At 36.4% G+C, this 72,089-nt stretch overlaps 3 protein-coding genes across 3 annotated transcripts; all 3 read right to left on the bottom strand.

The window, feature by feature from the left end:
* Positions 1-4,490: 4,490 nt before the first annotated feature.
* Positions 4,491-6,555, bottom strand: LOC121405885. The gene has a single exon (XM_041596876.1). It carries the CDS (start codon positions 6,537-6,539, stop codon positions 4,767-4,769), a length of 1,773 nt encoding a protein of 590 aa, XP_041452810.1. The 5' UTR covers positions 6,540-6,555; the 3' UTR covers positions 4,491-4,766.
* Positions 6,556-19,174: 12,619 nt separating this feature from the next.
* On the bottom strand, positions 19,175-33,297 carry LOC121406627. The gene is made up of 6 exons (XM_041597634.1): positions 33,213-33,297; positions 31,437-31,576; positions 29,077-29,455; positions 23,644-23,888; positions 22,005-22,133; positions 19,175-19,366 (listed from the first exon to the last, which is right to left on the bottom strand). Exons 1-6 carry the CDS (start codon positions 33,295-33,297, stop codon positions 19,175-19,177), a joined length of 1,170 nt encoding a protein of 389 aa, XP_041453568.1.
* A 7,305-nt stretch (positions 33,298-40,602) lies between these two features.
* On the bottom strand, positions 40,603-58,005 carry LOC121406626. Its single transcript, XM_041597633.1, has 5 exons — positions 57,966-58,005; positions 56,381-56,599; positions 50,446-50,524; positions 41,216-41,286; positions 40,603-40,868 (listed from the first exon to the last, which is right to left on the bottom strand). The coding sequence occupies exons 1-5, from the start codon at positions 58,003-58,005 to the stop codon at positions 40,603-40,605; spliced, it is 675 nt and encodes a 224-aa protein (XP_041453567.1).
* Between the last annotated feature and the right edge of the window lie 14,084 nt (positions 58,006-72,089).

Below are 72,089 nucleotides of genomic sequence, written 5' to 3'. Positions count from 1 at the left end.
TACTTTGACCGTTTATCCAATGTGTGAATTTTGAAATAAACATGACTTAGCAGCAACTGTAGGTCTATGAACATGATGAAATGCGTTCAATCCCTTTTCATGGGAAATATTAAAGGCTCACCTTGAGTAAAAATTGTGCCAAATGTCTACTGTGGCCCCTTTGATCACTGTATATTCCTAAATAGCCAGAATTATTTTCCTTCTTTAAAGTCAAATTGTACTGAGAATCATTACAAAGCAAAATAGGTCACAGTGAAGTTCACAAAGAGTTTTGACTATCATTCATTTTTTAATTATATTTATATAAAAAAGTAGGGAATGATGTTATGGCTACTCAATGACCATACAATGACCAAATGGTGAGGTATTTGGCACAATTTTTTTTACTCAAGGTGAGCTTTTAATATTTCCAATCGAAAGGGATTGAACGCATTTCCACCATTGCTCCTGTCATGTTTATTTACAAAAGTCATACATGCGATAGATAGTCAAAACGGCCAAATTGGTTTCAAAATTTTGATAATGTGCTAATAGTCATATATTAAAATCAATAATTGATATAATATATCTCATTAACAATACGGAGCGACAACAACATTTGAATCCTCCAAAAGCGACCAGAATGACCACTAGCTCATAAATGGTCTTAGAATAACATGAATTGAATTGAATTGAATTTATTACAGAACGTCACCGGCAATTGCCAACATTTTGTTCAAAACAAGAAAATATATACATAAACAGATAAACAAAGACAAAATAGTATTTTTTTTGTCAAACAAAACAAAATCAAAACAAAATATAACAAAGCAACTTATATATATAAAATATACACTATAAACATAGGCATTATTCGGGTACTCATTTTAACAATGAGTAAAAAAGAAAAAAAAAAGCTGATGTCCAAGAGAGGACAAGGAAAACACAAGGAAAGTGGGAGAGGAAAGGGAAATAAAGAGGAAAGAAGTTCGAAAATAGAGAAGACGGGAGAGAGGAAGAGTGAGAAGAATGGCATCACATGTAAACTTATTGTGTAAGAATATTGCGAGTGTATAAATTCAAAGTGTTTGCCGGTTGATATTTTTAGTACTCAGAATTCCCCCCTAATATTAATTATGTTTTGGACAAAAGAACAAAATAATTTAATCAATGCATCAGTTTCCAATTTCATGATGTAAATAAATTTTTCCTGGTACTCCATTTCAGAAAACCTAGTATTAAGGGTACTTATCTTTTCAAAAAAATCTTTGCGAAAATCATTATATTTGTTACATTTCATTATAATGTGAAACTCATCCCCCACCAAATTCAAATTACAATCCTCACAAAATCTCAGGTTAGATGGTATCTTCTCCGGTCTTTTGTACCTCCCTGTTTCTATTGGTAGATTATGAGCGCTCAGTCGGAGCTTGGTTATATTTTTTCTCAAATTGACATTGTGTATTGAACATAAATAATTTTCTTGCCTTATATTGAGTTTGAATTGCCTAAAAGTTCTTAGTTTATTTCCTTCCCTACTGTCCCTGTCGTTAAATAAATCTAATTTAAACTGTTCATCAAATCTCCGTTCCAAGGATGTTTTGCATATTGTAATAAATTCTTTTTGGGAAATTGGTATATTTTCTGGATCGAGTATGGGGGTGTCATTTTTCCGACAAATATCTAATATGTTAAAAATATCCTGAATTGTCTTAAGCCAGCAATTGTTTCCGTTATTCAATAGACTTACGTTTTCTACAAAAGCTTTGTAAACCAAACTATCTTCGTCCATATTACGTATTCGAATCCAATATTTAAGTATATTTATTGCAATTTGGATGACTTTTGGATATCTACCAATTTCAGCTGTCGCTGCTAAGTTACTGCATTTGCGGTTTACCCCAAGAATATATTTACAAAATTGAATGTGCACCTTTTCAGATTCATGTTTAAAATATAGCCCTGTTTTCCCATCAATTAATTGTAGATTTTTTTCCATGTCTATAACATTTGTACCCCATATTTCAGATCCATAAAGTAATATCGGCTGTATCGTTGCATCGAAAAGATGCAACAAGGTTTTAGTGCTAGGAGTATAGGAACCAAAAGATTTGTACAATTTGAACAATGCTCTTCTCGCTTTATCAGCTAAATCCCTTGCGGCCACTTTAAGTGATCCATTATTTGCGAAAACAATACCAAGATATTTCATTTCCTTAACAGTGCATAGTGTTTCTCCATTAATTTCAAATGAAACCTGTTCGTTTGATCTCCCTGATTTTGAGCACACCATAATCTTAGTCTTAGATACATTTATGTTTAGCATCCAGGATTTACAGTATGTGGTGAATTTATCTAAACAGTGTTGCATACCTTTAGGGGATTTCGACACAATAACGAGATCATCAGCATACATTATACAATTTAGTTCTTTATCAAAAAGTGTTACTGGATCGCTTACTGATGTATCAAATATATTAGTTATGTCATTAAGAAATAAATTAAATAAAGTTGGACTAATTACGCAACCCTGTTTTACTCCAACATTAGTATAAAAATATGGGGTAACACCTTCGTCTAATTTGATCGATACTTTACATTTTGAATACATGTCACGGATGACTCTTAAGAAATTGCCACCAATACCATGTTCTAGTAGTTTGTACCAGAGGCCATCTCTCCAAACGTTGTCAAAAGCCTTTCTTAAGTCTACAAAGCATACATATAATTTATTATAGTTATCATCTATTTTACATCTTATATATTTATCAAGAATAGTTTTTAGAACGAACATGTGGTCTGACGTTCTATAACCTGATCTAAAAGCAATTTGATTGGCTGTATTGAATTTATATTCTTCTAGAAATGATACCAAGCGACGGTTTAGAACTGAGCAAAAAACCTTTCCAAGACAACTTGAGAGGGATATTCCTCGATAATTTGAGGGATCGCAAACTGAGCCACTTTTGTAAAGAGGCTTTAAGAGGCTTCCTGACCAATTATCGGGAAAATGACCACTGATAAGGATTAAATTAAATACCTTTGACAAAACTGGTGACAACACAAATTTTCCAGCTTTCAACATTTCGTTCAAAATAGCATCATTTCCTGGGGCTTTCTTTCTCTTCAAAGTTTGAATACACTCTAACACTTCATTGGGAGTGATCTTAAAATCAAGAGATGAAAACGTGTCATGCAGTTTTGGGTTATTTACATGATTCTTAATTTCATTTTGATCTTTCGAAAGTAGGGGTTTGTGATTCATGAGTTCTTTAAAATACTCGAACCATCGCTTTGGTTGTATGTTATTAACTGGACTTTTTCTATCAGTGTGCAGTTTTTCTAGGTCGTTAATCAGGTCCCAATAAAGTTTAGGGTTCTCACTTTGGAGATTGTCTAGTTTGTCAATTATATGATTTCTCTTATTACGTACAATTTCTTTTAACCTTCTTTTCAACCTTTTCTTCATGGTGTAATATTGCTGCCTGAGGCCTCTATCAAATGGATTTTTACACACTTGTTTACACAATAGTTTTACGCGACGCCGAAGAGCAAGGCATTCACCAGCTTTAAATATTTTCTTTTTGTTCTTTTTCTTTATGTTTTTTACCCGAGGTATTTTGACTTTTATTTTCGCTTTATCTGCGATAGTTAAGATACAGTTTGTTACATCATTGACTGCGTTTTCAATATCAATGTCATTTGTACAATATACCTTTTCCTCTATTTCTTTTATTATGGTCAATATCTCAGGTGTTTGTAGCGTTTTAGCAAAGGCTGCATCACTTATATGCGGTTCCCATATATAAGCTTTAGGATGGGGGTTCAAAGCTTGTTTTTCTATTTCACACGGTCTTTGACGTTCAAGTGTGGATGACATTAAAGATAAGACAATTGGGCAATGATCAGAAAATATATTGAGATCATCAACATAGAAGTATGATATATCATCCAAAGCACCATTTTCAACAACAGCATAATCTAATACACTGGGAATTCCGGCATTCGCCTCATAGCAAGTAAATTTCCCAGTCAAATCTCCAAGTTTACGTCCATTTACTATTCTTAGATCACATGCTTTACAAAGTTCAATCACATCTTTGCCTCTTTTGTTCACGGGCCTTGTGTCTTGATTTACCCTTGTATAGGCCTCTGAACAATCGAGCGTGAAAGGCACTGGTAATACCCTACCATCACGTTCTGAATCGTATTCAATTCTGTCAGGTAAGGTATTAGTATGAGCATTTAGATCACCCATTATCATACATTTACCTCGGTTCTTATAAGTTGCGATATCTTTCATAATTGCATCGATTAAATCTACTTTTGACGAAAAGGTGGAGTTTTCTGGGCTTAAGTAAACAAAACAGATATACTGCTCCTCAAATGAGTCGTGGATACTATTACCTATCTTTATGCAACAAAATTCGCTTGAGGTATTATTGATAATTGCAACCTGGTGCTTAATAGATTCTTTGATGTACAGGGCCAAACCCCCTGAGTAAGCTTTAGCATTTTTATGTTTCTTCCTGCATATTACTTTATTGACATATCCTTGTAAAGACATATTTTCCTTCGGCCCTATTTTTATTTCTGCCAGACAAACAATATCATATGAATTAAAAACGTTGACAAAATCCTCTTCTTCCAATTTTGAGGAAGATTTAACCCCGTCCCATCTCTTATGTATCCCATTTACATTCCAATAACAAATTTGAATATTTTTTCTTTCAGTCATAAGGTGTATTCACGTTTCTCGGTCCTCAGATAGACCTTAAACAAGAAGTCTATCGTTTATTTCGTGAAGAGCTCCTTTCAATTGCCCACCGGAGATTTCCTGCTATAACTCTAGTTCCATTCTTGCTAAGGTGATAACGATCATCACTATACAGATTAGTGTTAATTGTTCCACGGTAGAGCAGGTTTCTGTGATGAACAGTTTTAACTCTTCTGTCATATAATGCATCAGCCATCAGCATACTATTGGCCATGTCCACACGCTGCTGATACAATTGGTTATCATCTCGGGGCGTGCCGAGAGATATAACTATCTTAATTGATTTGAAGGACACTTTGATCAGACCAATGAGATTGTTCATTTTACAAGCACAATCTAGTGCACTAGACCGTTTAACGTCATTCGTTAATTCGTGGATTATCACAGTTTCTGCATCGCTTAGAGTTTGCTTTGCCTCACTAGATTTCAACCAAGACTCAACATCATCCATTGTGTATTTAATTACTTTATGTAACTTAACATTTTGGGAAAACTTATCAGGATCAATCCCACTTATCTGTGAATTTCCAACTATTACAACTTTTCTCATTTTCTTTTCGGTTTTGTCATTCATTTGCCCTCTGCTTCCATCATACATGTTATGTTTATCTCTACTCATATCACACTCGTGATCGTTTCTTTCCTCATGTATTGCGTTCATCCCCTCAGTCGTTCGCTCATTTCCTTCATTTCGTGCATTCCTCTGTGGTGATATCTCTCGAGCATGTCGAGGTTGACCATTCCTCGGTCGGTCAGCGTCACGATATGGGGCAGCAACGTCGCTATATCGGCTGTATCTTTTTTGTTCTAATCCTCCTCCTGTATTTATAGGGCTTCTTTCTTCTTCTCGTCTATCACAAGTGAACCTCTTACGTTCTCTCCATTGTCCCTCTCCTCTGTGATAATTTCCTCTATATTCACTCCATTTTCTATCATCTCTTCCTTCTTTCCTTCCTCTAGTATGAGTGTATCTTTTTTGTTCCCACCATTCACCATCACTTTCACTGGCTTGCCATTGTCGTTTGATATTGATCTTTTCTTCATTTACTTTGTCGATTTCTTTCTTCGCCATCTTGAGTTGCTCAACTGTTTGATCCAACTCACTTTGGAGCTTGTTTGATTTCTTTTCCTCATTTTCATTGTATCTTTTATGCATATTCAGTTCTTGTTCTTTGCTTTTGACGACTAGTCTTTGTTCTTTGAGCAATAGCTCATATTCGTTCACACGAATATTTATCTCTGATTTCAGTTGCTTAATACATTCTTTCAGAGAGATTATTTCATCCCGCTGTTTGTCCATCGTTGTTTTTAGTTCATTTTCATCAGCACAGGTACATCTACCTTCATTTTGTGTTTGGAATTTGATATCTCTAATACACTTGATTACTTCCTTTTCCATATTTTCTATGGCTCCTTTTAGTTGATTGATATCGTTTACATCCTGTTCATGTTTCTCATTGTTCCGGTTAGGTTCATTTTGCTCACATAATTCGCGGATAATATCTGCATCAGCAATTTCACATTCATCACAAATATATTTGGCACCATTCACACGCCTAATATAGGTAAGCATGTGAGCGGGCATCCCCGTGCAAGCAAAGTGGAAATAAGCTTTGCACTTCTTGGTACTGCATCTGCTCATAGTTTTAGTATCACCTGGCGATTTACACTTTTTGCAGTAATACTGACTATTTCTGTCTCCATCTTGAGACAGTAATTCAGATTGTGTGTCAGGTGGAGTCTGAAACGGACCATCATTAGTTTCGTCATCATCAGGATTCATCTTGCTTATTAGCGTGTATTGCAAGAACCTGGGTTAACGCGGTCCGCTTCGGTGATTCGGAATAGCAGCGTTGAAAGGTTCAATGCCGGTCTGATGCGGCGTACAGGCCTATAGGCCTACGAAGTATATAGTAGTACGTAGTATATATGCGTAGGTATGTCCCGTATACTCACAGTTTTTATTAGCCAAATGAGAGTTCAAAATCTCCTCCTTGAGTCTTTCATGATGTTGAGGTGTCATTCCACTAGCCTTCCCAAGGGCACATACTCTCTTAACAAACACTAGATTTTCCAAGATTTCCTAAGAAAACATTATATCCAGACATGTTCCAGGACACGTACCGTCACCGTCACGTACCGTCACGTACCGTCACGTACCATCATGTAAAAAAAAAAAAAAAAAAAAAAAAAAAAAAAAAAATGATGTCAATGATGCTAAAATATCTCATTCCTGAATTTGCTGCCCCATATGTGTGAGGTTTCCATAAACATTTACTGTGTGGTCAAGGTGGCTAAAATTATGTAATAGACCACAGTGCCATGGTCAAACAACCTTATGTTTGCACGATGTAAAGGATTTTATCACAATTATCAGCACTCTTCACCGATTATTGGTAGCTCATGCTGATAATGATACTGACCAGCATTTGAGCCCTTTTTGACTCATCAAAGCATGCGAGGTCTCTCTCTTAGCTGATCTCTCCACTAATTGGAGATTCCTAGGGTCCATGGTCACTGGTCAATATTGAGGGAAACGTGGTCAAAATGACCACAGGGTCCAATAGTTATGGTATGTGTGGAATAATTTCATTGATTTCCACGAAGAAGCTTTCAAACTTCCCCATTTAACAATAATTGATGCTAATATTAACGCAATCCAAAATTTCTCCTCACCATGTTCGATATGAGCAGGACTGGCCGGGGGGGGGGGGGGTCAAGGTGGCCAAAATGACCAAGGTAGTCAACTTTGGGGATGCTCAATTTTAAGGATTCATTCACCAGTGTTGGGTATTACAGCACACCCTTGTTAAGATTCTGGTAACATTCGAAGTATTTCTGGATAAATTGAACTGATGTTATTGGCCATTTTAAGGGACATAAGTGGCCAAAATAACCTAAAGCTGTTACATAGGGTCATTAAGACCATTAAGACATTGGAATCAGCATCACATTTTACATAAGATTAACTTTTGAATGCATTTCCATGTTATATGGGAAGAAGATAAAACACGCTGAAGACCTCAAATTCCTGTCTATGTGCAGTTTATTATATGCAAAACTGCGTGAATGGTCAGTTGTGGCTAAAGTACGCCAAGTGACCCTCATAGGTCAAAACTGATGGAATAAATTGCATGAGGTCAAAATACTTTTGAGATGTTCAATTTCAAGGATTAATACACCAATGGTATGTGTCACAGTATGCCTTTGTAACGATTCTGGTAACATTCAAAGTACTTTTGGATAAATTGAACTGATGTCATTGGTCAATTTAAGGGTCATAAGTGGCCAAAATGACCTTAAACTGTTAAATAGGGTCATTTAGACCGATACATTTGGAATCAGCATAAAATTCTACACAAGGACATTTAAATGCATTTCCATGTTATATGGGAAGAAGATAAAACACGCTGAAGACCTCAAATTCCTGTCTATGTGCAGTTTATTATATGCAAAACTGCGTGAATGGTCAGTTGTGGCTAAAGTACGCCAAGTGACCCTCATAGGTCAAAACTGATGAAATAAATTGCATGAGGTCAAAATACTTTTGAGATGTTCAATTTCAAGGATTAATACACCAATGTTAGGTGTCACAGTATGCCCTTCTAACGATTCAAAGTATTTTTTGGATAAATTGAACTGATGTCATTGGTCATTTTAAGGGTCATAAGTGGCCAAAATGACCTTAAACTGTTAAATAGGGTCATTTAGACTGATACATTTGGAATCAGCATAAAATTCTACACAAGGACATTTAAATGCATTCTCATTTTATAAGGGAAGAAGATAAAACATGTTGAAGACCTCAATTTCCTGCCTATTTGAACAGTTAATAATGCAACCTGCGCGAATGGTCAGTTATGTCTAAAGTACCCAAAATGACCCTCATAGGTCAAAACTGACGGAATAAATTACATGAGGTTGATGGTTATGATCCAGCGCACATTTTGAAAATAAATGTGGATTTCTAAAAACATCCAGTCGTAGCTCTGATCAACGTTTGTAACACTTTTCGGCCAAAAAATCATGAAAATTGTCATTTTTGGCCAAATTATGGCCAAAATGACCACTGCTATTGTGATTTGGCAAATGAAAGCACTTTATCTGAAATCTGTGTGCATTTTTACTTAAGATAGACCCTTTTAATTGCATGTGGCTACAAAAGCAGTCTGTTAAGGGACCATTTTCCAAAGAGTGGTCAAAATGGTCATTTTTGGTCAAAATTTGGCCAAAATGACCAAAATGGCGTGAGTACGGTCAATAAGAGTGACATTTTTGGAATCAGCGCACAATTTTACCCCGGATAAGCTTGTCAAACCTTCCCCACCAAAAATTCTGAATAAAGCCCCCTGGCTCCTAGACTAAATATATTTAAAGGACTTCATAATTATATCACTATAAAAGCACAGACTAGTTGAAGCAGTACAGTTTCATTATATAATACACTGCTCTAAAGCTGAAACCAGATTTGAAAGTCCTATCAAAATTAAAACTAAACTTATGTTGAAGTCGAAATCACAAGAAAATAAATATTGGTATCAGTTACCCAGCTAGAAAATAAAGAAAAAATTATATGAGAGCCCTGATCCCGGAAAGGCCATGAGGCAGAGCCAACTCCTTCACATTTTCCACAAATGTAGACAGAGTTTCATCATCAGAATTGCAGTCTAGAGTTCTCAGAAAGTGAAAGGACGGGATGTCTCGACAATCTTGATGGTTATGTTAGGTGAGGGTACATCATGCACCCTAAGGGATAGACGTGTACGCCATCTAAGGTGCAGTTGGACACCCCAAATAAGGGTGCACACCGTACACCCCTATTCGGGGTGTACATGTATATGTGCACCCCTTGGGGCACTCGTATAGGGACAAGCCTGTGCACCCTAGGGGTGTAAAATTGAACCCGAATTTCTTAGTGCGTAACTGTCAGTCACAGACTGAATTGTACATGTTTACGAAATGCTAATATATGAATATAGTCAAGATGTAAATAAATATATACAATCGAAATAATGGGGTGTACATGTATATGTGCACCCCTTGGGGCACTCGTATAGGGACAAGCCTGTGCACCCTAGGGGTGTAAAATTGAACCCGAATTTCTTAGTGCGTAACTGTCAGTCACAGACTGAATTGTACATGTTTACGAAATGCTAATATATGAATATAGTCAAGATGTAAATAAATATATACAATCGAAATAATATATGTTAAAATGGATTTCAAAAAAAAGATAAATAACACAATATTGCACAATCATCAAACAAATTGCAGACTTATTAACCATGTTATTTTTTAAATTATCTTGTCAGACTTGGAAGAACGCAGTTCTTTTTTTTTGTTGGGGGGGGGGGTACATGAAAACACCTATATTTACTCACATGTCATAAATTGAAAGCGTTGTTTTCAGTGGAGGTAACCATTTTTTTCTAATTCTAAAGCGAAATTTCTTCTCTTCGACTTTAAAGCGATGTCAAATTCAAGGTATTTAGAGCCATGTCATATGATACATGCTTTTTTCCTAATACTATCTTGCATGCCCTTTTCTGGACAGTTTCAATAACGTTTATCTGTTTCAAAGTAAGAGAAGCAGCGAAACGATATACTAGTACACGATACTCTCGGGCTGGTGTTACATGCCTTATATACACTGTTAACAAATCACATTCTGGTAGACATGATTTATTGTAAGCTTTCAATATTTTTAGTATATATAAATTTATGTTGCCTTTTTTCATCATTTGAATTGGATTTTCACTGTAGTTACATATGTTAATGGGGTGTTATTTATACAGATCAATTGTGGTTGAAGAGGTGATGATGTTATGGGCCATGGATAATTATTAATGGCGTAAAAATAAACCAAGCAAGGAATAAGCATTATTCCTAAGAGAGCGGGGAGATATACTGTGTGTCCCATAGAATATACTGATTACGAGCGCATGAAGTACCGTGAATCTTTTCATATACGTCCATTTGTTCATTTATTCATTTCCAAGTTCCAAATACATTTTTCCCATAGTAGTAAAATCATTTTGAATGCGTATGATTTATAAAAATATCACTTATTAGAATAATGACAAAGTACGGGAAATGGGATGGCGATTGTTGCTGTGTGAAAGCATTAGTAATTCGGTCAGCAAACATGATTGCATATAGAGCCTAGAAAAGTCATAAGAAAATGAGACTGGTTAATAAGTAGGAATCTTATTCATTCTAGGTATTGATAAATTATTGATAATTATTGATAATTATTCATTATAATTATTGATAAAATAAACCAAACAATGTGAACGTTGTTAGAATCGTAGACATAAAACCATAACAGATCGCTGATTACACGTGTTAAACTTTGTTAAAACCGATTCAAAATGTTATTACATTGCATTTATGGCTAGAGGATTCCATATTGACATAGTACGGTATCTGAAAGTACTGTATACCTATCATGAAGATTTCATTCTGTTTCGGGTAGCACGTGTATGGTTTCTAAATATTAAATACTTCAATATCAATTAATCAAATAGTGTGCTTCGACTTAAAGGAGTCCCCAAGCATCGCTATTTTTAAACATAACCTTAAAAAGATGCTAATTTGCCAATACTTTAGACAAACGAGTCAATCTACCATATAACTAAAACTAAAAAAAAATCCCAGGATACAACTTGCCTACCGACATATTATCGCATCCTGTCATGCTCCTCTTTGCACCTTCAATTGTACCCCTCCTCTCTCCCTTATTTGCCTCTCTGTTTCTCCCTCATTATCACAATTAATGTAACCATATTATTTTTGTATTACTATGATCATTTATTCTAATTTGTGTCACTATTTCGCTGTTACCTTCGATATTTTGTATAGCCTTTTAAACTGTCTTCCGTCACTATTTTATACTATAGTTTTGTAATGTTGCCTTTACGTATTGAAACTGACTTTCAGGGGCTTGCCTCCCATTCAAGCTTTGCTTTTCTTGGCAAGCCCGTCCGTTCTGATTTGTTTAGTTATTAGTCAAAGTTACTTTAGTTCGCATTAGTTCTCATTGCATTAATTAGGTACTAATGGTACTGGGTAATGGCAAGAACATGATTAGTGCACTCCGCAAGTCACCATCCCGTGTACGAGGTTACAATAAATTACTATCGCACACAGTGAGAAGGAAATATGAAAAAGAATTGACAAGCACTGCTGCACTAATAAAAAAAATTAAAATGCCATAAACATCGCACTGACACAGGGACCATGCCCAGGTAATAAATCGAACAAACTCGGCTCCTATACATTTGTTACAGTGAACATGGTGAACGAGTGAGAAACATTCTACAACAGAGACCGTACTGCAGTGTGTTGGGTTGGACACCAGTTAAAATGTACACACTGTAAAAACTAATAGAGTGTTAAAACTGACACCAGTTGGATGTACCAATAGAGGTCATATCATAAGGTGTCAAAATCATACCCTATACTTTCAACATAACACCAAGGAGGGTTAAAATAGCAACTTAAGGCGCTGTAATGAATTGTAGTGAACTGAACACCCATGGATACATGTTTAACTAACACCGTAATTTAAGCACCGGATTAAAATGACTGATATTTTCCTTTATGTAGTGACATGGCAGTTGCTCCGGCGACTTTTGTCCCGGCTTCATTTCTTAGAAGATATAGGGTTTGGATCATGTATTTGCAATATGGTTTTATGTTATAGGTTTAGGTTTAGAATATGGTATAGCGTAAAATCTAGGGCACACCCTCATCAAGGGCTATGCATACAGGGTAGTTCAAAGACCATCATTTATGGGGGTGACAGTGAAATCCTATTATGTTGTTTTTTGGGGTTATCTGGAAAAAAAGTAACAAATTAGATAACCAAATTATTCAGTAGTTGGGGGAATAAATGATTTCCAAAATCGTTATTCCTTTTTAAACCAAAAAAAATAAATTGTTGAAATTAATGCAATGAAAACATTTCTTACTGGTGAGATGAAAATGGGAAAAAGGTGTCATCATAATCGGAAAATCAGGAATAAGGGTGTCTTAAAAAGATGAATTATGTGCCATTGCATACCACAACAAAAATTTTGTGATTTCTTGGAAATTAGCACATTAATAAATAAATAAAATAATAAAGGGTTTTGAATAACGCACGTATCCACCATGTTAGGTGCTCAAGGCACTTCTACATTACCCAGGCTAAGCTAGTCTACCAATTCCGGTGCGCACCGCTTTTTTAGGAATTACTTCTTGCCGGTACCTATTCACCTCACCTGGGCTTCGTGCAGCACAATGTGGATAAATGTATTGCTGAAGGAACACACGTACGACATGGCTTGGAATCGAACCCACGTCCTTCAGATTGAAAGACGAGAATCTTAACCACTAGACCACGACGTTCCCCAAATGAGAATGAAAATATTGCTGAAAGAATGATTTTGAAAATTCTTTCAAATCCAATTCAAAGTTCATGCAACATAAAAATGTAAACAAGTGTTCATTAACATTTCAAATACTAGTTTTATTCTTTACTAGCCAGTATCAAACATCACAATTTACAGATGAATATGCAGGGAATATTCCTGAATATATATATTATAATGTTCACAATTTGTAAAAGGAAATGTGTGGATCCATTATCAGATTATTATCCCCTCGTCATATTCTCCCCCATTGACCTATCTCTCTCCCCCTCTTTCTCCATTCCTCTCTTTCTCTCATCTTTCTTCTTCTCTCTCTCCCCCAACCCCTTGTTCTCTTGTCAGGAAAAAGAAAAAAAAAATATTTATTTTTATAAAAAAATTATGCTTGTGAGGGAACGATTTCGTACAAAAAAATATTTATTTTAAGAATCTCTCACGCGTTTCTTTTTTTAAATCCCTCAGTTCTTTGTCCTTTCCCCTGCCTGTCTCACCCTTTAACACATCTCTATCTGTTGTTTTGTCCCCATACCTATCATCACTATGAGCTCCCCCTCTCTCTCCCTTTCTCTCTCCCTCTCTCTCTGTCATCTTTCCTCTCCCCTCTCTCCCTCCCCACTTTTTTCTCTCTTGTAAGGAAAACGAAACAGAAAATATTTATTTAGACAAATGATGTTGTGAGGAAGCGACGTCAAAGAAAAATAATTTGTTTTTAATCTCTATCTCTCTTTTCTTTGTTAGATCTCTGTTTTCTTTGAATCCCTCATTTCTTTCTTCCTCCCTGCCTGTCTCCACCTTGCATATCTCTCCAGTTGTTTTGTTCCTATACCTACTACCCGTGGGACTTCTCTTTCACTCGTCTTCTCCCGTTCTCTTCAGTTTGACATTTTTCATATTTGTCATCATTTCTTCTTTTTTTTTCATTCACAAAGCTTGAAGCACAACATATTTCATGCAGCATTCATTCACCCTGTTTAATTCCATATTTGAAAAAACATACAGTAGTACAAAAAACCTGATCGTTCATAAGTAAAACAGTTGTAGAAATATGTTCTACATCCTGATACTATGGAAGGATAAATGACAATCTATACTCATATTAATATGATTTTCTTGTGAAGAACCCAATCAACCCCACAACCAGGCATTTGGCATTATTACCAAATCAAAGATGCAATAAGAATAGATGTATATGTAATTAATAAACATGTAGACAAATGTATGATACTTACATGAAACACCTACAAATAAACTGTGTACAATATCACTTATAAGACAAACGTTTAGGCTGCCGTATATCTATCGTTAACCATTGTTCACCACTCAAAAACACACCCTCACACACAAAATAATAACAATCAAGTGTATTTCAGACAAGTAACCTATGCACTCATTCAATGTAAATCTATTTGTTAATTTGTTAATTCATGTACATTCTGTTAGACATTAATTTGCACGAACAGCTCAAATCTTGATGAATACTGATGAATTCTTTGAAGTTTTCATTATTCGAAACGATAATTTATACGAGCAGTCATAATTCATACAGTACAAATCTATAAGTTGCCATTTATTTGATAGTGAGTTAACATTCAATTTGATACCTTTATTATGTTTTGATGGATATCCGTCTATAAAAAATAATCTCACTTTCCGAGTTGACGTCATGATAGAAAACTCGCATGTAAAGTCGGATGCTTGATTTCCCTCTCGATGCAATTATGTTCGTATTCAGTTGACACTATCTATGATATCTGCATGCCCTTAAAGGACAAGTCCACCCCACCAAAAAGTTGATTTGAATAAAAGGAGAAAATTGAGTGGGCAAAACACTGACAATTTTGTCAAAATTGGAAGTAAAACAAGAATGTCATAATATTTGAAAGTTTCGCTTAATTTTACAAAAAAAAACAGTTATATACACATCACTGTCAGTATGCAAATTGGCAGATTGATGATGTCACCCACTCACTATTTCTCGTGTATTTCATCATATGAAATATGAAAAAAAATCTAATTTTCTCCTCATTGTCATGTGAAACCAAAATTTATTACTAACTGAACATGTGGGAATTACCATTATTTTAACAGTTTATGGTTAAGTGAGGTTGGTTTTTATTTTCAAATCTGTAAATAAATGAAATATTGTATAATTCAAACAAAAAAACAAAAGAAATAGTGATTGAAGGACATCATCGACTCTGTCTATTGCATATTGCTGAGTTTGGTATTTAACTGTTTAAAAAAAAATAAGCGAAATTAAAAATGTCATAACCTTCTTATCTTAAATCCGATTTCGATGAAATTTGCGTTAATTTTGTTTGATTTTTTTTATTCATTCTATTCAACAATTTTCTGGGGTGGATAAGACCTTTAAAATTTCATATCTTATATTCACGTATTAGTCCTCCAAGGTCTGACTTCTTTAGAGCTGTATCAAGATCCACCATTAATCCACCTCTATTTTTCCATTCCTGCAAAACTTCTTTGAAAGCAGCATTCGAGTCCTGGAAATGTTTGGTCTTTATCTTTTGTGTGTAGTTATAATCAAAGCCCAACTCTTCGCAAAACTCGCTGTATTTTCCATCAGGTAGAAGCCTAGATAACTTGGTGATCTCTCCATTCGTTACTCTTCCGGTTGTTCTACAAATGTAAGATATAGTATCAAATGTTATGTTCAGGTTTGATTAAAAAAAAAACGGATGAAAACCTAGATTTGTGATTTCGTTTTGTCCTTAGATGAAAGGGAGAGAGATCAGTGTCTTTCATTTAATCATCATTATGATATTTGTTCAACTTGTCTACCTCACTTTAAAATGTTTAACGCTTCGAGCAATCATATGGACTTTCAATAACACCTAAGCTACGAGCTCTGCATTGTACAGAGTATTCTTGCCCGCAAGTGATGTCATGACTAATGAGAAAGGATAGCAATACGTTAATTTGCTTTAAGGCAAAAACAAAACAAGAGGGGCCATACAAATAATTGCTGAACGATAAAGAAATAAACGTAACCGGGTTTTTTGTTTGTATTTTATTTTGAATTTTTTTTTATTTTGGGGGGGGAGTGAAATGTTTATGAAGTTTTTTGGGGGCAGAAAAAACTGAGTGTCTGTGGGATGTTATCATGTGTATGTGTGGAAGGAATGACAAAGGAACAGATATGAGGAGTGGTGATAATTGACCGTGAGTGGGATAAGACGGTGTGTGGGGTAACATGATTGAGAGTGAGTGAGTGCGATGATGTATGGTGTGTGGGTGGGTGGTGATGCTTATTGAGTGATCTTGGGTGAGATGCTGATGAGCCTGTGTGGCCGTGATCGTGGAATAATTGATGAGCGTGTTACCGGGAGCGATGATGATTGGGTGTGTACGGTGTTATGTTGATATAGCCTGTGCGGGGTGTGATTGTGATGGAGCGAATGCGGGCAGTGATGATGCTAGACCATATGTGGGTGTAACGATGATTGACCGTGTGTGTGGGTGTGATGATGATCCAGCATGTGCGGTGTGATACGGTGATTGGGGGTGTGTGGGTGTAATGATGACTGATGAGCGTATGAGGTGTGTGGTGATAATTGAGCATGTGTTGGGTGTGATTATTGAGGGTATGTTGGTGTGATGATTGAGCGTGTGTGTGTAGTTGGTATGATGGAGCATGTGTGGATGTAATGATCGAGCGTGTGTGGGTGTGATGATGATTGAGCGTGTGAGGGTGTGATGATGATTGAGCGTGTGAGGATGTGATGATGATTGAGCGTGTGTGGGTGTGATGATGATTGAGAGTGTGTGGGTGTGATGATGATTGACAGTGTGAGTATGTGATGATGATTAAGCATGTGAGGGTGTGATGATGATTGAACGTGTGTGGGTGTGATGATGATTGAACGTGTGTGGGTGTGATGATTGAGCATGTGAGGGTGTGATGATGATTGAGAGTGTGAGGATGTGATGATGATTGAGCGTGTGTGGGTGTGATGATGATTGAGAGTGTGTGGGTGTGATGATGATTAAGCATGTGAGGGTGTGATGATGATTGAGCGTGTGTGGGTGTGATGATGATTGAGAGTGTGAGGATGTGATGATGATTGAGCGTGTGTGGGTGTGATGATGATTGAGAGTGTGTGGGTGTGATGATGATTGAGCATGTGTGGGTGTGATGATGATTGAGCGTGTGTGGGTGTGATGATTGAGCATGTGAGGGTGTGATGATGATTGAGAGTGTGAGGGTGTGATGATGATTGAGCGTGTGTGGGTGTGATGATGATTGAGAGTGTGTGGGTGTGATGATGATTAAGCATGTGTGGGTGTGATGATGATTGAGCGTGTGTGGGTGTGATGATTGAGCATGTGAGGGTGTGATGATGATTGAGCGTGTGAGTATGTGATGATGATTGAGCGTGTGTGGGTGTGATGATGATTGAGAGTGTGTGGGTGTGATGATGATTGAGCATGTGAGGGTGTGATGATGATTGAGCGTGTGTGGGTGTGATGATGATTGAGCGTGTGTGGGTGTGATGATGATTGAGCGTGTGTGGGTGTGATGATGATTGAGAGTGTGTGGGTGTGATGATGATTGAGCATGTGAGGGTGTGATGATGATTGAGCGTGTGTGGGTGTGATGATGATTGAGCGTGTGTGGGTGTGATGATGATTGAGAGTGTGAGGGTGTGATGATGATTGAGCATGTGAGGGTGTGATGATGATTGAGCGTGTGAGGGTGTGATGATGATTGAGCGTGTGTGGGTGTGATGATGATTGAGCGTGTGTGGGTGTGATGATGATTGAGAGTGTGTGGGTGAAATGATGACTGATGAGCGTGTGAGGGGTGCGATGATAATTGTGTGTGGGTGTGATCATAATTGAGCATGTGTGGGTGTGATGATGATTGAGCGTGTGTAGGATGCGATGCTGATTGAGCGTTTGTGTGTATTGTTGATGTTGATATAGCCTGTCTGTGGTGTGATGATGTTGATGGAACATGTGTGAGGGATTTAATGGTGATGGAGAGTGGGTATTGGTGTGTGATAATTGAACATACGTGGATGTGATGATGATTGAGCGTGTGTGGGTGTGATGATGATTGAGCGTGCGTGTGATGATGATTGAGCGTGTGAGGGTGTGATGATGATTGAGCATGTGTGGATGTACTGGTAGTTGAGTGTGTGTGGATGTGATTGTGACTGAGTGTGTGCGGATCTGATGGTGATTTTGCATGTGTGGATGTGATGGTGATTTAGCATGTGTAGGTGAGATGATTATGTGTGTGTGGGATGTGATAATGATTGACATTGCGTGGGAATGTAGTGCTTATGGAGTGTTGGGTGTGTGATGAAGACTGTGCGTGTTAACTGTGCTATTGTCTTATTGTCTGTAGGGTGTGGTGGCGATTGATTTTGAATGGGGTATAATGCCAAATGAGCATGTGTTGTTGTTTATGCTGACCGAGCTTGTGAATTATTTATTTCAAGTGGTTTCATTCCCTCTTGTTTGGGGTTTTTATGTCAGCGTATCGATGTTTATTTTAAAAATTAAATCTCATGAAAAACGTATAGGTATGATGGTACTATTATAATGGAAATAAAAGATTACAACTTACTGTGGAATTGCTTCCATTTGTTGAAGTGGCGTTTGACCTGTAGCACCTTTTACTTGTCCTACAAAAAAATGGGAGAAAAGTGGATTATCACTCAACATTTCAATGAAATTTTGGGTTTATTTCCCCTTTATATTGAAAGATATGATATTGTACATACCAAAGTAGTCCTCCTTCGGAGTCCTTCCCCACCCACTCTCTTCTTCTCTTTCCGTATATCTATTCTAAAATGGGCACTTTTCACAACATATGTCTTTATACTGACTAGAGTTAGGCGATACATGTAGAGCGATCAACCGATGCGATGAGAATGCCTACTGCAGTGATAAGTTAAGTCTTCCAATAGACATCGTTTATCAATTAAAGATTATAGATTAGAATTAGACATAAGGCTAACGAAGCAGTTGATACCTATGTCGTGGGTTGAAAGCTAGAGGATCTGCAGTGTGATGCAAACATTAATACGCATGGTAGCTCTCTCTGTCGTTGTCCATTCTGACCCACTCTCAGGTCCACAATAACTCTATCGGGTTTTTTGGTTAGGTCCAACTTGAAAGAAGCCATCCTATCTTTACCTCTCCATAAGTCGTCGTATTCGACAATCTATAAAATACAGATAGACACAACAGATAATATCTATTTTCGGTTTGGGATATGCCGATCATACAGCCATGACATCAAGAACTGCGAGAAGAAGTACTACATCTAATACAGTGCCGGCCGCGGGAAACGTCACAATGCCCCCTAGGGCAAACGCGGTAGGACATGAGTGCCCGCAGTTAGCGCCCGCGTCTATCCTAGGGTGTTTTCTCTAGGATGTTCGGCAGTGCATTCTTGGTCGAAAGAAGAAGTCTGATTTGACACATTCGTTCAAGACTGCATGTGATCTTTTTCTCATACCAAGCATAAGTTTTCGATCATTTATCGTGGATAAAATCTGTTATGAAAATTACATTACAAAGTTTTGGGCTGATAACTGGGATTTTAGGCTTTTCACCGAATGACTTATTGTGTTGGATTACACACCGGCACCAACATAAAAGTTTATTTCCTATGAATATTCTCCCCGTGGTGTCCGTTATTTCATTCACTGATATAATGAGTTTCTGACAAAGGAGCCGGTATTTGTCGATGTTGAACCTACATTCCGGAGGTCGTCCTAGAACTATTTACTTTATTCTTTCCCTGCATGGCCATCCTTTTTTATATACCCTGTAATGCCTTTCAGGCACGGATCTACGAGATGCAGATAAAAGGGAGAAGAAGAAAGCAAAAATGAAAGAAAAAGGCGAAAAGGGATGGATTGAAGACGAGAAGGAAAGAGATAAGAGAAATAGAGCACTGAGAGCCCGGACTGAGAGAAGGGGAAAGGGGAGAAAGAGAATATATGCTAATAGTTTTTGTTGTTCTGCTCTGAAGCGCATTGAGCATCTAATCAAGATGGAAAGTGCGCTTTACAAATCTCATGTATTATTTTTATCTTCCATATAATACTAAATTATGTATTGTACCAAGCTGTGGTTTACTTTATCACTGTATCACCGATACTACTCTGAGGAAGTACTTTGTGCTCTTATAATCATTTATGCAACCATACAGCAACCAGCTGTAGATCTCCGGGATCAGCGGAGGAAGAAGAAGACGAAGAAGGTTTGGTTTTGTGATTTGGTTTTATTATTTCCAATTCATATAAAAAAATGTATTCGAAGGAAAGTCTTGTTTTACTGAAATGAAATAATAGAAAAAATGTCTAGACCCTCAATGATATCCAACTAATCTATCAATATAAAACCGCAGTTCGTAAAAATGATAGGTTAATCTTTACTTCGACGATCATCATATAAGTGAATCAAGGATATTAATATTCGTTTTAAACCCATCTATAATTTTGTATTAAATTGCGCGTAATAAATGCATTGGAAAAGTAATCTTTTCTTTGATTATGTTAATTATTTTTATCTTCCCAATCCGAATATCTACCAATGTAACTAACACCGCAATCGAGAGCAGATAATGTAATCAGATGTTTTAGCAAAAAGACAAACTTGTTAAATCTGCAACATTGGGGTAAATTTATACTTGTTACAGAGTGGGGGTTTTAGAGATCCGATTTGAACCGAATTGAAAAGAATATCCTTATTCATTGTTGTTGACACATCAGATAATTAATACCCCCCCCATTTCTAAAAAACATCCTGTCATAAATTGGTAAGCGGATGTGATCAAAAGAGAGGGGTCGGTGTGGACGGGGAGCAAGTCTCTCACAGACTATTGACAATAACAAAAGAACCAAATAAAAAAAATCGATGAGCACAACCTGTTTTGCTAGTGTTCGCTTTTTGCGCGTCTACTTTTTATGATGTGAAAAAGAACAATTTTCCCCGATATACAAATGCATTAGCATGATTAGAGAAATGAATTAAGATGATTAAAGGCAAAGAAAATGAAGGTAGAAAGGAATGAGCCAAACTCTAGATTGGAAAATAAAAAAGGGACACTAAAAGGGTAAACAGAAATTAAAGAATGAAAGCAAGGATGAAAGAAAAGAAAACAAATAACATCTTAAATCAAAAATTCAACCTACAATAGATCCCGATCACGCTAGTTTAAAAACGTAATGGTCTATCACAAGATAATCGAAGTACATGCACATGTAAACATAATGCAATGTACGTATTATTCAAAACCCAACTTCACCCGACAAAGGAAATTATAATTGGTATGGTGTCGAAAATCTGTCTATCTGACGGTCAATTGGATCAGGCTCGCCCTAACCAATAACCCGTCTCTGTGGTCTAGTGGTTAAGGCACCGGCGTTCAAAGCAGGGGGCCGGGTTCGATTCCCGGCGGAGACATTTTTTCGGCGTCACCAATTTTTCCAAAGGGTAGATAGCTCTGGGGAACCTTGATTGAAGCTACGCCTACCATTGTTCTCTTCATCCATTTCTTTACACTATATATATATATATATATATATATATATATATATATAGATATATATATATATATCATTTGGAATAATTCAGAACTGACTCTTCAAGATACGTGAGATGTATTATTTGTTTTGTTTATTCTATGTAAATAATAATTAAAGAGCAAAAATAATCTAATGAAAAGTTTCTTTCTTATTTGTTCGGTATTCAATATCGTAACAATATTGTTGAACTTGAAAATCCAAAAACAAAATATTGAATATTTCATTTGGATGCAAACTTCGCCGAAGACTAATTTTCAAACTTACTGCCTCTCCAACACGATCGTAATCAAGGAAACAAGTCATTGTGACATCCTCTTCTGTCACATTGATTGGGATTTCTGTAGCAGGGTGAATACAAGCAAATCCTATGTTCTGTTCCTCCTGCACTACCATCTTTCAAAGGAAATAAATCGTTATGAATAGAATAGGTAAATATGTTTGTAACTTGATTAATTAATTTGGGGCGCTAATTTCAAATATTGTCGGCCCAAAGCGATTTGACCATCGGGTCGGTCGCCATTTCGAAATCCAATATGGCTGCCATTAAAAATCATTAAATGTCATTTTCCTAAATTATACATGACACATGACACAAAACTTTGGCGTATAGGGGTATTTTGAGGCACTGATTTCAAATATTACCGGCCCTCAGCAATTTGACCATTTGCTCAGCGGCAAGACGGTCGCCATGATATACTATTGCAATCATTTTTTGGAGTTTTATATGTATGACACTGCGGTATTGAAATTTGGCATTTAGGCTCAATTAATCAATCAATTAATATTGCCGGCTCCAAGCGATTTGACCATCGGGTCGGGTCGGCCATCATTTTGATTCATGATGGCCGCCGTGAAACATTGAAACTCATTTTTCTTAAATTTTACATATTATGTGGCACTGAAACTTGAAGTATATGGGTATCTGGGTGCCACGTACTTCTGTATGCCAAATTTTGGTGTCAGATATAATGTAAAATCCAAGAAAATTATTTTGATATATATGGTTTTTCATGGCAGCCATCTTGCCGTTGAACTAATGGTCACATCACTTGTGGTCGGCTTTTTTTGAAATCAGCACCCCAAAATAGATCTCTTTTTTCTAAAGTTCAGAGCACATATCTAAAATTCAAGAAAATGATTATTAATGATTTTTCATGGCAGCCATCTTGGATATCAAAATGGCGGCCGACACGATGGTCAAATCGCTTGGGGCCGGGGATTTTTTAAATCAGCGCCCTGAAATACCCCTGCATGCCAAATTTCACACTTTCTGCCAGATTCGAGAATATTTTCCGCATATCTTATGGACCACAAGCACTTGCGAACAAAAGATTACACGGCGTACCGTGAAACCCCCTACACTCTAATGTGTCTGTTTATAACAATTCTCTTTGAAATCTCTGAATCTATCTGATAAACAATTGAATCGAAATAGGGAACAACATGAAGAAGTTATTCACTGTTATCTATATATTGACCTGCACTTGCTATTATCTAAAAGCGACCTACTAAAAGTTCAACAGATTCTTCTTATAACACGTGCTTGCATTTTCTCTTCAAACGGTTGAGAATTTGGGAACTTTTTTATTAGCGTTCGTCAATTTTATGAGGAATCTTTAGGATCTATTATAAGCGTCTCTGGGTGGCTCTTAACCTTCTGCAGTGTTCTTTATATAACATAATCAAATACCCCATATTGTTATAGATGGTATGGAAGTACTATTATTACACGTGTATTCTTTATAATATCTGAAACCGGAATATGATTGCACTCAATTTCAACTGGAAAAGAAAAATATGAGATGCATTACAGTTGTAATAATTTTTTTCAATATGATTAACCAACATGCAACAAAATCATGTTTGAGCTATTTGAAATTTTGACGTTCTTTGGAACTGATACCTTTTTTTCCCCCGTAAGGTCGTCAAAGAGATGTACACGCACGATGACCGACATTCTCTCTTCTGGTAGTGGCTTTTCTGCAAATGGCAAGCAACACATTTGTTTCCCTCTGAAGAACAAATTCTTGATGAATTTGATGTAAATCCAGGAGAAGTGATCTATCTGCAGTCTTAGAACACCCCTCTCGATGATACAGTTTGGAAGTCCTGTATTTCTTAAAAGGATTCTCGCCTTTACTTCTGCATCTGATGCAATGTTAAAGTGACAAAATGATACCTTACATGTGTGTATAGAGCATGCAGCCTAAACTTAATAATCCTATACAAATCTTATATATCTATTTAATCATACCAGAATAGTTCGCGATAGCTTTGGCCGTGTTTATGTTTTCACTTTTGAGGCCAGAATCAGTGTTTCCAAACGTGATTAGTCCAAAACACGGATGCGTCCATGCTTACTTTCATTTAAACGCTGTTTCAAAACGCCGATCGTAAACTGACGAAAAAAGGTGCGTTTGTAAACGTCGTTTGACCATAATCAGGCTTTCTGGGGATGTATAAACAGAACCACGATCGTAAACGTGTTTAATGACGTCATTTGGTACATGCTTCCGGTGAGATGAAAATCCACGGGCAAATACAGTCGCATTGCCCCATGTTATCTCCACGTAACAACAACTCTCGAAAAAAAAAAACTTTCGAAAAAAAGGCGCGCCCGATTTGACTTCGCTTTCCTGCGAAGCCAACTGGAGATCGTGATTTCGCCTCGAATAGTTAAAGGTATTCTTTAACTTTGTGAGCAGCCGATTTAAAAAAATTCTCAAACCAAGATGAAACATGTGTACAAGTGCATGTATTAGAACTAATAAACCCTAAAAACAACCATTATTGAGAATGAAAAGGTAAAACTACAAGGCAAACCCCGATTTTGTAAATAGGCGTCTTATAGACTTCTAAATAGTACACATAAGTGTATGGGATGAAATTAACATGGTGTTTTTGGTCACTTTATATTTCAATTTTTGAAGCTCTTAATTATTTCCGAACGCAATTTTTTCTGGGCTGATTTTTGTAATATATCACAGACACAGGTGACAAGTGCGACCTTCCAGCTCAGATTTTTTAAAAGTCAAACCAATGTTAACCAATCACTTTAAGCATAAACAGCAATCCCAGAACCACGTTTATACGATCGGCGTTTTGAATCGGCGTTTGAAAACGCCGAATCTGTCCTCGCAATGGAAGCATAAACACACCCTAAGTCCGTAGAACTGGGATTTCGAATTCCGGTGACCCGCTTCGATTCCCACTCGGTGCACTAGTGTCCTTTGGGAACACATTAATCAATATTACTACGTCCCTCAGAGAGGAGCTTAGGCCGTCGGCCCTCTAATTCCTCCTCACAAGCATTCATGCTTTCTAAGCAATCATGTAAAAAAAATCGACCACCACTATCAATATACTTTTTCACCTGCGAGGTAAAACAAAAGTGTATATATATATATATATATATATATATATATATATATATATATATATATATATATATATACAGTGCGTATCAAAAAAAGTTTACACTTAGAAAAAAATCCTGTAAAATTATACAATTGTAATATCCTGAATATTTTTCCACATTTTAACATTGGTACAGCTCCATTTCAGCAAATGACGATATAACTGTCGAAAAATATTTCCGCTTGAGTGAGCACCACTTACTTATAAAAAGTTATTGAAAAATGATTTGCGCAGAACTTTTAAATGGTAATGCGAATAAAAGTAGACCTTAATAATGAAGAACACGTGGAATTTAGCTAGTAAAACTGATTTGAAGATCTTTTACCTGTTTAAATTTGTTTCCTTGCCCAAAACACTTCGAAGAGTGCATTGCGCCCCACCCTACTCCCCCACACATCGAGGCCATCGTGACGATATTTGCCTTACACTGAGCTGTGATTTACATGAAATGGCTTGGGCTTGATTTTCATTTTGTTAATCATTGTCAAGTTAGGGAAAAGTGTGGAGATACAAGTATTACATGAAAAATGAAATGTAAACCTACTTTAAATGATAAAAACTTAGTGAAAAATTGCTGGAGATGTCTGATATAAGCTTTTGTTCAGATTCAGTTATGTCATCAGATCCAGCTGGCACAAAAAGTGTAAAGGATGTGTTTACTAGTGTTGAAATTTACAGAATGCTTGAAAGTATCCGCTTTATTTAGACTGACTAAAAGTGCAAGGGAAATGTATGAGAAAGGTTTCGAAGGTTAAGTTTGATTTCGCCCTTTCCCCTTGACACAGTGTGAAACGAGCATTTCTGCGCAAACAGATTTCTGCGAGCTTTACAAAAATGGACAGTACTCACTCAGAGCTTTTACTTTCATTGGATAGATGAGACTCAAAGCCAAGATAACATGTGAAAAAGATACCCAAATGTTGTATATATTTTTATTCCCATGGCTTTTTCAAAGTGCAAACTTTTTTTTGATACGCACTGTATATATACTGTATATATATATATATATAGACGTAAATGACTCAATCATTGATGCAAGACGTAGCTTCAAGTATCTCTTTATTTCGGCTAGCTTTCGGCCAGAATTAGGGCCTTCATCAGGCCTATAATGCATTGAAACAAAGTGGAACAAAACCATACAAATAAAATCGTAATACCAACAAAGTAAATAATGGGTAATCAAGGGTACAGAACAGAATGATTACACTAGGATAACTAAATAGCAAAATAACAACAGAGGGGGTTGAGTACTGAACAGAAGGATTACAATAAGATAACAAAAAATAACAACAGAGGGGGTAATGGCTTAATCGAGACGGTGGAATGCAATAGAAATGATGGAGGACAAAGTATTTACCGGCATTGCGATTAACTGTGGATTCTGTTCATCTGAAGTAGTAGTAGATAATCATAATAAAAATTAGCATTTATATAGCACTTTATCAATCTACGACTGTTCAAAGCGCTTCACAATTATGATTACCCGGTCACTGGATTCATAGCATTCCAAGCAGCCTGTTAGGCGCAAACTTGCTAAACCAACCACAATGACGGTTGTTTCCTACCGGTACCCAATTAGCACCTGGGTGAGAGTGGCAAAGTGTAGATTGACGCCTTGCCAAAGGGCGCTAGGCCATGGTGGGATTCGAACACACGACCCTCTGATTACAAGGCGAGAGTCAGAACCGCTACACCACGGCGCTTCCATCTTGTGTAGGTAATACTGTGAAAAGGAGGATAATGTTTCAAGTAAAATGACAATTCGTTTCAATATTATACTATATCTGTGTTTGAGTACATTATCAGTTTTCGGGATTATATTGATCCGTTAATATAGTATACAAGTAACTGTTGATACAAGTAATATTTGAGAGATTGACATAAAAAGGTACATTGTATTGCACATGAAGATATATACGTAGGATTAATATGGATGTTTGAGCGGTAAGCAACATGATAAACATAAAGAACAAAATAAACATACGGCAATAAGGAGCAAAGAAATCGTAATAATCAATCAAATATAGTCAAGTGATCGGGATACTAAGCATATACTGAACTGTATGGGGGTAAAAAGACGTAGCTATAAAACTATATAAAGTGGCTTGTTGGGGCGGGTGAGACTGTAAATTAAACAAAGAAATGAGTCGAAAAGGTATGTACAGGGTTCAATAATTGTCAAAGATATTTATGCATATATATGTATATATTCAAAATGTATATATAATTATTACACAGGATCAGATGATTAAATAAGTGGTTACCTATCATTCCAGTGTCTCGGAGTGTGTCGGCTAGGTGTGCAGGTATGATGTAAAGTGAAGTGAAGTGCATGTGTGTGCGTGTGTGGGGGGCATGTAATGGGTCAATGGTTCTAATTATCAACATTGATTCCGTTTGGGGCGAGGGTGCGTAGAGTGGTGATCCAGTATGATTCTCGGTGCAAGATGATTGAACGGTATTTATTGTCTATGTGTTCTATGGCCATGATTGAAACATCGTTTATAGAGTGATCAGGGAGGTTAAAGTGGAGGACATAGGGGATGATTTTAGTGTTGTGATTGGTGGTGGGGTTGTAGTTGCGGATTTCTGATCTGGTGTTGCTAAATCTGGTATAGAGTGTGTTTTCTGTTTTGCCAACGTATTGTTTATGACATTTTTTGCATGTGATGAGGTAGATGATCCATTCAGATCTGCAATTGAGTTGAGAATTGATGGTATGTTTGGCCGTATGTGTGCTTTTTCTTTCTGTGTTCACAGATACCAAGTCGAGATTCATTTTCAGCCAGAAGAATTCTTTGTAGGTCAAAAGAAAATTTACAACATACGTTTTTGTCTCACCTGCATAGCAGAGTGAGACTATAGGAGCCGCTTTTCCGACGGCGGCGGCGTCAACATCAAATCTTAACCTAAGGTTAAGTTTTTGAAATGACATCATAACTTAGAAAGTGTATTGACCTAGTTAATGAAACTTGGCCATAAGGTTGATGAAGTATTACTAAACATCCTCTTAGAGTTTCGTGTCACATGACTAAGGTCAAAGGTCATTTAGGGTCAATGAACTTTGGCCGAATGGGGGTATTTGTTGAATTACCATCATAACTTTGAAAGTATGTTGGTCTAGTTCATAAAACTTGGACATAAGAGTAATCAAGTATCACTGAACATCCTGTGCGCATTTTAGGTCACATGACCAAGGTCAAAGGTCAATGAACTTTGGCCATAATGGGGCTATCTGTTGAATTACCATCATAACTTTACAAGTTTATTGATCTGACTTTTGAAACTTGGACATAAGAGTAATCAAGTATCACTGAATATCCTGTGTAAGTTTCAGGTACATGATCAAGGTCAAAGGTCATGTGAGGTCAATGAACTTTGGCCACATTTGGGGTATTTGTTGAATTACCATCCTATTTCTGTAAGTGTATTGGGCTAATTCATAAAACGTGTAAATAAGAGTAACCAAGTATCACTGAACATCTTGTGCGAGTTATAGTAGTTTTCAAAGTCAGCACTGCTCCTACATGTATGTTGAATCGCGTGATGCAGGTGAGACGACCATAGGCATTCCACTTGTTTTTATTATATATTTCATTGGTCTCTGTCACAAAAACTTTGTTAGAAATATGGTAAATCTTACATCTTCATTATTAGACTTATTTCTTCCCAACCACATTTTATAATACGTTCACGTGATTAAAACCATTTCTATAGGTAGGTATTTATTCAATTTGCAATTTTTTCGTTTGTTGGTTTTATTGAAATGTGTAAAATAAACTTTGAACGTTGAACTTTAAATCATCTTTTTTTCAAAACTATGGGAAAAAACATACATCTTGTTTTATTACACCGAACCTTACATATCTTATCGCGTGTCTTGGCAAAAGGCGATTATGTAATATTTAGCCCAACTTACCCGGTGTATATTCTCCCTCTCCTGTGTAAAGGACTGCCTCTAATCTGGAGTACAGTGTTGCAACAGCGCAATGAGGTATTGTGTAAGTCACCGGTGACCTCAGTACTAAGTCATCAGGAGCTAAGCACTGTACACCAAAGCAGGCTGACATCTCTTCTTTGGTGTTCCCAAGATTTGGAGTATCGGTCAGGACACGAAGAGAGATTTCCTGTGGCTCTTTGCTGACGATTGCACCAGGAGGTATCTCAAGTTCAATCCCAAATGATTCTAGCTGAAGTTTGCCCCCATCAGCTCCAACTGTTTTGCAGCATTCCTTCTTGATTGGTTCAATATTTCCTTCATCGGGTACTGAAATTATCAACAGTATTTTATTGCAAAACTTTTACTTCAAATCATTGTCGCTTAACACTGCCATGATTGAGGGACATTCTGAAATATCGATTGTAAATAATAAGAGGAATATAGTATTTGAAAAATATTTTTTTCTAACTTTGGCAGTTTTTTTAAACATCTATTTCCTCATTGGTTCAATGTGTTTTTTTTTATCAAATCATATAAAAAAGCTCTAGTTGAGTAACATGCTAGCACTGGCGTAAATCCGGGGGGGGGGGGGTATATCCCCCCACTTTTCGAGGAGGGGGGAGTGGCCTGTACTAACATCCCCCCACTTTTTACGGAAAAAAAATCACAAGAGATAAATGTTTTGTTGGTGAAAATTCTTCCTAAAATACTGCTTAACAAATAAAACAATATCATTGGATCATAAAATGCAAATAAAGAGCCAGTTCACCATTTGCAAACGAAATACTTTTGTCCTTATTAAAACATTGAAGAGAAACCCCCGTTTCTTCCAATTCATCAATGTTGGGGTTTTGGGGGAAGGGATTAAGATGGAATGTCAAAACATTTTTAATGTAATCTATAATAAAACCATTAAACCATCATGGGGTTAAAAAGATATCAATATTGGAGGGGTATTTGCCATATGGACATACAGCTGCGTAACTACCAGGAGGGCATGGGGGCACATGCCCCCCCCATCGGCTGACCACCGTCCCCCCCCAAAAAAAAAAAACGGGGAAGAGGAGAAATGAGGGAGAAAGGAAGAGAACCGTAGTGGGAAAGAAGAAAATATAATTCATTATAATGTTATATTATAATTATTTACGTTACATTACATACGAAACATTTTTATCATAACTTTATGAAACATAATTTGCACAGGGCCTAGTCTTTATTGTTCTTGGTGCTCGCATTGTCTGTTTAACAAGATATATAATCCTGTTGTACTAAAACATCATGTTTTCAAGTCAATATAAACCAAATATATTTTCTAGCACTTGAGTTATCATTTATTGACATATGCTTCTTTTACATGACTCAAAAAGTGATTGCCCCATGTTAAGGTCTCCGTATATAAACATTTCCTGTCCGTGATTACGTTCGCATTAGTGGATTGGTGAGATATGTCTGCTCTTCGTGAATTCCTAAAATCAGTCCTTAAAATGTCCCTTCTTCTGATCTGAATATGAAAAATTTTCAGCTCGCGCTTCGCGCTCGCATCATTTGGTTAATGAAATACCTATCGTCCTAGTTAATTGCTACAAAGAAACCTTAGAATGCCCCACTTCAGGTCTCAATTAACTAAATTTTCAGCTCGTGCTTCGCGCTCGCAATGGTGAGATGCGTATAATAATCATGATTGCAATGACTACAAAGAGTGTTTCATGTGTTCAGATGTAATTCTAATAAAATCAGCAAGCGCTTGGCACTCACATTAGATGACTATGGTGAGATATGCATACTCTTAATGGATTCCTAAAATATACATGTATTTCTTAAAATCTCGCTGTTTGTGGTCAATATATACGAAAATTTCAGCTCGCGCTTCGTGCTCGCATTGTTTAGCAAGACAGGTACCTATCATGATTACATGAATTTGATTATAATGTCCCTTTTGAGGTGTGAATATAAAAAAAATCAGCTCGCGCTTCGCGCGCTCACTCAATGATTAAAAAAAAATGCTGGTGCACCCACAATGCCGTGACACACGGAACGCCATTGTGGACATATCAATGACAATTCCTTGCATATCTAAAAACATGATTGCAAAAAATGCCAAAATATGTCAGTCATCCCCCACCCATCAACACGGATTTACGCCAGTGCATGCTAGTATTACAAGGAAAAACTTCACAATTATCTACTATCTTCCCTCATTATCTTTCGTGCTGTAAACATTACAAAATTATGTTTGTCCGGAAATCCTCAATAACATGCATACTAGTAAGCATGTTTCAATACCAAACAAATCCTTGTTGTATACCACAAGAAAATTATTTCCTGATTACTACTCCTACAGGACCTGATTCATTTGACAGTCTTCCTTTATTGATGTCCATTTCCTCTCCTTTGTCTTGCCATGAGATTTCTTCTCCACTTTCAGGGTTCTGTGAGACTGTATCTTCATGAAATTCGACTTTTCCCTCAACAAGTTCATCTGTGTATAAAAACGGTTAGTTTACATGAACACCAATTTCCTTACAACTAGTTACATATATTGATAATGATTTTCGTTTATTTCTGATATTCGTTAAGTGCGCGTGATATTTATTAATCATTATATCTACATGTCTTTCAACTATTTTTTCTTAAACAAGTGCACACCTAGTTTCAAAAATGCATAAAGCATTTCCATTTATTTGAATGCATGATAAAAGAGCATATGTATCAAACCCCGGACTTTCCATGTATAACCAGGCGCCTCAGACCACTTGGCCATGTCACCTCCACACAATAATGAATCATCTATTTAAACAAGGGAAGATATCAACGAAACATCGGAATCATGGTACTTATGAGCAAATATCAGAAAGTGCACGGGAGATAGTTTAGATTAAATATGCGCAATTTGCATGAGGAAATTTTTGCAAAACGTGGAGCGTTGTGGCCCAGTGGATTAGTCTCCGGACTTTGAAACAGAGGGTCATGGGTTCGAATCCCAACCATGGCGTAATTTCCTTCAGCAGGAAATTGATCCACAATGTGCTGCACTCAACTCAGGTGAGGTAAATGGGTACCTGGCAGGAATTTATTCCTTGAAACGCAGCGCGCGTAACAACTGCACTGCTAAAGCCATGTCAATTATGCTGCATATACTGCAGAGCGTTTAGAGACTTCTGACAAAGTAAGTGTTAAGCGCTACATAAGCAAGTATAGTTATTATAAAAGAAATCCATGCAGCCCTGCAGAAGAAAATTGCCAATTACCCCCATATGCCTATTGTAAGATTTAACTCTTTTCTATACATAACATAAAGCATTTTAAATATTAATGATTTCCATAAAGGTAAATTTGAATAAATCACTATTTATCTGGTAATCATGGCACTATGGCAGATGTCTTGAGTGATTGAGAGGAGGCTTTGTTCAACTTGGAAGGTATCCCTGCACCCTCCTGGGATTCTACAAATGATTCCTGACTCGTCTGATTTTGACATTAGGATACAACTCCGAAAACTTGTTCCTGTCAGATTCGGAAAGTGGGTTTTCTGAACCAACGAACCTGATTTCCCGCAGTGTACCAAGTTCCTTCGGGCTTTGCGGGGACTTACTTTCAGACTGACCGAAATTAATCTTGCAACTGACAATCGCAAGTACATTAACCTCTTTAAGGTCACTAGTTGTAAGATCAATTATGATGCACCTTTAATTTGCAACGAAGAATCTGAAGATGTTCTGGACCATTCAACACTCTTCATTACTACATCTTCTAGCTGTACACTTTCTACTTCGACAAACTTGAAACTACGACTCATCCTACGACTTACGTGTAGTAATTTTGTTGTGAATTGAAGTGTATAGTGCTCGTCAGGCCAACGAGATTCAAGATGGATATCAGTCAGATGAGGTAATGTACATTCTTTAACGTCTTTTTTTGACTTGTCCCATTGGAGAGTTTTAGGGCTTTTGATGAAGAGTGATTCCATGTTTTGACAGGCAGAAGAAAGGAAGAGGAAGATGGCCTCCAGAGTGACGAAGTCTCTTGAGTATCCGTTCCACAAGTCTATTTTTACCGGTCTCCAGGAAGACATTGTGGGTCGGAATGGTATTTTCGAGTGTGTGTAAAATCCTTACTGTCACAAGTTATCTCAAGACTCTTTGCATTTGGAAAACAACCACTGAGAATCGATAAGAGTGGTGCATTCGGGGATTCGGACATGCTGTCGCTAATGCAAACGGTGAGGACTGATCTCATTGGAATGAAAGGTCTGGTGTCATGTGCAGGAATAAACAGATCCATCATACGACAGTCAATGGTAATATGTTGCAATGCTTGGCACAATGGAACCAGTGCAGAGATAAATTCTTTGAATTCAAGTGGTAATCTGTGTTCAAATTCTAAACAAGTTTCATAGCCACCGATAGTCCAAGACATAGACCCAGTTTCTTCCTCTCCATATCTTATAATAGAGAACTCGGCTGACAAGAAATTCATAACATAGTATTTATCAGGAACACTCATTTGAGCTAGGATTTAATGAAGAAGTAATTAATAATTTCACTAATGCGTTAGTTTATGGTATTGATATCAACCCAAAGACGGATAGACAGGGTACTATATATAATACACTGAAACGTGTTACTAAGTTAATATGTAACAACCCTGCGACACAATTAGATTTAATTTTTATTCCAGCCGTGTGTTTTATTAAGCCGTTCGCGTGAATTATGTATCTATTTACGCAGGCATGGATCATGTTCTTGTTGGGCTAAATCATCTACAAAGGGACATCATTTAGCAAACGACCCCTTATTCATTTCTCTTGAAAGAATCTCTTATTTTATCTTTGTTATATTTTAGACCGGCATGGTCAAAATACAGTCACTGTACAGTGCGTATCAAAAAAAAGTTTACACTTTGAAAAAGCCCTGGGAATTAAAAAATATACAACATGTGGTTAATTTTTTCACATATAATCTTGGGTTTGGGTCTCATCTATCCAATGAAAGTAAAAGTTTGACAGAATGTCACATTTGAGTGAGCACTGTCCATTTTTGTAAAGCTCGCAGAAATCTGTTTGCGCAGAAATGCTTGTTTTCACGCTGTGTCAAGCTTAGGTGAAAGGGCGAATCAAACTTACCCTGCAAAACATTTTTCATACATTTCCCTTGCACTTTAAGTTAATTGAAATAAAAGGGATACATTCAAGCATTTTGTAACTATTTTGCCACCCAAATTGAAATTTCAACACTTAGTAAGCACAAACTTTACCCTTTTGTGCCAGCTGGATCTGAGGACGTAATTGAATCTGAACAAAAATTTATATCAGACATCTCCAGCATTTTTTCACTAAGTTTTTATCATTTAAAGTGGATTTATATTTTGTTTTTCATTAAATACTTGTTTCTCCACACTTTTCCCAAGCTTGACAATGATTAACGTAATAAAAATCAAGCTAAACCATTTCGTGTAAATCACAGCTCAGAGTAAAGCAAATATCGTCACGATGGCATCGGTGTGTCGGGGAGTGAGGTGGGGCGCAATGCACTCTTCGAAGTGTTTTGGGCAAGGAAACGGGTTAAAAAAGGTAGAAGATATCTTGAAATAAATTTACTAGCTAAATTCCATGTGTTTTTCGTGGTTAAGGACTACTTTTATTCAAATAACTATTTTAAAGTTCTGCGCAAATCATTTTTCACTAACTTTTTAAAAGTAAGTGGTGCTCACTCAAGCGGAAATATTTTTCGACAGTTATATCGTCATTTGCTTAAATGGACCGGTACCAATGTTAAAATGTGGAAAAATCTTCACGATATTACAAATATATAATTTTACATGATTTTTTCAAAGTGTAAACTTTTTTTTGATACGCACTGTAGAATGTTCCACTAAAATAGTGGAATGGTATATTCATTTGCATTTTCCTCAGGGTTTCAGTTCAATACACGGCTAAAATAGTAATCCATGGGAGAATTTTCATTTTTGAGGCTTATGTATATTTTAACCACATGACCTTCTGTGATGATCATACATACATGTAAGAAAAGAAAATCCATTAATAGGACAACTCTTTTTTATAATCTTTCCCCTCCACAGGGATTTTAATGGCAATAAAAAATCAATAGATACAGAGTACAACCGTGCATGTTGAAACAGCGCAATGAGGTATTGTGTGAGTCACCGGTAACCTAGCGACTAAGTCACCAGGGGCCCGTTTCTCTACAACTGGACAAGTAAGTCATATCTTTATCCACCAACCACGGAGTTTGTTCCAATCTTACTAAACCTGTTTCACGAAAGGCTTCCTAACTAGAATACCTTGATATCGATATTATCGGTAAAAAAGAGCCGACGGGACGTAGCCTTAGTCACAAAATAGCATAATTTTCAAAAAGGTACATGTAAATTTTGACAAAATTGCAAATATTGTGATGAATTGGGAAATATATCTTTTCAAAATAATGGCACAGGTTACTTATGCATTATACATACTTAGACAATGAAGACTGGAGCATTCAATTGCAGAAAAAATGGAATTATGAATAATTTATTTCATGACTAAAAAATCACGTGTGGACGTTGAGATGGGTACCCCCGGGATATCCAATTCTAATAGTTTACGAAAGTAAACCATAACGGTGTTCTTTGTAAAATTATGATAATTATACGGTCTTTAACGATTCCAAACATCATCGAAGTATAGTTTAACACACAAAAAATAATTTTTTTGATACCGAAACTTACGATCTGACAAATTCTATGCATAAATTATCAAAATGTTATAATAGGGGTCTAAAAACGACAAATACGAGCCCAGTTATGGATGGCCTGACGGGTAGAATCTTCATCGATTAAATTATTTTGCTATTTCAAAATGAATGGTTTTGTGACGTTTTACCGACAGCTTTTATAGTTTCTTTTTATTACAATGATCATTGAATGCATTATCCCACTTGTTTTGTAATGTAATTTCAACCTCTGTGATTGATTACGTAAGACTATAATTTTCAAATGTCCAGACACTTTTGCATGTCATAGTCTCCCCACCTAATTTTTAAAACCTTTCTACCATTGGACTTTGCCTGACATATTGTTATGATCATTATGCCAAGCACGAAGGTTGAAGGTATCATTCTTTTCGGTTTCATTCAGTTGAAGATTATGTTACGATACTGTAACAAATAACAATAAAATAATTTGAAATTGAATTTCCTTTTCTTTTATTACAGGAAATATAACACTAAAAAAAACTAAGAAAAGAAATCATGCTTGCACCACATTGATATTATTATCAATATAAAGCATAGACATTCGTCTTCACGACTGAATAAAAATTATGAAATTTAATTACGTAGTAAGTTCAGGAACCACAAAAACACGGCAATATCCATTGCAAAATTATTGGAATTGCAGTTGGATTGCCGAAGCATTGCGAGGCAACAGCAGCGAACGCACTTTGTTTATATATCATTATGAACCCGGCTGAGATAGAGACACGGGTCTATGGACAACTCTGTACGCACGTAGGTTTTGTATGAGTGCGGGGATCCTGGTTCGAAACTCGTTGATTTTTTTTGGTTCGGGATTTTTTTTAAAAATTATATTCCTTCCACGTTCCTACAAGCTCTTTTTTCTCTTTTTATTTCCTGTATCTATTAAATCTTACTTCTTAATTGCTGCTTTTGATTTTCAAGCTCTTATTATTTGGGCAGCGACTCACTCACTGACTGGAGTGGAGCAACACAATGACGACTGCAGTGGACAAAATCGGTCTTTACAGTCCACAGTTGAATAAAAACGGGCAAAGGAACACAGTTCTTATTCACGTTAGGTCTGAAGTCGTCGAAAACAGAAATTGAATATCACATTACATGAAGAAAACGGTAAATTCGGAAGATATTGAACAGGTCAATAAGGTGATTCAGTGCATGATGCACAGAGAGATGATGAGCTCGTCGATTGTGTGACGTCATTATTCTCGACCGTTTTCGGCTGCGTGATTGTCGGTCTGGGGGCTGAGAAGGGTGTCTAATAATTTCATTTCTTGCATTTCCACGACATCTATAAGACTTTTTAGTGACATATTTGTGTATAAAAAGACAATACCTTTCCATCCATATATAATTTGTCTATAATCATCACTTTTGTGAATTTTCTTCGTGTGTATACTTTAAAGAGTATAAAATTATAAAGTTCATGTCATTAGAAGAACAAAGTAGTGTAAAAAGTTTATTGACCTTTGACCTTTATCAAATTCAACTCACATTCGAACTTGACCTGCACCTTCAAGAGATGGACCTCTCGTATGAATTTGACAATCCTACATCGAAGATAAAAAAAAGTTATTATGTGTACAGCACAGTGCCAGTTATGGAAAGTTCATTGACCTTTGACCTTATTCAAATTCGACTCATATTCGAACTTGACCTGTGCCTTCAGGAGATGGACCTCTGGTATGAATTTGGTGATCCCAATCCTACCTCGAAGCTATAGAAATTTATTGGGTGTACAACACAATTGTTGACTACGACTCAGACGCCGGAATTAGTGATACCTATGTCTCGCTCCGCTACGACGGCGAGACAAAAACATTTTTTGTAGAGTTAAAGGGCTATTTTACTTAAATTTACACATTTTTAGACCCATTTTTCAGCCAAAAATTAGGTTTTATCGTCTAGTGGTTCTTTGATATTGGACGATTCGAGTTCCACAATAGCAAGTAGTTTCATATATTTTATTCCTCTACTTTGGTTTCTACGGATATTTTCGAAATATATCTTATTTAAAAAAATGTTATTTATCAATAGGGGCCATACAGTATTCAATGTATTGTACATACTGCACTGCATACATGCATATGTATGTCCATGCAACTAAAACTATACATGCTATAGTGTCATAGAAATAACCTCTTGAATGGCATGTTTCAGAAATTGAAGATACTGTATGTTTTGTTTCAGAAATTGAAGACTTTTTTTTTCAAACATGCTCATTCAGGGGCTTAGAGGAAAAAATATCATTAACAATGGACTATAGTCAACCGCACAGTATGGCATTAACACTGGCTATTCTGCTATTTGTAACTTGCATAGAATCCTTGATTCTGATTGGCTGTTGATCAGCGTTACCATGGTAGTTAACTGATAACATGAACATAGGTTTAAACACAACCAGGTAAAACCATGTATGGCTAATAATGTAATGTGCGTATATGTACATGATGTTTACACTGTATGTGCAATTTACATATTTCCATCATATATATCATGTATCATGCATTTCCATCATGTGTATCAGCCAACAAGCAATCAATTTCACAAGTCACAATGCAAGTCTAAACCTCAGGAGCGCACTTCTACATGTATGACACTATAATCTATATACAGGACTTATTTTACATGTATGTCATGGTGGTCAATGCATGGATGCAGTGTAGTATGGACAGTATATTGTATACCAAACAGCCCCTATGGACAAATGACATTTTCCTTTATATTTCACAAATATCCGCCAACCCCAATTCAAAGATATAAAAGCTCTATATCTATATGAAGCTGCTTACTACTGCTCAACTGGTAACGTCTAAAATCCAAGAACCATGAGACAATGAAACTATTTTTTTTGGTGAAAAAAAGTGTCTAAAAATTAGTAAATTTAAGTAAAATCGCCTTATAACTACAAATAATGGTTTGAAAGTACTTAATTTAGGAAAAAAACAAATTGCCTGCCCCCCCAAAAAACACATATGAATAGACACCAAAACCAGAGAAAAAGACCACCAAATAAAGAAGTTGTGGCCAAAACTGTAATTTTGGGGGGTTTTGGCGGCCATTTTGGATTTTGGCCCGGCAAACTTTTTTCTCGGACCCGAGACAAAAAATATGATCATTTCATGTTGAGGTAAGGTAAAAGGAATACTAAACAACCGTTGGCACAGTAAAACACAAATTCACCCATTTATAGCCCACTCCTATTTATAATGATTATTTCCTTTCATCAGGGTTTTTCATGAGGCTTTTTTCAGCCCATATATTATCTGCCTTCATCGGTCATCCGTGAAGCTATTTTAGGACATGTAGGAGTGACGTCACACAGATGACAGCAGTTGTGCCATTCGCTCGCGCCTAATCTCAAGCGGTTTCTGTATGATGGGGTGTCTTTACTTCGCGGACATTTGAAAATAATCATCAGGCTTAAATTCATTCACAAAATATTTACATTATGCACAACCATTTCAAATAACATCGACCAAATTGACAGCAAGACCGTAAAATAAACGATATATTGATGACGAGTAGGTCTACACTGTTACCCCCCCTGATTTTACGGAAAAAAGAAAGACGATTTTGCAAAAAGCAATAACAGAATCATTCTGTAAATTCATCAAACAGAATTTTTTTTTGCAATTTAACAGAAGGAAATGTAAGTTTCCATACACCAATTAATTTCCTGTAAGATTACGCAATCTGGTAAGATTACAGGTGTTCTCGAGACTCTGCCACAGGAACTTCTTTTATTTTAAGGATAAAATTTCTAACAGTGTAGCCTTGCTGTTTGTTGTTGTTTTTATTTCCATAAGATTAAAAATATCATACAATTTTACAAATAAAAATGTACAGTATATACAAGCAGGATAAAAGTACGGCTTGTAGCCCATATTCAGATGTAACTGTAATTGTTGATGCTGTTCTTCCATGGGGCCCTGTGTTTCGCCGTATCGTAATCACAAACCCATACCGGAGCGTGGCCGAGTGGTCTAAGGTGCCTGAGTATACATAACATGTCCGGGGTTCGATCCCGGCCGCGGCACCATGCCCGTGAGCATGGCATTTGATCGACATTGCTGTTTTATCCTCTATTCAAATAATGGAAATGCTATATGCGTTCTTGGTAACTAGTTGTGCGCTTGTTGAAAAAAAATATTCCAATCTACGATTACATGTGATGGAAAAAAATTCTGAATACAATATCATACAGAGATTCGCGTCAACAAATCCACCGCACTTTAAGAGCAATTCTTCTGATCATCATGAACCATTTAAATATCATGCATTTTATGTTACATAAAATATGTGGACACCTGTTGGTATATGACGTCACAAATCACAAACTTAAAGTTTTTAAAACTTTCTTAATTTTCAATGGGTCTTCTTCAAACCTTTGGCAATATATTTTTAAAAATATTTCTTTTCTGTTACTTTTACAACAAAATGAATAAAACTAAATAGACAAAACTTGACAAAGGTCGCGTTCGTTCTCGTGTACATGTACGTGACCTTGACGTATGCAGTGGCCGCGGAACGCTTTTTAAAGTGAGGGGGGGGCTGACCATGTAAAAAATCACAATCATATGGTTATTTTTACGTTTTTGGACACGGTTTTTAAAAAAAAGTGTGTGTAGGGGGGGGGGGGCTGAAGCCCCCCAGCTGGCCAGCCCCCCCCCCCCCCGATTCTGCGGCCCCTGGTATGTACTACATGTAATAATGTAAAAATTCATTCATCCCGGCTTAATGTGCAATATCTTTACATTATCTCACATTTCCTTTTGGGTAGGTACTTCTCTCTTTGCCAGTCGAACGTGATGTTATCATCGGCTCGCTTGATACAGGCTTCCAGGATCTTGAGAAGAGCAATGTGTTTCTTAGAATCCATCTCGTGGTTCGAAGTTGTGTAGTTTTCAGAGAAGAATACACCGTGCTTGTCCATATTAGCTCCGATGATTTCGCGAACGATATCATCCTGGTTCAAGATGCTGTTAGCGAAGGTCACAACCATGATCGGATACGAGCCTGCAGGATGATGATAACGACGATAATGATGGTGACGACGATGATGATGACGAATATGATGATAGTGAAAGTCATGTTGAATACGGTGAAGATGATTACAAAAGTGGTTAAGGAGGTAATGATGTTAAAAAAACAATGATTTAAAAATGATTTTAGTATATATTTACTCAGTAGTAGTAGCAGCAGCATCAGCAGCAGCAGCAGTTCGAGTAGCGGTGTAGGAGACGTACATATACAGTCGTCATCGTAGTAGAACAATAGCGGTAGTAATAGGGGTAGTAGTAGTAGTATATTTTACTTATTAATATTAGAAAGACATGTAATAGTAACAACGTTTTTAAACTTACCGAACTCTTGCCTGATTTGGGGTACAAGTGACGATAGAAAGGCACGGAAATGGCCTATTCCAGTAGCAGAGCTATAAAATTACAAATGAAATACACACGAAATGAAAGCACTGGCGGTAATAATTTTCGTTGCAATGCAGCGCACTCGAGGCGATTTACAATTAACGAGTGCTTCTACACATTGTGAATAACTGGGATGCCTACATCGTCCCTCACATACCTTACTTCATTCCATTATGTACTATTTACTTTTGGATTTGTGAAAATGCCACGGCCAACCACTAATGATACTCATGTTATTTAGGTTGACCCACTTGTCGAATTGATACAGGAGTCCTGTATCAATTCGACAAATGGGTCAATCTAAATCTAATGCAGAATAAACTTACTTGAATATCTTCAAACTCACTAAGCGTGCAGAGTATGTGTAACGAACGAAGCTTGTGAAACAAATAGAAATAAATGAATCAAGAATCCTCTTTCTTGAGCCCGCTTTGGATGAAAAAAAAAACAAAACAAACCAAGGATATTTAAACACGAATTGGTGAACAAGATCGTACGGTCAGAACACTCCAAGAAAAAAAAAACGAAGCTGAACAACACCCGCGGAGACACTGCGTTAGAGTTTTTGGAGTAACGGAATCGAGAGATGAAAATACAGATAACATCATGCTCGAAATCGCCAAAGAGAAACTCCAGATTGATCTTCAACACGACGACATCAACGCAGTCATCGGACGGGTAAAGCAGGTATAATAGTCAACCAGGATCAAAACACACCGCTGCAGAGTTCGTCGTCGTCATCATCAGATAAGAGTACTTTGCTGTCGTGACATCAGCGAACAGCAAAAAGAAAGAGTATCACCGACCTATTCATCGTCATAGTCAGGACGTACCGTAATTCGACAGTCCATCATGACAGTACGAAGGAAACTATACGGGAGTCTCCATTGCTTCTAGTTATGAGATACTAAAACAAGCAAGGTCTTCGAAGAAGGTGAATGTAACCCGGTCCAAAGATGGTTGAATCTTTGTAGCCCTTCCTATATCAAATGGAAAACCACAGATCCATTCACTTTCTGAAGCAACCAACCTTTAACAGTTTACATTTACAGTCTTAATATGGATCGATCTATCAACGATCGTATGATCCGAGATAACAGTACCATTTGTAAATATGGGTAATTGGCACCCAAGGGACTACGGTTTGTGCAGTTGAATATTGCCAGTTTACTAAAGAATATAGGTGAAATAAGATCAATAATTTTCAACAATAAGATTCATATATTTGCCTTGAATGAAACTAGATTGGGCTGTAGTGTTAAGAAAAGTGAACTGTGTATTCCCAATTATGTCATTATTCCCAAGGATAGAAATCGGCCACCTAATCCCAATACTGACATTGTAGATCTTGAGGAAGATTCACTATCGTTTGCTAATGGTTTTCAATTATCCATTGATAATGGGTGATGCCAATTGTTCAGAAAAAGTCCAGTAATTTACAAACTTTAATATATAATCAAATAAAGGGATAGGCAAGACCGATTGAGTCTATTGTACTCTTTTGAAAGGCAAGCTAGCGAGCGCATTGCAATCGGTATCACTAGTGTGACCAGATTTCACAAAATGAAATACGGGACAATCGACTTAAAAGATCACGAAAGAAGTCTACACAGTGTTACACCTGTGAAAAATTATAAAGAATTGGGAGGGTGAACAAAAGAAAGAAAAGTTAAGGGGAAAATGAAGGGGAAAAAGAATAAAAGAAGGTTAGAATAAAAGGATAACAGAGAGAAAAAAAATCGCCATTCTTTAAATTTAATACAGAAAGAAAGAAAGAAAAAGAAAAGAATAGAAGAAGAATACATGTGTGAAGGACAAAATAAAGGAGAGAAAGAAAAAAAAGAAAGTAAGAAAAAGGAGGAAGAAAGAAATAATGAAGGAATAACAAATGTTTCCTTCATTCCTTGAAAGAAAGAAACAAACAAAGAAAGAAGGAAACCAGTAAGGGAGGGAGGGAGGGAGAGAATTGATAAGGGAAAAAATTAGGAGGAAAAATAAAATAAAGAATGAAATAAAGGAGGAAAGAGAGGGAAGAGGATGAAGTGAGGGGGAATGAAAACATAATGGAAGAAAAGAAAGAATTAAAAGAAAAAGGAGAGGAAGGGAGGGGGAGAGAAAAAATGTTTAAAGAAAGAAAGAATGAAGGAAATAAAAAATAGAAATTTGATAAAGAAGACAAGGGTAAGAAAAGGAGGAAAGAAAGAAAAATGAACACAGAGAGAAAGGATCAGGAAAGGCGAATAGAAAATAAAGATGGAACAAAAATGGGCAAGCAGGAAGGATAGGATGAAGAAAAAAGGACAGAAAAGAAAGAAAGAGAGAAAAAGTTCAAACTTCAACCAAACAACAAAAAATCCAATCATCTAACAAAAACCAAAACGATATTTGGTGTTTTTCAAATATATATTTCAAATGAAAAAAATGTTTTAGAAATGAATAAAATTTCAAAGTGATTTTTTACTTCAAAATTAGATGAAACATCGCGGCATCATACAAAACAAGACTCAAAACGAAAGCTCAAACAACTAGATCTAGTTATGAAAACTCAATAACTTGACTTATGTTCCTCTGATTACATCTCCATAACAGTAATCTGAGAACCTATAATACAATTACACAAATTTCCCAACGATTTTGTGATTATTTTGGCATGTTCGGTGGAGAGAATCTGCTCCGATCCTACGTACATGCCTAGCTAGTAGCCTGCCACAGAATGGCAGGAGGCCAGTTCGTTTGCGATGTTTTGGGTTAGCAAGCGGAAAATCACCGCAGAATTTGCAAAAGTTTATTTATCGATTTTATTGTTGTCTCTGCTTCGTCATCTGTTGGTTATTTTGAGGACAATTCGTCACTTTTAAATGCATTTTGTTCAATATTCTGAAATACGGGACAAATTGACGTCCCGGGAAGGGTTTGTCGGGACGTCGGGACAAAGAAGCAAAATACGGGACAATCCCGGGAAATACGGGACGTCTGGTCACCATGAGTGTGACGGAGATTGCTTTTGGGTGCCATATTATCGCAATATTGGGGAATGCATTTGGAGGTATTATCCCTATATCTAAGCAAGTTAAGACATTAATACTATCATAAAGCATATCAATGTTCTCGTAAATATATTCTCTTTCGTGTTGAATGCTGATATTTTGCATTGATTGCTGATATTAATGACAAAACAGGGAGATATCAATGCAAATTTTTGCCCAAAAACATGACAGTTTTGGTAAACATGTATATTCTTATATTTTTCAAAAGATATTAACGGGACTCTGTCCTGAAAACACTTGCAATCGATTTCTGCTATCTGAATCGATGTGAAATACGTATTTATTTAATATTTTCCCATCTTTTGTGCAAAAATATGATAATAAATGATTTTCATGAAAAATTCAAGATGGCCGACAAAAATGGGGTCCTCTGGGCCTTCCGTACATGATATGATCCGGCAGCAACACATTTTCTTGACCACTGATATCATGCCAACATCTCAGGACCATCAAACCTTTTATACCCGATTAGCTGAATAAACTCTCCCAGCCCCGGGACTATTCTTTGGCCAAAGGGCTGTCAATCAATGGAATAAACTCCCCCAGTCCACAGTTGAGGCACCAACACTCCCGAATTTTATGACAGAATTATCCATATTGGGATTTTAAATGGGCTCTAAGAGCCTCCTTAACCCTACCACATTCATCTGTACACCCTCGCCGTGAGGACAGTGAGATGTAACGAATGACCATGGATATGGGTCAGGCCATAAACATCTCACAGTGTTTATAATGTGCTTAACATTATTTTAATAATAATAATACGACGTTGCTTGTATAGCGCATAGCACTGCTCACGGACGTCTCTATGCGTTTAATAGGAAAAAAGACAAAGAAAGAGAGTGGATTAAAGCTATTATGTAAATTATTTCAAGAAAACCTCTTAAAAATTAGTCTTCATGCGACTTTTTAATGCGGAGCATGTAGATGCCTCCTAAATGTAAAGAATGGATCCCATTCCAAAGTTTAAGGGCGGTTTAACAAAATGACCTCTCCCATAGAACTTGATATGAACAACAGGACACTTAAGCATATAACTATGTGAAGATCTTAGATTATGTGAAGGGACATATCTTATTTTCTCTGAGATATTCAGGGGTCAAGAAATTAAGACAATGATAGGCCAGTAACAGCAGCTTGAAGTTTATGAGTGAATGGATAGGAAGCCAGTGTAACTCTTTAAGGACAGGGGTTATGTGAGAATACTTCTTAGTTCGGTTGATCAATCTTGCAGCTGAGTTCTGTATTACTTGAAGTTGAGAAAGCTGAGTATCAGCCATGTTACAACGAAAGCTATTACAATAATCTAAGTGACCAAAATTCGCAATCGGTCGATCAACGTGAATGTGAGAGTGATGTTTAGGGTTTCAGGTAGACTCACGTCTTTCTTTCAAGGAGCACATTTCTAAAGTGGTGTCAAAGTCAAATAGACTACTTGGTATTATAAGAAGAACTTTTGTACATTTGGATAAGGCCTCTATCAAGCTTTTGTTTAAGGGTATTATTCGCCCAATCTTAGAGTATGTCCAGGCTGCGTGGTCACCGTATAAACTAGGTGAGCAGAGGCGGTTAGAGAGTGTCCAACGTACAGCTACTAAATTGATCCCACGTATTAAGCACATATCTTACTCTGAGCGTCTAACCGAGGGTATTCAAGGGGAGCAGACTAGGGTGTTTTCCCGCGACCACAGTTTCCTGCGTGCTCTATAATGTTGGCCGTGCCCGCACTTATCCTAGGGTACTCTAGGGCACGTACATTGCATTATGTTTACATGTGCATGTACTTTGGTTATCTTGTGATAGACCATTATGTTTTTAAACTAGCGTGATCGGTCTCTATTGTTGATTATTTTTTTATATTTTAGATGCTATTTGTTTTCTTTTTTTTCATTCTTTAATTTCTGTTTTCCCTTTTAATTCTTTTCCCTTATTCCTTCTTTCCATTTATTCCTTCCTTGCTTCCTTCCTGTTTTTCTTCTGTATTTGTTTCTTTCAAATAATGAAGGAATTGTTTTTCTTTCTTTCTATCTCTTTTCCTCCATTTTCTTACTTTTCTCTTTTCTCTCATGAATGAAAGCAACGGGGAAACGAATACTAGTATGACAAAGATCATACAAAGTAGACGTGCAAAAGGCGAACACCAGCAAAACTGGCTGTGCTCATCGATTTTTTATTTGGTTCTTTTGTTAATGTCAACAGTCTGGGAGAGTCTTGCTACCCGCCCACACCTTTGATCTCCTTTCATCACATACGCTATCCAATTTATGACAGGATGTTCATTGAAATGGGGAGGGGGATTAATTTGTTGATGCGTTAACACTAATAAATGAGGATATTCTTTTTATTTCGGTTCGAATCGGGTCTCTAAAACCCTCACCCTATAAAAAGTATAAATTTACCTCAATGTAACAGATGGAACAGATTCATCTTTTTGCTAAAACCCCTGATTACATTACCTGTTCTCTATTGCGGTTTTTAAGTTACATTGGTAGATATTCGAATTGGGAAGAGATGAAAGTGGTGGAAATAATAAAAGAGAAGAAGGAAGAGGAGGATGAGAAAAGTGTAGAGGGGTTCCAGCTTCATGATGAGAACAACGCATAAATTTCGCCCAATTTTATACAAAATTATAGATGGGATTAAAGCGAATATTAATATCCCTGATACACTTACATGATGATAATAACACCAATAATTGACGTCGATGTAAAGATTAAACTGTAATATTTACGAACTGAGGTTTGATAATGATAGATTAGTTGGACATCAATTAAAGTAATGAACATTTTTTTTATTATTTATTATTTTATTTCAGTAAAACAACATTTTCCTTCGAAATATATTTTGTTATATGAATTGGAAATGATGAAACCAAGTCACAACTTGGTATAATAAAGAATTCAGTGTTATATGGCAGCTAAGAATAATAATACATGACATTTGTAAAGCGCACTTTCCATCTTGATTGGATGCTCAATGCGCTTCAAAACAAAGCAACAAAAGCTATTTACATAATGTAACTATTAAAAAAATCTAGCACATTTTAATAGCTTCAATGTTTAAACACATACCCAAGTAAAAGTATGTTTTCGAAAGCTACTATGACGTAGTGTGTGGAATGGGTACTGTACGAGTTAATTATCACTTGCCGAGAAAGCAAGAATGGAGCTATACAAACCATTCTTCTCTTTTGTAAAGAGTTTTGGTGGGTGCTCACCAAACGCTAACTATCAAACTTAACAATTCTTTTCGGGGAACGAAGGAGTAAGTCAAACCAAGTTAAAGAATGAAAGCCCCATCCCGGTTCACCTCTATATAGTCGAAAATCCCTTTAATCACCATGCGTGAGCATTACATTACTGAGTAAAACAAGTTTCATAACTATAAAGTACTATAGGGTATCCATATTACCATGAAAAATTAAGCCCCCTCTATTTTATGTTTCTCCCCTTTCCCCTTCTTTTCTTTGCTCCCTTCCCCTTCTCTCACTTTTTCTATTTTCCTTCTCATTTTCCCCCATTCCTTCCATTTTGCCTTTTCTTTCATTTTTCTTTCTTCTTCTTTCTTGAATGAGTGGATGTTAATTCGGGACAAGTAGTTTTTAATTGATGCAACGAGAGCAGGAAATTTAGAACATGGTGAGAGAAAATAATTACAAGATTGAGCGCAAGGATGTTCAATATTTGTCATCAGCGTAGAAATTGGCAGATGCAAGTTACCAAAGTATTTTCTGACATGAAAAACTGGACAATTTCCCAAATTTTTCTTCCCGCTTTCTCTCTTTTCCTCTACTTTTTCTACTTCTTTTGTCCCCTGTACTTCTTACCTTTTCCTGCACCCTTCCTTCTCTTTTTTTACTCCAATTTATTATGCCTCCCTTGTTCACTTTATTTTATTCCCCCCTTCTTATCCTTCTCTCTTTCTCATTCTGTCCTTCTTCTTTTGTCTCTTCTTCTTCCCTTCGATTTTCAATCTATTTTCCTTTTCTCCTTTTCCCTCTTTCTTTCTGTCTCACCTTCCCTTTTTCATCCCCTCTGTTCTCTTCTCCATTTCACCTTTTCCTTATTTCTTTACCCCCTCACCCTCTTTCTCCTCTTTGCTCCCCCCTCTATTTTCTCTTTCTCCCCTTTTTCCTTCTCTCACTTTTTCTATTTCTCTTATCTCTTTCTTTCTCGTCTTCAATCCATCCCTTCCTTTTCGCCTTTTTCTTTCATTTTTGCTTTCTTCTTCTCGCTTTTATCTGCATCTCGTAGATCCGCGCCTGAAAGGCATGTCAGGGTATATAAAAACGGATGACCACGCAGGGAAAGAATAGAGTAGAAAGTTCTAGGACGACCTCCGGAATGTAGGATCAACATCGACAAATACCTGCTCCTTTGCCAGAAACTCATTTACGAACACGACTTACGATGTCAGTGAATGAAATAACGGATTCCACGGGAAGAATATTCATATGAAAGGACCCTTTAAGCTGGTGCCAGTGTGTAATCGAACACAATAAGTCATTCGGTGAAAAACCTAAGATCCCAGTTATCAACCCCAAACTTTTTAATTTTCATAACAGATTTTATCCACGATAAACGTCGAAAACTTATGCTTGATATGAGATAAAAATCATATCCAGTCTTGAACGAATGTGTCAATTCAGACCTCTTCTTTCGACCAAGAATGCACGGCCGAAACATCCTAGGGGAACACCCTAGGTTAGCCGCGGGCGCTCCACTAGGGCTCTCATGTCTTAGGGGAGCGGACGCGGGCGTCTTCCCCCTCCCCCAAATGTCCGCTACGGGCTACCGCGTTCGCCCTAGGGGGCACTGTGACGTTTCCCGCGGCCGGCACTGTAAGTAGCACATCTATTTTTTTCAAAAGGAGAGCAGCAATAGACATTCTCCTTGGTAGATGAACAGGGTTAGTCCTACAACTTCGTTGGAGTAAACTAAACTTAACTAAACTAGACATGTCACGAAAGAATGAACAAGTTTTTTTTTGCTCTTGGGGTAATACATTTCAGTCACAATAAAATAATTTATTTATTGGTCAAAACATTTTTAAGAATCATTCTAATGCTCCATTCAATTATCATACCAATGGACCTTTTTAATAAAAAGAATCCTAAAGATATATGATTTAATAGACACGAGTATGTTGTTTTTTATGTTAAACTATGAAATGAATACACTTCCAGAAATCTTTCAAAAATATGTTTAAAACAAATTACTCTCTTCATACCCAACCCGCAAGAATAAAGATTATCGCTTATTTCAAGCCTTACGATTCAATGATCCAATATTATATGGGAACAATATTTTAAAGAACGCTCAATAGCCTTAAGAGGTGCGTCCTTAATTATTGAATTTCGAAATAAAGTAATTTCGTCATGTTGTTTCTTAAAGTTTTTGTTTCTTAATGTTTTATTGTTTAAGTTGTACAAACTATTGCTTCCCTGTTCTATGTAGTTCTTTCCCATTGTATCTTCCATTCAATTCAATTCAAATTCAATTCTTCAAAATGATACAAATAAGTACAAAATAGATTCAATTTAAATGAACAATAGCATGAACAAAATTCAATATTGAAAAAAAATACATATTTGAAAGTAATTTGAATATAAATTAACATACATGTCAAGTTAAATTAATATAATCAATATCATGAAATATAATTAAATCAATGCAATTATATATCATAAGAGGAATGGAGGGGTCCACTGAAAAGCAAAGCTTGTAGAATGTGCACCCCTCAAAAAATAGATACAAGGAATATAGAAATACACGTAAAGTAATACATGAAGATAATGAAAAGGCAAATAATAATAGTAAATAACACGAAACAACACAACACATGAACATGAGGTGGACAATAGTACGATGACAACTGCCTAGAATATAGAACGAAAATAGAGATATGGAGAGGGATGCAACGCTAATTTGCTGCATATATATTATGTCTACACATACATACACATCAATGCGTGTGGGGCCCCTGGTAATTAGCTCTTAAGGGCCCACACCTTATGTATTCTATTTTACACATTGTAAATATACGATCGTATTATTTTTACTAAAGAAGGTGAAATATATCTAAATAATTAATTGAATGAATGGAAAGATGATTACATACCTATATTTCAGGATAAAGATAGGACAGTCTATTCTTTCTCTAATCGTCCGAATACTAGGATTGATTCCTCGCATTCCAGCTGTTTGGAGGAGTTCGATTGAACAGTACGAAACGGTTTAATAACGAATAACGGTGATTGCTTTTTTACAAATAATTAAAATCTTCTAAGCAAGCTAACAATAACTTATAACTTATTGAATAATGTATCAGAATACAAATATTTCCACTTGCACCTAGACCTATATGGCCGCCATTTTAGAGTTTTACAAAATGGCGGCCAAGTAAAGGGTTTTCGACAATGAGTCAGATGCTTAAAAAGTAGCAATTGATGGCTAGCAATTGCTTTAAGCACAAGCAGTTGCTAACCAATCAAAACATCATGCCTCAACAATTGCTTTACATGTATTTTACATGGATAACCCTTTGCTAGTACTTGAACCCTTTTCTTGCCTTCAGAAAGCAATTGCTAGCGGTTCGAACAATCACCGCTGGGGCGAACACGATTCACAGTAAAGGCAGGACTCGAATGCAAAGATGTGGCAGTGCAAATTGCCGCTTCCTTCTAATAACATATTTTCTTTCATGGTGAAAAAATAATTTTGTTTCTTTTCAATAAATTTATATGTTTGGCATTTGATTTGTATTTACTAGGAAGGAAGCATGTTCATGTACTTTCTACTGCACATCTTGGAGTTCTCTCTCAGGTGGATAATCATGATTAAAAAACGCGAACGCCCTGATCAAGCAAACGCTCGGGCTGATTTGACACAGCTTGAAAAAACCTAAGCAAGTGCTTAAACGCATAAGTGAAATGTTCCCTTTAAGCATACGCGTTTTAGGCAAAAGCTCAAACGTCAAGAAAGTACTAATAGTCATTTATAGATTGCTTGAACTAACTAGTAGTCCAGGATAGAAGAGGCATAACCTTGTTTTATATATATATATACAATTATTTTTTTATGGTTCCTTGTCAATTCGAGGGTGCTGATTACAAATCTGAATGATTCAAATCGTGTAACCTTGAGCACTTTCTCAAATTGGCAAAATCCAATATGGCCGCCAAAAATATTCAAATTACCAATGAAAATCCTAAACTTGTCCGCACATTGGCTATGAAATGCATGAAATTGTGTGACAGGAGTGAAATACTCTCTGATGAAATAATTTTTGTCAAAATATTTATTTTCCCGATATTCAAAATGGCCGCCATAGGCCCTTGTATACTCTATTCTGTACAATATGAATAGGGAAAACTAATTAAAAAAAAGAGCATTAAACCGAAAAAAATGCGATATAAACGAAGTAATATTATGCAAATCATCGTTACTAACGAGATATATCATTTATTATGTCATGTATTGGAACATTGTTGTATCTTGATATCTAAAATAGCCGCCAATGTCCCAAAAAGTATTGCGTACAATGGCAATGGGGGCCAAAAAATTCACAAGAGTGATCACTAAAATGCATATTATCAAGATTAAACAAGTGGAATTCTGACTAAAAAACTTAATTGTTAACGAAATGTATTATTAATATGCCATGTACATGATGTATGTGATGAATTTTGTATTTTGATATTCAAAATGACTGCCAAAGGCCATAAAAATATTATGCACAATGAGAAAGAAGAGTGAGCACTAAAATGCATATATATGTGACAAATTAATGGGGTACTGTCTAAAAATGTATTTCTAACGAAATATATCATTCAGTTTTCAAGTCTGTCTTAAGTACTGTCTGACTTTCAAAATGGCCGCCACAGACATTAACAGCATTTTGTACAATGCATAGTTGGAAACCAATATTCACAGGAGTGAGCAACATAAATGTATGTAATAGTAATCTATGAGTAAAATATTGTGTGAAAGCATAATTTATACTAAAATATATCATTTATTCTGCCAGTTATGTTATAAATACTGTTATTGGAAAGTCAAAATGGCCGCTACATGCCCTTACGGTATTATGCACAATGCGAATGGGAACAAATCATTTCAACAGAATTTGGCTTTGCTTGGCCAAACGGTGATGTATGCGTGAAATATTGTTTGAAAACATGATCTATAACAAAATATATCATATCTTATGTAATTTAGGTCGTAAATACTGTATTTTAACATTCAAAATTGCTGACATAAATTATGCCCTTTCTGTGAACATTATTTGTCTCCACTCAAATTGTATATTATACGATAAGGGCCTATGATGGCAATTTTCAATTTAAAAATACAGCATTTATCACAATTACACATTATTATATATGTAATTAGAAACCATGGTTTTAGACAGTATTCCACCCTTACATCAAAGTTCACAATTATATGCAATATTTAGTGTCAAGCAAAGCCAAATTATGTCAAAATGATATGTCTCATATGTTACAATGTACACAATACTTCTAGGACCTATGGCAGTCATTTTGAAATAATTATTATTCATAAATAATGAAGTAGACGTTTCAATTATTTAACAAATAATCATTATTTATAAATAATGAAGTAGACGTTTCCATTATTTAACAAATAATTATTATTTATAAATAATGAAGTAGACGTTTCCATTACTTAACAAATAATCTATATTTATAAATTATGAAGTAGACATTTCCTTTATTCAACAAATAATCATTATTTACAAATAATGAAGTAGACGTTTCCATCATTTAACAAATAATCATTATTTATAAATAATGAAGTAGACGTTTCCATTATTTAACAAATAATCATTATTTATAAATAATGGGGAAACTCCACAAATTATTTATAATGAAGAAATGTTCACTGGCATTGTTTAATGAATAATCATTATTTATAAATAATAGAAAACTTGACAAACTTATTTATAAATAATGGAAAAAAGAATTGCGATTATTTATACATAATGAAGTATGTAGTGTCATTATTTATAAACAATGGAAAACACATAATAATTATTGATAAATAATGGAGGGTTGAATTGCTATTATTTATAAATAATGAAGCGTGGCTTGTAATTATATATGAATAATGAAAATTGTAAAATTATAAAATAGTAATTATTTATAAATAAAATGTTAATTATATATATATATTATAATGATTATATAACAAATAATTCTTTTATATAATTTTGGTACAAACGGCGCCCCATAGGCCATTGCCATTGTACCTAATACTTTTTTTGGCCAGTGGCGGCTATTTTAGATAACAAAATACAGCAACGTTACCATATACATGGCATAACAAATGATATATCTCGTTAGAAATGATGATTTGCATATATTACTTCGTTCATATCGCAATGTTTTTCGGTTTAGTGCTTTTTTTTGTGAAAATTAGTTTTCCCTATTCATATTGTACAGAATAGAGTCATTTTGAATATCAGGAAAATAAATATTTTGTCAAAAAATATTTTTTCAGAGAGTATTGCACTCCTGCCACACGAATTCATGCATTTCATAGCCAATGTGCAGACAATTCTAGGATTTTCATGGGTAATTTGAATATTTTGGCGGCCATATTGGATTTTTGCCAATTTTCGGAAAATGCTCAAGGTTACACTAGTGGCATCATCCAGATTCGTAATCAGCACCCTCGAATTGACAATAAACTATAAAAAAATATTGTATATAAACCCCTCAAAAAAATTTTGCCACTCAGTTTTGGGGGATGATATCTTTTTGGTTAATGAAGTATAAAAGATGAAACTAGTATCATTGGTAAGCTGAATTATTCTTCTTTACAATGACATGCCATTTGCTGTGATTATGTAATCGTGAAATATGCAATCACCCTGAACACTGAGAAAAGTCAGAAGTGAAATGTTGCAAAATGCATTGATTTCTAACAAGAGTCTCCATTTCTATAGAATTTCTACCATGCACGCGACAGTGAATGCACTCGGTCCATCCTCGAAACAATAGGAAATTCGCTATTGCAAACGACGCATTTTGCGACATTTCATGTCTAACATTGCTGCGTACTATCATGTCTGTGTATTTCATGATAATACTAGCATTACAAATGACACATGCTTGTAAAGAAGAATAATCATGCTTCCTTCACTTTTACACATGATGATGGCACATTAAGAAATTTATTAGCACTCAAACTTGCAGTTTGAGTTGCAGAACTCAAACATGACATGGCAACGAATTTTGCAACATTTCATTTTTACATTGCTGCATATTTATCATGTCTGTGTATTTCATGATAACACTAGCATTAAAAATGACACATGATCGTAAAGAGGAATAATGATACTTTGTAATGATACCACTTTTACATATGATGATGGCACAATAAGATATTTATTAGCACTCAAACTTGAGTTGCGGAACTTTTTTGAGGGGTTTATATATATGTATACATATATATATAGATATATATATAAAAAAGGTTTGGTCAAGTTTCTATGGGGCCTAACCTGGACTGTAGCAAAAGCATTTGCGTGCTCCTTTTTATGCACACTGAGCAAGCAAAAACCTAGAAAAAGTAATTGCTACATTTTATGCATTTGACCCAATATTTTCTAAATTACCTGATGACCAATAATTAAAAGTTTTATAAAATAGGGACTTATACTTGCAGAAATTTTCTTGAAATATTAAAATCTTAGCAATGGTAAATTTTAGATATTGAAACCACACCAAAGTTCATTGCCCCTATATGACTTTCGACCGTGAAAATGTGACCAGAAACTCATGCAAGATAATCAGTGTTACGTCATAACCCATACACTTTAAAAATTAAGAAGACTGTGTCAAAAACATGCTTAAAAATTGATACCCAAATATGGCATATTTCATTGACCCTGAATGACCTGTGATCTTGAATATGGTATCTGAAATACATGCTAAATGATATGTAAAGACATTGAGACACCCTGGTTTAACAGTTCCCTACTGAATTGTAAGATTTGGTCGCATTATTAACAACATGAGCTCGAGTCTGGTAATTCGTAGAAAAAGAACGCAAAATGTCATGAAAATTATATTCTTTATGAAATAAATTTGATTATTTGATACCTTTTCCTCATAAATAGTGGTTTAGTGCCAAAGATATTATTCAAGGTTACTTAGAAACAGAATTAATTATTAACTCTGATTTTGTCGGCCATTTTGGAAAATCCAAGAAGGCGGCCATACAGGTTACAGTGTAAATGCAAGCATTCTCCCCGCAAGTCTGGCAAAATTACGTAGTGAACCTGTTTGTGAGACATTGCGTACGCAGATTTTTTTGTGTGGGGGGGGGGGGCAAAATGCTTAAGATCGTTCGAAAAAAACTAAAAGCGAGGGAGCTTACTGACCGAGCTCGTCTTTGGGGCGCTTTGCAATGTTTAATTGGGGTACATTATTTGCATTGTTAACTTCCGATAACGTCTCATAAATTCATAGAACTGGTTTAAAAAAAATCTTAACAAAATTAAGGTCTGCCTACCTTTTTCAATCAACAAAATATCTGGGTTCAAGAAGCGTTTGGCGAATTTGGCAAGTCGTTCTAAACTTGGCTTATTATATATTTACTTGCAATAATTGTAATACATCTGACCAGACTTAGCAGTGTGTTTAACCGATATACTTTTTCAGTAAGTCAGGGTATTTATGCTTATAAGTGTAACGCGCGTAGTACTATTATTATTTTAAAAATCAGCCAGTTCAGAAGAGCTGAAGAAGCGTCCCGGATCAGACGTGAAACGGTCCTCTGCTTCAACAAGTAAATCCAGATGAATAGATTTATTTTTTCCATCGTATTAATATTTTAGTTTATTGTTATTATAATTGTATTTCCAAGACTTTCTTCCAAAAACATAAGCACAATACAGTTTAACTTGAAAGAGAGAGAGAGAGAGAGGGGGAAATTATCCAAGGGGGGGGGGTCAATAGAGTACACTGGTCGGGGTAAGCATTGTCAGTTATAAACAGAATACATGCAAGAAATGAAAATTACTCAACTCATTTCATCCATTACATCCTGAACTTTCGAAACACCCAGATCCGATAGCCCACGTGTGTCGAAAGTTGTAACTTGATCGGTAAGTATAGCAGGGTCTAGAAATAGAGTCTCTCCTCCTTGCCCCACCGTATTGGACTCGATAAAGACTTGCTCCCATACACCTTGGTAATAAAGCGAAGATAACCAAAAAAAGCAAAACAAAACAAAAACAATGAAAACTGGTCCCCAGGTAATATTGAAATCATCTCTTTTTTGGGTGAAAATATGCGTGCTTCATTCAGTAAATGCATGTGTAACAGATGCAGTGATAGGTAATGTATTCCAGATTTTGCACTAAACGAATTTATTGCATTCAAACCGAGAAAGAATTTACGTCATGTTGCTTTGCATAAAAAATACAAAAGAATATGCACACGCAAGGTGTTGAAGTAATAAACAAACTTTGTGTAAATGAGTGAGCATACCCCAATGGAATGAACAGTGTTCCATAGTGTGTGCCACAATGTGTTCACATTGTGAAAACCAATGCAAAATCATTTTCACACTAAGAGTAAAATTTGAGAATTTCAACAAGGTGAATCAATACATTCATATAGTCGACCATGTGAACACGCTGTGTACAGTCACACTGTCGAGGTGTCCACAGTGTGAAAATATCTTCACACTTAATTTTAATTTGTGCACAGTGATTGGTTAACATTGGTTTGATTTTTAAAAAAATCTGAGCAAAAAGGTCACACTTGTGTGCCTGTGATATGTTATAAATAAAAAACTGGAGCCCAGAAAAAATTGCGTACGAAAATAATTATTTAGTACTTCAAAAATTGAAATATAAAGTGACCGGAAACACCATCTTAATTTCATCCCATACACTTATGTGTGCTTTTTAGGCGTCTATAAGATGCCTATTTACATAATCGGGATTTGCCTTGTAGTTTTAGCTTTTCATTCTCAATAATGGTTGATTTCAGGGTTTATTAGTTCTAATACATGCACTTGTGCACATGTTTCATCTTAGTTTGAGAATTTTTTAAATCGGCTGCTCACAAAGTTAAACAATACCTTTAAGAGTTTGTGTAATATTCTCACTGTGTGAAGACACTTTGATCACACTGTATGGCACTGTTTTTTCGGCAGTTTAATGCCACAATGAATGGATGAAAATAACATTCAATATTTCTGCTGGAATAAAAACACAGGATCATAATTATACACACTACGAAATTTAGGTTCAATTTTACAATCCTAGGGGTTGCTACATGTACAACCGATAATTGCAACCTTTCGCAAACCTCAGGAACGGTTATGTTAGGGTCCCCTAACACAAAGGTTAACGATAAATCATACACTTCATTATTATTAAGATTGATTGTACATTATAGTCAATAGGATCAAACCTTGAAAAATGTTCTGCAATCATTGCTAAGCTTCGTGTAACAGGCGCTTTGGATCTGCTTTTCGTGTGAAAAAATCTTTCACGCGATACCAGCATGCCATTCCAAATTGTTGAAATCCTGCTTCCATGCATATAAGGCTGGTCTTCATAGCACATTATGCCTGCTTGAACTCGCGGCGGGACTGTACCTGTACCACGGCTATCATGACTCCAGCTGGCTGGAGACATGCGAAATGTAGATTATGACGTGGATAAGAAAGTTGTTTTTCAAACAAATCGAGTACATATTGAGTAATTTAAAAACTTACCGAATTAAGGCTTAGATATAGATCATTACAGTCCATCGATTCGATATCGCATTTCATGTGCGTTATTGGTGAATCACTGAAATTTCATTCCATGGATCAGATCTCTTCTCCAGCCGAAACCATTTTGCCTGCTCCTTCTGCACAAACGAAATGCCTCTTGCACACTATGTAATGGGCAGTTTGTTTTACTTTCCCCAGAAATGGAGGATTTCTAGGGGGGTACACTTCCAGTGATGAGTGGATACCAGGCGCGATCATGCATGGGGTTTCGAAAAGCACCCCAAACAAGGGAAGTAAGTCTTCTACAGATTATGAATAATAATAATAATAATGGTGGCTACTTATATAGCGTAAAGGTCCACCTTTCGGTGCTCATGGCGCGTCAAGGAAAATAAACACAAAACACAACAGCAATAGAAAACAAACAAGAATAGAATTTGAATTCTCCTGAATAAACACAATATTAACTGTTAATGGGAGATTAAATAAGTTTTTAACTGGGACTTGATGGTTTGTGTTGATGAAATTTGGCGTAATTGAATAGGCAGTTGATTCCATAGCTTTGGTCCTATAACAGAGAATGCATGGTCCCCCCATTTGTGTTTTGTTCTGGGTGTCTGGAGGAATAGAGCATCAGATGATGAGCGAAGACTACGTGAGGGCTGATATTTTGAGATAGAGCTGAATTGAATGGTGTATTAGTAAAAGAATTTTGAAGGTGATTCTTTTACCAACAGGCAGCCAATTTAAGGACTGGAGGATTGGCGAGATGGAGTCGTACTTTTTAGTGTAAGGTAAGAGAAGGGCAGCAGAATTTTTTGGACGTTGAAGTTTTGTTAAATCTTTTTGTGGGAGGTTAGAGAACAGCAAACTTGAAAGATCTAAACGGGAGGAAATTAAAGCATGGATAAGTATCTCGGCTGCAGGTTTAGACAGTGACTTTCTGATGAAACTCAAATTACGTAGTTGATATCTGACATTTTGTTGGACTTGAGTGATATGGTTGCGAAAAGTCATTTCCTGATCAAATATAACCCCTAGATTACGGGCTGTTTTGACGAAGTGATACAAGAGCTACCAAGATGGACATGACATGACTGAAAGTCAATTTTTCTAAGCATAAACTTCGATCCAAGTATTAAGAATTCTGATTTATCATCATTCAGTTTCAGGCAGTTAGATACAAGCCATGTCTTAAGATCTTGTAGATAGCAGAGTTCAGTGCAGACATTGAGGGTTGAAAAGACAAATAGAGTTGTATGTCGTCGGCATAACAATTGTATTTTATGCCATGTTTACGAAATATCTTGCTAATTGGTTGCATATAGAGGGAATAGAGCAGTGGACCTCCTACAGAGCCCTGGGGTACCCCAAACTTCAGAGTAGTTAAACCTGAGATAGAACTACCGATTCTAACATATTGAGATCGTTCTGATAGATAGGATATGAACCAAGCAAGGGCAGTCCCCTTGATACCTAATGAGTTCAGCCTTTCAATTAGGATAGTGTGATCTACTGTGTCAAATGCTGAACTCATGTCAAGCATAATGAGTGCCGTAATGGTGTCATCACCCATTTCTCTATAAATAGTATCTGTTAACTAGTACTATGACCAGGCTTGTACGCGGATTGATGTTGGTCAAGTAACTCATTATCTTGTAAATATGATGTTAGTTGTGAGAAAACAACTCTTTCCAGTAGTCTACCTAAAAAATGAAAATGCATCTCTTAACAAGCATTCGGCTTGTGATTCCCTACACCATGTCCAAGTATTGGAAATATATCCCTTTTTTCAGTATTTTAATCATCGTTTTTGACACCCTTATAACGTTACGTATGCCTATACGTAACGTACCTACCCACTCTTTCCCTTTCACTCTTTACTTGTGGTCGCGCCTGGTATCTACTCTTCAATGGAAGTGCCCCCCCCCTCCCCCGGGCGCCCGTTTCCGTTTTACACCCTGGCTAAGGCGATCTCCGTAAAAATAGCTATAAAGCGACTAGTGAAGAGTCTACACACGTTGCTGTATAGATGGGTACCCGGATAGATATGCAAGTCATAACAGTACAACTGCACCGCATGCAATCTGCACAGCCAATGCAATAGCACATAGTTAAATTTCATGTACAGAGGGCAGTCATATGAATTAAGTCCGAACGTATTTTGCAGTGGCGTTTGTATCCCGATACACAAGGAGATAAAAAATCCACAATTCGGGCAATTGATATCCTAAATTATTTTAGTCAGCAGTAATACTAATGACAAGATAAGAATAATAACAATAGTACAAAATGGAGGAGAATCTACATTCTACAGCATGTAGAAGTCCATAGTGTTTCAAAATGATTCTAAACGATGAATTAAAATATAGACCTACTACTATACTACTTCTGCTACTACTACTACTACTACTACTACTACTGTACTACTACTACTACTGCTATACTACTACTACTTCTACTACTACTACTTCTACTACTATTGTTCATGTACGCAAACAATACAAACATTTGACCCCGGATAAAGCCGGTATCAACAAGGATCACCCGGTTCTTACAAGGTGCCTCCCGGATGCATTCGGTAGCTACACGGATGCAGAAGGAGGCTACAAGGATAAACACGGATGATGATCAGTCCGTGTACTCCGGGATGAAAAATTGAACATGTTCAATTTTTCTCCCGGACATGCCGGTACATCAAGGATGGCGCCGGGTGAGAAGCCGGAGTGTACACGGTAGTCCCGGACTGTACACGTATGACCCCGGATTGACAATCCGGGATGATCCGTGTTGCTTCCGTGAAGGTGTAAAAGGGGCTTAGAAGAGACAAAGTGACTAAAGTACTAGTTTATTATCGGCAGTTGGATATCTTCTAAAATCCTACATGACAGAAGATGAAATGTCCGAAAACGAAAACATTTTCGATGGCCTATGCAAGATCTACCCTCAGCTTAACTCTAATATATGTCATCATTTTGCCAATTTTATGGGCTTTCGACATATGATATGTACTAGTGATAGCCCTTTACCAATATCACAGGGGACCAAAAAAGCTGTAAGAGAGTATGTTTCTAAACAATTGATTCAGATGAAAGACCAGATTTCGTCATTGGTAGAGTCATTAACCTCACCTACACAAGCAACATGAATGCTCAAATGAATGAAAGTCCACCTCCTTCCATGGAGGTCCCTGTCCCTAACGTCGCAGTAAACAACAGATACGATACTCTACTGCTTGATAACACTGAAAATGAAGTAGAAGAAACAATCGCCATTGTTAAGAGTTCTTGTGAGCAATTGGCAGATTATAGGCAGAAGAAAGAAAGTGACTTCATGCTAACAAAGAAAACTGAGAAGGAAAAAAGGAAGATCCAATGTGATGTTCTTATAATAGGAGATTCAATGATAAAGCCTTTCAACCCATCTACGATGTCGTCAACAAATATTTGTTTGAACCAACAAGGAATATGGTTGAAAGACCCCTGCCTAAAGAGGTTATTATACACGTTGGATCAAATAACATGGCAGTGAATGACTCGATTACTATTGAAAAGAAAATAGAGTCACTGGCCCTTCAAGTCCAAGGTGAATGCACTTCATTAGATACGATATCGATTAGCTCATCATCAAAAGAAGAGCTTATCAAAGTGAACTTCTAAACAAACTGAATGACACCAATGCTCGACTAAAATCAATGGCCTTATCCCATGGATTGGGCTTCATCAACAATGACTGCATTGAGTCAACTTGGCATCTATGCAATGATGGCATACATCTCAGTCCTGAAGGTGATAAATTATTTGCCCACAGTCTAATCCGCCACATCAACTCAGAAAGAGATAGGCCTATCTCAAACGATGATCAACAAAGGCACGAGAATCGCAGAATCTTATCTTCCACCTATGCTTCTAGACATCCCTTACCATCATCATCCCCGCATCCTACCTCCATGACAATGCAGAACCTACATCTGCAACCTGCAATAGATGTATCAAATGAACCTAAACTATGGAATCACAGAATGAGCTATGCGCATGTTACATCCTCCCATAACTACTCTGGATGCTTTTACTGCGGAGAAACAAATCACAAGTACCAAAACTGCCGCTACGGGGAAAAAAATCAGATGCTACCTCTGTAATGAACTTGGTCACAAACGCAAATTTTGTAAGAAAATAAACTACAACAAAAAATTTGACCAGGAAGGCAGTGACGATAAAGATGCGCAAAAGAAACACTTTCAAATTAAACAAAGAAAAACAATTAACACTCCCAACTCTAAACAATGAAAGTAGTGCATCTCAATGTTCGAAGTTTGTTTGATAAACTCGATAAAATCGATTATCATTTGAAAACTATGGACAATGATGTAAATTATTTCTATCAGAGACATGGTTGAACAATAAAATTTCTGGTGACATTGTGAAAATTCAAGGATACTCCCTCTACCGTCGTGACAGAGATGATGACCGCCGAGGCGGCGGTGTCTGTATCTATGTAAAGAGTACCCTAACATACATCGAAAGAGATGATCTAATTTTTGGCTGAAAAAAGGCTACAAAAATTTGAAAATTCAGGTATAATTACATTTTAACTCTACAAATAATGGTTTAAAAGTGTTAATTATAGGAAAAACAAATTGCCTGCCCCTAAAACATATGAATAGACACCAAAGCCAGAGAAAAAGACCACCAAATAAAGAAGTTGTGGCCAAAACTGTGATGGGGGGGGGGGGGGGTTGGCGGCCATTTTGAATTTTGGCCCGGCACACTTTTTTCTCGGACCCGAGACAAAAAATATTGTCATTTCATGTTGAGATAAGGTAAAAGGAACACACAAAAAAAACTGTTCCCACAGTAAAACAAAAAAATCACCCATTTATAGCCCACTCCTAATATAATAATGATATTTTGCTTATATATGATTGCTTTTCTTTCATCTAAAAATAAACAAAGGTCTATTTTACATCCTACCCCATCCAAAGTCATACCAACAACGGTTACAGAATATGTTATTCTTCTTTCATGACAGTGAGAGGGCAAGTTCCTTCGCCAGCAATTGTTGAACATGCATTTTGCACATGTTCTGCAGATAGCTTCGGTGCGAACTTTTACATCTCGCGCCCAGTTGATAATGTACACAAATGTAGACTCTTCACTAGTCGCTTGTTAGCTAGTTTTGCGGAGATTGCCTTCGCCAGGGTGTAAAACGGAAGCGCGCCCCCGGGCGGCCTCTCGAGCTCTGGGAGGAATCAAATGTGGATTTGGAAAGTCATCCTAAATCGGATACATCGCTGTTACCATAGAAGCAACCAGAAGTTTTGCACACGAAACGCAAATTGAATGTTTCCGTTCCAGATGCGAAATGAAAAAAAATCTCATGTCACATAATTTGAATTGCAGGACAGAGTTTTACGACCATGACGACGGGCCCAAAAGTCTCTTCCAAAATCAACTACCATCGTAAATAAGCGTTCGCGTTCTTCCAACGAAAGGTCAGGAATGTCGCACCAACGTGGAAAGTCGCACCAACGCATAATGTCGCAGATTTCGACATTCCCGACCTTTCGTTTGAAGAACGCGAACGCTTATTTACGACGCTAGTTGATTTCGGAAGAGACTTTTGGGCCAATTGATACCAAATGATTGTTAGCCGAAATGGGTTTAAACAAAGTGATAACGAACCAACTGAAGTTAAACAAAATTGAACCTGGACGAAATGAGAGTAGTCCAAGTGGTTATTAGACCAATTGGCTATTACCCCATGCAAAGGTAATAGACGTAATGATATTGGACCAATTGGAGAAAAAATAAAATTAGACTAAATGATAATAAACAAAACGGCTATTAGACCAACTGGCTAATAGACGAGATGGTAATTAGACGAAATGGTTATTGGACTATGTTGATAGTTGACTAACTTAGAGCAGACGAAATGATATCAGACCATGCGATAGTGGGGAAAAGGCAGTAGACGAAATGGCAATAAACCGATTAGTCTAGGAGCCAGGGGGCTTTATTCAGAATTTTTGGTGGGGAAGGTTTGACAAGCTTATCTGGGGTAAAATTGTGCGCTGATTCCAAAAATGCCACTCTTATTGACCGTACTCACGCCATTTTGGTCATTTTGGCCAAATTTTGGCCAAAACTGACCATTTTGACCACTCTTTGGAAAATGGTCCCTTAACAGACTGCTTTTGTAGCCACATGCAATTAAAAGGGTCTATCTTAAGTAAAAATGCACACAGATTCCAGATAAAGTGCTTTCATTTGCCAAATCACAATAGCAGTGGTCATTTTGGCCATAATTTGGCCAAAAATGAAAATTTTCATGATTTTTTGGCCGAAATGTGTTACAAATATTGATCAGAGCTACGACTGGATGTTTTTAGAAATCCACATTTATTTTCAAAATGTGCGCTGGATCATAACCATCAACCTCATGTAATTTATTCCGTCAGTTTTGACCTATGAGGGTCATTTTGGGTACTTTAGACATAACTGACCATTCGCGCAATTTGCATTATTAACTGTTCAAATAGGCAGGAAATTGAGGTCTTCAGCATGTTTTTTCTTCTTCCCTTATAAAATGAGAATGCATTTAAATGTCCTTCATGTGTAAAATTTTATGCTGATTCCAAATATATCAGTCTAAATGACCCTATTTAACAGTTTAAGGTCATTTTGGCCACTTATGACCCTTAAAATGACCAATGACATCAGTTCAATTATCCAAAAATACTTTGAATGTTACCAGAATCGTTACAAGGGCATACTGTGACACCTAACATTGGTGTATTAATCCTTGAAAATGAACATCTCAAAAGTATTTTGACCTCATGCAATTTATTCCATCAGTTTTGACCTATGAGGGTTACTTGCGTTACTTTAGCCACCACTGACCATTCACGCAGTTTTGCATATCATAAACTGCACATAGACAGGAATTTCAGGTCTTCAGCGTGTTTTATCTTCTTCCCATATAAAATGAAAATGCATGCAAAATTTCATCTTATGTAAAATGTGATGCTGATTCCAAATATATCAGTCTTAATGACCCTATTTAACAGCTTTAGGTTATTTTGGCCAGTTATTGCCCTTAAAATGGCCAATAACATCAGTTCAATTTATCCAGAAATACTTCGAATGTTACCAGAATCTTAACAAGGGTGTGCTGTAATACCCAACACTGGTGAATGAATCCTTAAAATTGAGCATCCCCAAAGTTGACTACCTTGGTCATTTTGGCCACCTTGACCCCCCGGCCAGCCCTGCTCATTGTGTATGTTAATGGTGATATCGAACATGGTGAGGAGAAATTTTGGATTGCATTAATATTAGCATCAATTATTGTTAAATGGGGAAGTTTGAAAGCTTCTTGGTGGAAGTCAATGAAATTATTCCACACAGACCATAACTATTGGACCCTGTGGTCATTTTGACCACGTTTCCCTCAATATTGACCAGTGACCATGGACCCTAGGAATCTCCAAATAGTGGAGAGATCAGCTAAGAGAGAGACCTTGCATGCTTTGATGAGTCAAAAAGGGCTCAAATGCTGGTCAGTATCATTATCAGCATGAGCTACCAATAATCGGTGAATAGTGTCGATAATTGTGATAAAATCCTTTACATCGTGCATACATAAGGTTGTTTGACCATGGCACTGTGGTCATTTACATGATTTTAGCCACCTTGACCACACACAGTAAATGTTTATGGAAACCTCACATATATGGGGCAGTAAATTCAGGAATGAGACACTTCACCATCATTAACATGTTATTCCAAGACACTTTTCTATATTAATGTAGATTAATGATTCCAAATATATTAGTCTGAATGACCATTTATGAGCTAGTGGTCATTTTGGTCGCTTTTGGTCCCGACAATGACCAATCACATTTGCATGTATCAAAGAGGATTCAAATGTTGTCGCTCAGTAATGTTAATAAGATGTATTATATCAATTATTGATTTTAATATGATATGACTAATAGCACATTATCAAAATTTTGAAACCAATGATATTTGGCCATTTTGACTATCTATCGCATGTATGACTTTTGTAAATAAACATGACAGGAGCAAGTGTGGAAATGTGTTCAATCCCTTTCGATTGGAAATATTAAAAGCTCACCTTGAGTAAAAAAATTGTGCAAAATACCTCACCATTTGGTCATCATGTGGTCATTGAGTAGCCATAACATCATTCCCTCCTTTCTTATTTAAATTATACAGATAACTATATTCTAGAGGAAGGCACTAATCCTGAACTCAAAGGTGCGTCATTACAAAGCTATTGGTCAGAGTGGATTTCACGAATAGATTTAACCATGGTGCATTTTATTACCTTTGCCATTTTGTGTAATGTTTCACAAACCTCACATTGGCATGATTGGTAAAGTTGAAAGTGGAAAACTTGCCCTAAATTGTTAGAGTGACAAAAGAGTGACCAGAGAATAATTTCATATAGAAAATGTATTTTATTACCCAGTACGTCTTCAAAAAGAATTAAGGGTAAGTTTGCTGCTCACCAATCATGCCAATATGAGCTTAGTGAATCACTGTACAAGAAAAAACAAAGATTGTAAAAATGAATGATAGTCAAAACTCTTTGTGAACTTCACTGTGACCTATTTTGCTTTGTAATGATTATCAGTACAATTTGACTTTAAAGAAGGAAAATAATTCTGGCTATTTAGGAACATACAGTGACCAAAGGGGCCACAGTAGACAGTCACATGATATTTGGCACAATTTTTACTCAAGGTGAGCCTTTAATATTTCCCATGAAAAGGGATTACGCATTTCATCATGTTCAAAGACCTACAATTGCTGCTAAGTCATGTTTATTTCAAAATTCACACATTGGATAAACGGTCAAAGTGGCCAAAGTGGTCACATTTTGATTATGTACTATTAGTAATATCATATTGAATTAAATAATTTGTCATTGATTATGATTGATACAACAAATCTTACAAAATATAGAGCAAGAACATTGGAATACTTTTGATACATGTAATTGTCATTGCTAATTGTAGGGACCAAAATGACCACTAAGTAGTCATTAAGACTGATATATTCTAAATCATTGTATTAATCTGGTGCAGAAAGTTTTTGTAATATGTCTTATCTAACATCATTCTTGAATTCGTTTCCATAAATTACAAAATGGTTAATGTTAATGTGTCATGAAAATGACCAAAGTGCATGGTCAAACAACCTTATGTGTACTTGATGTAAAGGTTTTTATCACATTCATTAAACTCTTGATTATTGGTGTAGTAGCTCAAGCTGAAAATAATATTAAGCAACATTTGAGCTCTTTTTAAATCAAATAATGTGTGGTCACGAGAAATTATCGAGGAAAGGTGATCAAAATTACCACAAAGTCCAATAGTTCGGCCAATAATACTGATTTATATGGAATCATTGCATTGATTTTCACCCCAAAGCTTTCAAACTTTTCCAATTTAACAATAATTGATGCTAATATTAACACAATCCTGAATTGTCTCCTCACTATGTTCACTATAGGCTAATTTAGTATACACATTGGGCAGGGGACAATCTGGCCAAAATGACCAAGGTTGTCAAAAATATTTTTGGGACACTCAATTTAAAAGATTAATACACCAGTGTTAGGTGTCACAGCACACCCTTGTAACGATTATAGTAACATTCAAAGTATTTTTGGATAAATTGAAGTATTGAACAGATGGTATTGGTCATTTGGGGCCAAACAGTGGCCAAATGACCATAATCTGTTAAATGGGGTCATTAAGACTGACATATTGGGAATCAGCATGAAATTCTACACAAGAACGACATATGCATCATTCCCATTTTATAAAGAAGGAAGATAAAGCACACTGAAGACCTCAAATTCCTGCCGATTTGCACAGTTATTATGCAAAATTGCACGAATGGTCAGTTACCCAAAATGGTCAAAAGTCAAAACTAATGATATAAATTACATGAGGTCAAAATACTTTTGAAATGTTCATTTTAAAGGATTAATACACCAATGTTCGATGTCACAGCACATCCTGGTAACAATTCTGGTAACATTGAGGTATTTTGGATAAATTGAACTGTTATTGGTCATTTTTATGGCCATAAGTGGCCAAAATGACCATTAGGTGTTCAATGGGGTCATTAAGACTGATATATTTAGAATCAGCATAATATTCTATACAAGATGGACATTTAAATGTGTTCCCATTTTATAAGGGAAGAAGATAAAACACACTGAAGACCTCAAATTCCTGCCTATGTGCGAATGGTCAGTTATGTCTAAAGTACCCAAAATGACCCTCATAGGTCAAAACTGATGGAATGAGGTCAAAATAATTTTGAGATGTTCAATTTAAAGGATTAACACACCCCAATGTTAGGTGTCGCAACACACCCTTTTAACGATTCTGGTAACGTTCGAAGTATTTGGGGGTAAAATGATCTGATGTCTTTGGTCATTTTAAGGGCCATAAGTGGCCAAAATAACCATAAGCTATTGAATAGGGTCAATAAGACTGATATATTTGGAATCTGCATAAAATTCTACACAAGATGGATTTTTGAACGCATTTGCATTTTATATTGGGAAGAAGATAAAACACGCTGAAGGCCTGAAATTCCTGTCTATGTGCAGTTTATTATATGCAAAACTGCGTGAATGGTCAGTTGTGGCTAAAGTACGCCAAGTAACCCTCATAGGTCAAAACTGATGGAATAAATTGCATGAGGTCAAAATACTTTTGAGATGTTCAATTTCAAGGATTAATACACCAATGTTAGGTGTCACAGTATGCCCTTGTAACGATTCTGGTAACATTCAAAGTATTTTTGGATAATTGAACTGATGTCATTGGTCATTTTAAGGGTCATAAGTGGCCAAAATGACCTTAAACTGTTAAATAGGGTCATTTAGACTGATATATTTGGAATGAGCATAAAATTTTACACATGAAAGACATTTAAATGCATTCTCATTTTATAAGGGAAGAAGAAAAAAACATGCTGAAGACCTCAATTTCCTGCCTATTTGAACAGTTAATAATGCAAATTGCGCGAATGGTCAGTTATGTCTAAAGTACCCAAAATGACCCTCATAGGTCAAAACTGACGGAATAAATTACATGAGGTTGATGGTTATGATCCAGCGCACATTTTGAAAATAAATGTGGATTTCTAAAAACATCCAGCCGTAGCTCTGATCAATATTTGTAACACATTTCGGCCAAAAAATCATGAAAATTTTCATTTTTGGCCAAATTATGGCCAAAATGACCACTGCTATTGTGATTTGGCAAATGAAAGCACTTTATCTGGAATCTGTGTGCATTTTTACTTAAGATAGACCCTTTTAATTGCATGTGGCTACAAAAGCAGTCTGTTAAGGGACCATTTTCCAAAGAGTGGTCAAAATGGTCAGTTTTGGCCAAAATTTGGCCAAAATGACCAAAATGGCGTGAGTACGGTCAATAAGAGTGGCATTTTTGGAATCAGCGCACAATTTAACCCCGGATAAGCTTGTCAAACCTTCCCCACCAAAAATTCTGAATAAAGCCCCCTGGCTCCTAGACTAGATGAATGTCCATACAAAGAGTATTCATGATTTCCAAATCACTTAATTCTCTTTCTCGTGCCTCAAAATACTTAGTGAAAGCATATTTTATATCTTATTTGTAGCTCGAGTCCTGAAGAAAATACCGCTGTGACGTTATGCGATGCGACATGTGACGTTATGCGTTAACAATTTGCTGCGACATTATGCGTTGCGACATGTGACGTTATGCGTTAGAATAACTACGACATTATGCGATGACTGCGACATTATGCGTCGGACGCTCTTGGCATACTAAATATCGCAATCTGCGACATTATGCGTTGGTGCGACATTATCGGTTGTAACAGGGGTGCTGAGGCCTTTCCCTATATGACTACCCCTAGGGGAGCACACATTCATCGCATTTTGGTTGTCTATCTGCACCTTAGAGGTTGTACACGTGTACCCCCTGGGATTCATAATGTACCCCACTTGAAATAACGTAAAGATTGTCGAGATTTCCGGTCATTCAAATTCTATATCGATATGTTTTAGTTACTTTAGTTGGGACTCGAACTTACCTCGGCTTATCTGTATTTAAGATTCTTCCCGCTATGCCAACGAGTAGCGCTTAGATTGGATGAGGTCCCTAGCGATATGATCTGATTCTTTTTTTGACTTGTGCTAAAAGCTGTGATTCGAGTAAATCTTTTTCCTGCTTCTCCAAATATATAAGTAATCAATAGTGTTTTTGAAACAATTATCACAAAAATATTAAATATCTAACATTTTTCTTCCTCTTCGGTAAAGTGTGGCGTTATTGCATTGTTACGTGTATTTCGGGTAATCTTCGATCACAAATCAACTTTATCTATACCATACGTCTAGCAACGAGACCGGTGGGGTGCGCGCGGAGATAACATGGGTGTACAACGGACACGTACTCTCGCATAAGAGCTAACTTGCACCTCGATGGTATTAAATGTCCACCCCAGAAAAATGATGATTTGAATAAATAGAAAAAAACAGACGAACAAAAAACTAAGATTTCATAAAATCGGATGTAAAATAAGAAAGAAATTACATTTCAAGGTTTCGCTTATTTTTTACAAAACAGTTATATGCACATTTCAGTGACATGCAAATGAGACAGTCGATGATGTCCATCACTCACTATTTCTTTTGTTTTTATTGTTTGAATTTCATTTTTCATATTTCATTTTTCACAGATTTGACAATAAAGACCAATTTGACTGAACCACTTAGTATTAAAACAATATAATTCCCCGTGTTCAGGAGGGAATTAATTTTAGTTTCACTTGACAATGAGGACAAAATTAGAATATTACATATTCTATAATGAAATGCAAAAGAAATAGGTGAGTGGATGATGTAATCACTCTCCACATTTGCAAACTAGAGAGCGGTGTTGGCTCAGTCGGTAACGCGTCTGCCCGTCGAACCAAAGATCGTGGGTTCGAGTCCATCCCGGGCGGATGACTGAAGCCAGTGCGTTGCGTGTAAACGTCTCTCCCATGTTTCATAGATGCAGGCGATGTTACAATGGAAAACACTCCGTCCCTCGGATAGGACGTTAAATGGAGGCCCCGTGTAGAGGAGAGTCACCACCTTTGCACGTTAAGAACCCCCTGCACTATTTGTATAATAGTAGGGGGAAACCCCGGTGTAGTGGTCCTCCTGCATTCCTCCCAATCAGTTATATTGGCATGATTGGGAGGGTAGACCTGCGGGTCATAGTGATTCCATTCGCTTTTCGCCTCCCAGGCACAGGTGACGCCAAAACAAATAATAATAATACTGACCAGGATGTGCATATAACTGTTTTGTGATATTAAGTGCAAATTTAGAATGTCATAACTTTCTTATTTTAGATCTGATTTTGATGAAATTTTCAGTGTTATGCTTGTTGGATTTTTCTCTTTTTATTTAAATCAACTTATTACTCGGATGGACTTGTCCTTTAAGGGTGTACGTATGTATCGTACATCCCATAATTTGTACCGTGATTTCTTCATGGACCTATCCACGGAGGATTACCTATTATTACTGGGGGCAGGGTGACCAGATTTCACAAAATTAAATACGGGACAATCGACAAAGATCAACAAAGAATGCCACACACAGTGTCAGACTTTCAGACTTGTGAAAAAATATAAAAAAATCGGAAGGGAGGGTGAACGAAAGAATGAAGGAGAGAAGAAAAGAGATGAAATGAGAAGGAAAGAAAATGAAGTAAAAAGGAAAAATAAACAGAAAGTTAGAATAAAAGAAGGATGAAAAAAATAATAAATAGAAAAAAGGATTTCCGTTATTCTTTGAAATGAATATAGAAAGAAAGATAAAGGGAACATGAATAAATGTGTGAAAGACAAAAATAAATGAGAGAATTAAAATAAAAAAAGGTAAAAAAAGGAGAAAGAATTGAATGAA

Source organism: Lytechinus variegatus, chromosome 1, assembly GCF_018143015.1.
Source record: "Lytechinus variegatus isolate NC3 chromosome 1, Lvar_3.0, whole genome shotgun sequence".
NCBI classification, from domain to species: domain Eukaryota; kingdom Metazoa; phylum Echinodermata; class Echinoidea; order Temnopleuroida; family Toxopneustidae; genus Lytechinus; species Lytechinus variegatus.
The sequence above is the reverse complement of the archived record's forward strand: the minus strand, read 5'-3'. Positions and strand labels throughout refer to the sequence as shown.

Excerpts from the sequence above, each read along its gene's own strand:
- LOC121405885 (XM_041596876.1), bottom strand. The coding sequence starts at position 6,539 with ATGAATCCTGATGATGACGAAACTAATGATGGTCCGTTTCAGACTCCA.
- LOC121406627 (XM_041597634.1), bottom strand. The coding sequence starts at position 33,297 with ATGTCCGAATCCCCGAATGCACCACTCTTATCGATTCTCAGTGGTTGT. Across the intron at positions 31,577-33,212 it reads TCTTGAGATAACTTGTGACA|ATGAACTTGTTGAGGGAAAA; the intron begins GTAAGGATTTTA and ends TTTTATACACAG. Across the intron at positions 29,456-31,436 it reads TGTCAAATGAATCAGGTCCT|TTTTGCAATAAAATACTGTT; the intron begins GTAGGAGTAGTA and ends TTGAAGTAAAAG.
- LOC121406626 (XM_041597633.1), bottom strand. The coding sequence starts at position 58,005 with ATGTCTCCAGCCAGCTGGAGTCATGATAGCCGTGGTACAG. Across the intron at positions 50,525-56,380 it reads GGATGTAATGGATGAAATGA|CTGGAATGCGAGGAATCAAT; the intron begins GTTGAGTAATTT and ends TCCTCCAAACAG. Across the intron at positions 41,287-50,445 it reads ATCTTTATCCTGAAATATAG|CTCTGCTACTGGAATAGGCC; the intron begins GTATGTAATCAT and ends GTAATTTTATAG.